Source organism: Palaemon carinicauda, chromosome 1, assembly GCF_036898095.1.
Source record: "Palaemon carinicauda isolate YSFRI2023 chromosome 1, ASM3689809v2, whole genome shotgun sequence".
NCBI classification, from domain to species: Eukaryota; Metazoa; Arthropoda; class Malacostraca; order Decapoda; family Palaemonidae; genus Palaemon; species Palaemon carinicauda.
This window is the reverse complement of record NC_090725.1, coordinates 59,335,865-59,407,953: the sequence shown is the minus strand read 5'-3', so window position 1 is coordinate 59,407,953 and position 72,089 is coordinate 59,335,865. Positions and strand designations below refer to the sequence as shown.

At 35.4% G+C, this 72,089-nt stretch overlaps 3 protein-coding genes across 3 annotated transcripts; all 3 read left to right on the top strand.

Annotated features, from left to right (window-relative positions):
• Nucleotides 1-31,733: 31,733 nt before the first annotated feature.
• Nucleotides 31,734-32,318, top strand: LOC137644355 (uncharacterized). The gene has a single exon (XM_068377367.1). It carries the CDS (start codon nt 31,734-31,736, stop codon nt 32,316-32,318), a length of 585 nt encoding a protein of 194 aa, XP_068233468.1.
• Nucleotides 32,319-32,948: 630 nt separating this feature from the next.
• LOC137644273 (uncharacterized) lies at nt 32,949-33,485 on the top strand. Its single transcript, XM_068377290.1, has one exon. The coding sequence runs from the start codon at nt 32,949-32,951 to the stop codon at nt 33,483-33,485; it is 537 nt and encodes a 178-aa protein (XP_068233391.1).
• A 534-nt stretch (nt 33,486-34,019) lies between these two features.
• Nucleotides 34,020-34,574, top strand: LOC137644177 (uncharacterized). Its single transcript, XM_068377210.1, has one exon. It carries the CDS (start codon nt 34,020-34,022, stop codon nt 34,572-34,574), a length of 555 nt encoding a protein of 184 aa, XP_068233311.1.
• Nucleotides 34,575-72,089: the final 37,515 nt, after the last annotated feature.

The window sequence follows — 72,089 nt, the reverse complement described above, 5'->3', positions numbered from 1 at the left end:
AGGGACGGAAAGTTTTTGGAAAATTATCAAAAAAATTTAAAAGGAACCTATTTGATCTCAAAACACCCCTTTACCAAGGCACTATTATGTCTATTTTTTTTAATTCATTTACCTGAAAAGACAGTATTTTGTGCTCTTGGTCTGCATTAAATTATACAAAACACGTACCAGCAACTTACAACCTTTGATCTGAAGCAAAATGACATAGGTTAAAAAACTTTATTTCTTCAGGTGAAAGCGAAATGATTGTTAAAATAACGTTTTTTATCACCCCTTACACATATACAAACATACATATAATTCACATACACACACACAAACATATATATATATATATATATATATATATATATATATATATATATATATATATATATATATATATATATATATATATGGGAACAGTCACTCGTGACAGTACCTCTCTCTCTCTCTCTCTCTCTCTCTCTCTCTCTCTCTCTCTCTCTCTCTCTCTCTCTCTCTCGTGTACGGTAGTAGAAAGTTCTGCCATTACAGGTAACGATAAGTTTTAGCTGGAAAACAAGAGTTGAATCGCTATTACTTTACAAGATGGAAAACTTCTTAACTTTCCATTTCTTGTTTTTGTAGTTATTTCTTTGCCATAAACATGATATAGCCTAGGAAGCGACAGATAACAACTTTTTATATGGTATAATCATTATTTATTATATGTCAAATAATCTTCTGAAACTACGAGCGCCTCTTCTCTGCCACAAGACCATAGGAAAGACCTCTTAATTCATTACTATTCTTGTAAATTCATTTCCTAAATGAGAAAAATATACAGTTGGTTGTTAAGTCAATTAATTAACATTCACCATCGATAAATAAAATGAGTTCAAAATTAAAGCGTTATATTTTTCAATCTTGTACCTAAGCCCAATTTTTTCCCCAACCTTGGAAGAGGGAAACTGGCGGTCACCTTTAGTCAGTCTGAAGTTTAATTTCTGTGACTATTCATTACGGTTTAGAGTGGTCTCGCTTGTTTGCGGATACTTCAAAATAAGCGTCAAGTAATTTACCGAATGCAGACGATAATATTATTATTCTTATTACATACTGAGCTATAACCCTAGTAGGAAAAGGAAGATGCTATAATCCCGAGGGCTTCAACAAGTAAAAGTAGCTCAGTGAGGAAATGAAACACGGATATAAATAAACTACAAAATAAGTAATAAACAACTTTCAACGTTGTATTTAGTTCATTGAGTGTACCTGTGGCAGCGTCTGTTCCCATGTGCATGCCAGAATTCCTTGTTATCGTTGCATCTGTTATGCTGTAACATATCTCATACAAAAGCTGAGGCTTGCAGTTTGTTAGTGGCTGATTGAGACTGAGCTGGCCTCATGCCAGTGCAGAGCCTTTCCAAAAGATAGCTAGTAATTTGGGAAACTGTTCTTTTTAGGTTTCTTTTTATTATTCATTGATCAATTTATCTATCTATCTATTCTCATTACTACTTACACTATTAAAAATAGCCGCATGTTTAATCGAAAATTCTCCGTAAAAGATATACTGTTCTCAGCCGTATTTCAGTAACATACAGGCTACCGTACTTTTTACCCTAATATCTCATTATCTTTTACGTGTTGGTGGCCATAATATCCCTCCCTAACGCCAATATATTCGGTTTGTAAATGGTAAATGCCTGGCAACATTTATGTCAGTATTTTTACTGTTTTTATTCTGAGGTAAATTTTTAACAGTGTACTTCTCTTTTCATGTCTTTTCTTTTTTCTTTAGATTGATACTCAGTTCTAAGGAAAGCTTCAAGAGCTTGCATAAATCACGGGACGAGTCTATTAAAAAAGAAGTAGGTAAATTAATATCATTACAAAAGCATCATTTCTATTATGTCGTATTGAAAAGAAGTGTTTTTTCTCCTTCACATTTTTCATCGAAGTTTGAATATATAATTACTAATTTTCATTGTATGTAAAACCAAAAATTTCATTCATTTTTTATTTTTGTGTAGAAGAAAATATGTCAGAAATCTCATCTTTTTTATCACAGCATGATTATATTGTTTAAATCTTGTTCTTTACTAGATTTAATAGTATCTCTCTCTCTCTCTCTCTCTCTCTCTCTCTCTCTCTCTCTCTCTCTCTCTCTCTCTCTCTCTCTCTCTCTCTCTCTCTCTCTCATACACTATGCAAGACGAATTTGTTTTAATGGGAAAATGTCATAAAATCTCAGTCTTCTTGCAAACGTGATTAAATATAACTAGACGTGAGAGACTATCACAAATTTTCGTTCATAGTTTTCTTATTTTTGTTGCCGTCACAGTTCATGAAAAAAAAAATAAATTATGTTTCAGAATTGTGACTAACATCCTCTCTTGTAATTTTAAGATCGGTTTAAAAATGCTATCGAACCCTAAGTTCCTAACCAAACGTTCAAAGGAAATAAGTCTCTCATTGAATTAAACTAACTTTAAAGATAGTTTTGTACTTATATTTTCATTTAGTCTAGGAATATAGGGGATTCCTAAGACCAATAACAACTCGAAAAACTTTTGCCTTTGAAGGTTGACTAAACACTTCAGCTGAAATATATCCAAAGACTGGGATTAGAAGAAAAACGCCAATAGCGCCAAGAAAATTGGGTTGATTGTGTCTTTTGAATCAGATATATGTATATAACTTGGTTTGTCTCAGTTGCTAATCAGGCAGCGAGAGCTTTAGGAATGTTGATTTAGTTACTAGAGAAAGTTACACGCGAAAGTTAAGATAATCAGTGAGGTGGCTGGAACTCTCAGGTATGCTCGTGGTAACAAGAAACTTGTTCACTTATTTGCATGTATTGTGCAATTGCGTCTGTGTGTATCGATACTGTGTATGTCCCTGTTACCAACAACATCTTAACAATAGATGGAGATGGAAAGGTATTTTTATGAAGGATTTTGTATAATTTACATTTTTATTTCAACATCAATGAATCCGACGTCATCCTTTCACCACATATAAGGAATAAATCATCAAGTAATTTCCAGTTCCTATAATAGGGTTGTAGCTTAGCTAATAATAATAATGATAATAATAATAATAATAATAATAATAATAGGATATCAGGTATCATATTTATATGGTCTTAAGAAAATATATTAGGTGAGAAAATTCGTTTCATGAAAATCATTTAAGCTTTCAATTCAAAGAAATGATAAAGGCAGAATATGATTGCAAAAGAAGTAGAAATTTTTATTTTGAATCTAGACTGAAAAATCAAATTACCCGAATGATTGTGTGATAAGCATAAGCTGGAAAATAACATGTAGAATACATTCATATATCAGATGAAATGCCTAAAGGAGAGAGAGAGAGAGAGAGAGAGAGAGAGAGAGAGAGAGAGAGAGAGAGAGAGAGAGAGAGAGAGAGTCACATTGCTTCGTCGGCATGAAAAGACGCTGGAGGTGGTCCCCAAGGTGTAGTTTTAGCAGATATTAGATAAAACTTCTGCTCTCGCTCCTCCCGGCTTTTTTGATAAGAAACTTTTTTACACCTAAAATTCTTATTTGAAATTCTGAACCACAAACAACGGTTTAGACCTCTTACGAACTCAGAGGGATTAGTAAATGGCGTTGTTGGAAGAGGAGTAGAGCTCGTCGAAGATTAATTATTCGTTGGCATATCGGTTAATGTTTGAATTACCTGAATGTGTTGTGGGAATGGAAACTGGAGAGTTTCATTAAATTATTTTCTTTTTATTTCATAATGAAACTATTAAAGCATAAGCAATATTTCATAGTAGTTGTATCATATATATTAGTAGTAGTAGTAGTAGTAGTAGTAGTAGTAGTAGCCAATGGAGCATGCTTAACGTTGGTTTTAGGCTATTTGCTCTTTTGTCGATCTGGCAGGTGATGACGATTACCTTCAGGAGTTGAATTTTTTTTTAATATTTTGTTTTGTAGATTTCTTGAACATTATATGTTTTTCTTTCTGAACAATTTAAGGTTATCAATGATGTAAGACCATGATTTCATTGACAGATATCAGCATCATTTTGATCTATGGTGTTTAAGGTGATGCTATGGTTTGTGTCAGTTGTCCGATCGTGAAATAATTGCCAGATTATTATTTTCATTTACTAGCTAAGCTACAGCCCTAGTTTGAAAAGCGAGATGCTATAAGCCAAAGAGCTCCAACAGGAAAAAATAGCCCAGTGAGGAAAGGAAATAAGGAAATAAATAAACTATATAAGAATTAATGAAAAATCAAAATTAAATGTTTTAAAAACATTAACAACATTAAAACAGTTATTTGATATATAAACTACCAAAGGACTTGTGTAAGCCTGTTCAAAATAAAAACATTTTGTTACTATCTATTAAGAGAGTTCCTTTGTTTTATTGTATTTAGAAATGTATCTCAAGGATGCTTATCAAATTGTTTAATCGGAAAATTTGGGAATTCCATCTTGTTTCTCTTCCTCTTGGTTTTATAAGTTTTTTTATAGTTTGAAAGATACATTTTATTGTAACTACTGTTCTTAGAATATTTTACTTTAATTATTCATTACTTCTCTTGTAGTTTATTTATTTCTTTTCCAACTAGGGTTGTAGCTTAGCTAATAATAATAATAATAATAATAATAATAATAATAATAATAATAATAATAAAAATAATAATAATAAATAGTTTCCGTTTGGCTGAAGCGTGTCATGATGACTTGCCTTATCTCCATCAACCACAACCACTTTTGAGTTCCAAACTCAATTTTTGTCGAATCACTGGAATATGATTCTTGAACTGAATGTCTTTGTATTAGCACATCAAAACATAAAGATGATTAAGTAATACAATTAGATGTATTTCTGATGACAATTAGCCAAAATAGAAGTAATAAATAATCAAATTTTTCACTGTAACACTTTTAATTATATGAACACTGTCTCCATCACTATAGTTACGTGAACACTTCTTATCGGTGAAAAGAGAGAAACCTTGCTGTAATTATCACTGATTTTTGTATTTTTTTTCCTGTTCGCTGTTTTATACTAGGTTCAGGTCATTATGGCAATACCTTTATGATAAATATGAAATAAAGAAAATCAATTAGATATCATCATCCGCTTTACGTAGTATATAATTCAGTCCATTCTAGCTTCACAGCCTTCCTATTTTTTTTAATCTTTACATCTTCTATTTCTTAAAAATATCGTATCCCTTTTCTGCTTGTTGGACACCATAGACTCTTGCTACCTCACTTAAGAGATTCCTGCCACTATTCCACTCTTCTCTGCAATTTTGTCTGACTCTACAGAGACTCGACACTACAGTAACCACCAGAGGGTTGTTTATAATAATCCCAAAAATCTTCATTCCTAAATCAACTCAATAGGTTCATTATATGTCAATTCTTGATCTAAACCAATTATGAATAAAAAAAAAATTGTCTTGGCACAGACTGTTGTCTGTGCTCTCATTGTTCTGTTATACACCACAATGCATTTTCACATACCGCTAGGTAATTAAAATAGCTTTGCTTGTAACTTCTATTGGTGGTTACTTTTTTTTTTAATGATAGGTCAAGTGATAATAAATTATGTATCTAATTAATCGAGATATCCTCTTCATGTCATAATTAGATTATGTATGATGTTGCATTCTGTAAACAGATCTTATTTCTGCTACAAAAACCATAGTTTTTTCGCTTGAAGCAATTAATCATAGCTGAATAGAACTGCATCTTCTATTGAGCTGCCAGTATCATGGCAAGCTTCAGACTAGAAAATTTCTCTATAAAATTTCTTATAGAAAATACACAAAAGAATATAATTGATTAATCATATATAATTTGGGGGTATAACCACCAGGGCCACTGTTACCAAAGAAAACATTCCGAGATGCTACAGAAGTAGGAAGTAGGAATTCAGTGGAATATGTTTGTAAGTATTTTAAAAAACTTATGCATAGCTACTGTAAACACTATAACGGGTAGTTTAATGAAAACTGATAACCCGTTATTCCAAACTAAAAGTTGATCAAGTGGTAAATTGAGTGCTTGGCGATGATCCTCAATTGAAAAAGTTAGTCATAATTCTTATTTTCTGCATACAAATATGAGTTGAAAACAGAAATACGTATGTAGATATCTAATTTCATTGAAAATGCTAGATTATTAGAGTTCTACTGAGTTCACAGGAAAAGTATCTCAAATTGTAAAGACGAACTTATAGCTGTTTAATAGACATATTCCCTTTGTTTTGTATAGAACTTTCAAAGCAAGTATACAAATGAACATCATTTTGAAATGCTTATTGCAGACACTATTCAAAATCTTTAGGCATAATCCTGAAGAAGGAGGGCAAGAGGGATTGTTCCTTGATAAACTGTAGACATGCCATACGTAAGGTAACTGCAAGGATTTCTATGATAAACTCATTCAAGATGACGTAACCATAGGGGATTTCAATTGTCTGGTCTTTCAAACTGTGTTGTGCCAGAGTAATGCTCGACACTCAAGGAAAAGAGCTCAGTGTAGTTCTGAGTACTAGATTAAATATTATCAGATGCTGAGGTTGAGAAAATACATGTGCATCAGAGTCAAATATCTCGAAGTGAGAAATATATATCCATGAGAATTTATTTTCTTATAACTTTCAACACTCAATTTTGGGGAATGCTTTGACCATTCCTAACAAATATTATCCGTCGTGTAAAATTGGTTGGCTTTCATTAAAATGAAAAGTAAATATAAGATTAGAAAATGGACAAAAATGAAGTTTCAATCCCCAATCAACAATGATATAAGACAAAAAAGTTAAGAAAATATTGCACTTTTGATCTTGGATAAGCCAACTATAATATTTGGTCAGAGATTGTACCTTAAAAAGTTAATGATTTACACACCTACGAAAATGAAAGAAAAACGAAAATATAAAATATTGAAAAAGTTATACATTTAGAGGATTGAGAGAGGAGAGGCTTACTACACATCATTCCTTTTAGTACACACATATAAATCAGGTTTCCAAAATGATACTGCCTTGAGTAAGTAAAGGTCTGCTGGTGGAATAATCAGGAAAAAAAGGTGAGAAGCAAAATACTTGAAAGAAAAACAAACTATATTGTATACATCTAACATATTTTTTTTTCTTTCAATTAAAGAAACTCAGCAAGTTAAAATTTAATGGTAAAAATATTTACATCAGAGGCTCAACCTATTACTCCGTACCCAAAAAAAAAGTTCTGAAATATTTTGTACTAACATTTTGGAAAAGAGGATGATTGCAAATGTGTTAAGAGTACGTAACAATAAAAATAATATGCATCTTTTAGATCACATAAAAGGTGTAGGTCTTATGATAATGAAATGCAAAGCAGCAGGACACGGGAAAAAGGTATGAAGCTTTTGGAGACGATTTCTCTTTATCTCCTACTTTAGCTATACTTCTTATTTTTCTGTTGCCATGCCTTCATTAACTAGGGCATTATAAGTACTATTTATATATATATAAAAAGTAAAGGTTACGATGTTAAAGAAACGTATGTCTGTTTGCTGAGTTATCAGCACCCATTGCCTGGCCCTCCTTGGACCTAGCTTTGGTGGAGTGGGGGCTTGAGCGCTCATCATATGAATATATGTATGTATGGTTAGTCTCCTGCTTGTTAGGTCAATGACACTGTCTTGCCTCTGCCATTCATAAGTGGCCTTTAAACCTTCAAACCTCACACACCTCGAACATTTTTTGTTGTGACAGCTCATACAACATTAGAGATAACTTACAAAGACGTTTAGTCAATATGAAGAAAAATAGATTGTAATCCTTGAACTACTGGAAAAATACCAAAGAAACTGTATAGAGATCCATCTCAGTATTTTGGAACGTCAGTCAAGGAAATGAATACGAAATTGCAATATGTTACAAATAGCTTGCAATATCCAGTGAGATACATTGCTCTCAGGAATCTATAAAAAAATCTTTTACATGGTTAGGGAGAAAACAAACTAAATAGGATTCAAGTTGAAAAATGTATGCCCAATATGTATCTGTGTGTTTCTGTGAGAGAGAGAGAGAGAGAGAGAGAGAGAGAGAGAGAGAGAGAGAGAGAGAGAGAGAGAGAGAGAGAGTTGACAGATTTGGGTTATTGATTCGGCAGATATAAGGAGAATGAAATGACTGAAACAACTATTTCCTGATAAATTGTAATTGAATCTAAACAATTCTAGAATATAAACCATTAGCATACTTGTGAGCCTTTAAAAATATCCATTTAAGATAACGAATGAAAATACGTTGTAGTACTATTTTGGCAAAAAGCTATGTCCAAAACATTTATTGCAAGCGATAGAAAGAGATTATTTGCTGGGAATTTAGAATGAAGAGTATCACAGAAAGCTAAAGGAAGTCCACAGCATGAGAAGGAAGTTCGAATTAAAATCTCGAAGATCCAATAGAGTCCCATCAGTTACTTATTCACCTTTTTGCGTTACTCTCACCACTTACTGTTTCAATCAAAGAGATATATCTGTATCAGTTACTTTGAAATTTATAGGCAGGTTTATTGATCCCCTTAAAGAATATTAATATGGGATTCTTTGTTGAGAATAAAAATCTTCCCAAAAAAAATGCTCCAGATTTTTTGTGTATTCATTACATCCCAAATGATACCTTGGTCTGATCGTTCATAAAAATAATGATATGAAAATGGGGTTCTTTGTGAAATATAGATCTTGCATTAAAAAATACATGCTCCAGATTTATTTGTGTATTCATTACACTACCAATTATTCCTTGGTCTGATCGTTCTAAAAAAAGATAAAAAATAAATTGTAAAATGTATTTGTTTGTTAAAAACATAGATCTTGCACAAAAGAAAATGCTCTTCTTTATGTATTCATTAAACCGCCAATGAAACCTTGGTCTTAGAAGCAGATGATCCATGAAATTGGAACCTCAAAGTCTCGTAAGATTTTTTGATCTTCTGGAGTCATTACAGTGGCGATGATATTTCAGTCCGGGACGCAGACGATCAATAACCCTTCCAGGTCTCCTCTGGGTCGCCTTCAATGAGGTGGTGAATGGCTGAAGGAAACTCAAGAGGCCAATTTGTCGTATTGAATATTACCATCCTTTCTTCAAAGGGAAACGATTCCTTTTATATTTCCTAGAACCACATTATATGTTGAAATAAAAAAAAAAAAAAAACTTTTATGTGTTTCGTACACTAGTTAAAAAGAATCGTAATTTTTAATCGGAAATTATCCGTAAAAGTATACTGTCCTCAGCCGTATTTCAATAAAATACAGGCGACCGTAATCTTATATCTTATTATATTTTACGAGTTAGTGACCGTAATATCACTCCTTTGCGTCAATATATCGGTTTTTAAAAGGTAGAAGTCTGGCAACATTTATTCAAGGATTTTTACAGTTTTTTACGGCAAATTTTCAACAGTGTATCCAAAACAATCTTTGATTGCTAATTTGTAATAATAATTCTATTGACCTTATGAAAGCAGATTTTAATTTTGGATCCTTTATCTAATCAAGTACCCGATTACTCTGACATAGGAAGTCCCAAGTTGAAAGATACAAGATATGGTATGAAAAAGGGATGAAAGGTGTAATATCGAAGCAAATACGAAGAACATGATGTTGCACATGTTACTCTCAGTCCCTTGCCTTCTCCGCTAGTCGCCAATCCTCGTAATGAAATAATATCTCACCTTTGATCCTACCAGGTCTTCAATAGTTTTATTTCCAGTTAATAATGCATTTCTCTACACTAGTATCGTTCATATGTTTTTCCCTTCTTACCTCTAAATTTAAGCAGTATAAAATTACATGAATTTCAGAGAGTATGCTTCCCCTATCATAGAATTAATTTGCCAATTAGCCTTCCTATTCCCCCATTGATTTCCACCCGGTGTAATGATTTTTAGCTAAAGTATATATATATATATATATATATATATATATATATATATATATATATATATATATATATATATATATATATATATATATATATATATATATATATATATATATATATATATATATATATATATATATATATATATTTATATATATATATATATATATATATATATATATATATATATATAGTATATACTATATATATATATATATGTGTGTGTATTTATATATATACATATATATACATATATATACATATATTTGTATATATATATATATATATATATATATATATTATATATATATATATATACATATATATATATATATATATATATATATATACATATATATATATATATATATATATATATATATATATATATATATGGGACCTTGCAAAGACCGTTCAGTAAGGCCAATAGTGCGTTTTCGGGACTACCTTTTACGGGAGGATCAGATTATTACATTTTAATTCTTCTGGTAGGACTTGAATCCATCCATGGATGATTGTTCACTTTTCTGTAGTTGGATATAGGCCCAACCTTATCATTGTGGCATAAATAAATGGTTCACATTTTAATGCAGCTTGTTTAGCTTTTAATTGAATATATCTGAATGCGACGGATATACTTATTACATTTAGTCACATTGATCTCTCTTAGATTCGAAAGAAAAAAAAATAAAAGGAAGATAACGTAAGCATTTCACACATTGCTCGAACTAATCTTAGATGTGAAACAAAATCTACTGTGGCAAAGTTCAATTGGTACAAGTAAGGTATCTATAGAATAGCTCGGCCGATAGTCCACAAATCAAGACGTGAACTTTTTGGTTTACATGCAGATTATGTGAACTGTAGTCATAAATAATGCAATACGTGAATTGCGAATTCAGTTGACATATCTAGCATGAGTGACCGTACCCTTCAAGTCACTACTTAATGGCATTGAATATTCCAGGAAATTCAGTCTTTGATATTCTCAGATTATGTTCGTATTATCAATAGACTGGATATATCGGAAACTCTATTGCTGTAATGGATCACAGGAGCTTAGTGGACCTTCATTGAAAAATTTCATTTTTTTTTTTTATGCAATCAACTTATGATGCAGCGAAGACTAATTTTTCCATTTCTATTAGAAAAGTGGTGAGTCCTCTCGATGATTTAAAGCTTATTTTTACGTTAAAACCTACGTGAAAACTATCGTAGTTTTTATGGTTTGCGATCAGCCATCTATACCTATAGTTTATGCACAAAAATACCATAAGTCGAAAAAATAAAGGTCAAAATGAGGTAATGGGGCGTGAAACAACAAATACATAAAAACTAACGCAAAAAAAGTATTGAATACTTCTTAAAGAAAACTGAACCTATTCAACAAAGAATATATAAAATAACTAGATCATAAAAGGCATTCAAAATACATGAAAAATATGAAAATCAGACAGACAAGTAAAACTAGAGGGGCACTCAGTAGAGAGCATGCCTTCGCCACGCCGACAATTGCGTACTTGTACTTCGATGCATTTTCCTCAAAATCTAATGAATTCGTCCTTGGGTCTTACCCAACGCGTCCACCAAGTTTTGTTGAAATTAGTTCAGTAGTTTTATGCTTAATGTTGTTTACAAACAAGAAATAAACTAACAAATATTTGTTATTTACTTAACATTGCGATTATTTCTAAAGTACTGCGTACTTCTACTTTGATGTACTTTACCAAAAATGTTATAGATTCATCCCTGGGTCATACCTATCATGGCTACCAAATTTGGTCAACATTTTTGCAGTATTTTTTATGAAGTTACTTACAATCAATTAATAAACTAAACAGACAAGGCTGAATACATAACCTTTGTAAAATCCTCGATTTTGGCGAACGAAATAATCTTTGATTTTGGCAAAGGCAAAAATACAAACAGTTCTTTGAAAACAATGATTGTACGGTGGTTTGAGTATCTTCTGTACCTTGTGAAGATATTTTCTGTATACTCGATAATCATAATAGTTTGGTTGATTTTATACTTAGCATATTCATGACATATCAACATAATGGCTCCCCCCCCCCCAAAAAAAAAAATAATAATAATTCGCTTAAAAATGTTTATGTGCTATGAACTATGACAGCAATATAAACATTTTTACAAAAACAATGTTAATTTTTTTTCTTTTCATGGGAAAATCCACGAGGAATAATAAAAGAGTTTGTTTTTATGCGAATATCAAAAAAGCACCAGTGATAAACTTCCCTGTCATTCTAGCATCACAAAATAAAGCAAAATATGTTCCCTGGTGTAGTATGACGTTAGTCACTCGATATATTTCGAGGCCCTTTGTAGCAATTTTTTTTTCAACATGTCCCGGAAGGATCGCTGAAAATCTCGTCGTTTATAGCCTGCAGTAAGGGTATTCCCACCCATATTTCGAAGCTCATTCCGACTACAAACAAGACAGGTTACTACTTTGCTCACTACTCTCACTGAAATCGCTTCCGACATGAAGGTAGTCTAACTATGGATCGGTTTGTAAAACAAAATGAAAATTCTTGTGTAGAAGGAAAAATAGTGTTTATGATACAAGACCATAACGCATCATTTATTGTTTACATTTTTTAGGAGTAAAAAATGCTTCATGAAACTTTTGCGGTTTAAAATATTTTGTCATTGAAATTATTTAAGAACAAGAAAGAAAAGAAAAGGCTGTTTTCCATTCCTATTTTCCCAAGGTTGAAATAGAGGGTCGCTCGAAATGTGATAACAGTAGCATGATTTACTATTAACATTCTAATATATAAATCATATACTAAAATTAGGATCCCATTTCTATCTTCCCTTTAAATTCCTACTCTAATTTGAAAGGCAACATTCATTTTTGAAATTGAAATGGGTAGTCAATTAGTTATACAAGAATAATTCATTTTGTTAATACAGTGCAGGAAATTCATTAGTAAACGAAACATAAATTATTGCATTACATTATAAATATTTCATCATATATTCTCCCCAATTAGCCGTGATAAATAACTGAAGCATGAAATGATTCCAAATATTTTTCCCGTTTATTTTGTTATTTTGAAATTTATATGTTAATAGAAAAAAAAAAGAAAATAAAAAACTTTCTTTTAAATAAATAACAGTAAAAAAACTGGAGAACCACAAAATGCTACTAAAGACAACTATTGAATATTGAAGTACTGATTAATTCTTTTAAATAACATTCGTCTATTTGTTTTTTATTATTAATTCGGCCAAGTTAAAGAATCTTAAGGAGAAAGACAAACATTTGCTTAGTGGAATTTTTCTATACCACTTACAAAATCTCCTTCTTGCCTTTAGACTTATACCAAATAATCAGCTCCTCTATTCATGATGCCTCTGCCAATTTGGTCCGTGGTAGAGCCAAAAAAAAAATTTATAGCAATCCACAGGATCTCAGCACATTCTAATGTCATATCTGCTTTATGGCACTGAATGGGCAAACAAAAAAGGTCTTCGGCGGGTTTTGGCATAATACTCCCAATTCCAGCCAGAAGGAAATAACCATACCCTTAAAAATTTGCCGTAAAAACGGTAAAAAACTGGGCATAAATATTGCCAGACATTTACCGTTTCAAAAACAGGTATATGTTGGCTTAAGCCTGTATTTTATCGAAACATGGCTGAGGACAGTATATTTTTATGGAGCATTTCAGATTACAAATACGTTTTTTTTAACAGAGTACTATGTACTTATACCAGAATCTTGACACATTTACTCTTAGAGTATGGGCCATTATGCAAATACGTTTCTGAGACACCATTACCGGTTGGGGAGTAATTTGTTAAAATTATATGACTACATTATTAAACTAAAGGGACGCTCAGTAGAGCGCAGACCTCAATCGGGGCAGCTTATTTCTTGACTTTTTGCTCGACCTTGACCTCGACCTTTGACCTTAGCATGTATTAACTGGCATGGATTTTCATACACTTAAATATGAACCACGTTTGAAATTTCTGCGACAACGATGTCCAAACTCATGGCTGATTACATGAATTGGACATTTTGCTTGACCGTGACTTTGACCTTTGACCTTTAGCTTCCAAAATTTAATCATTTCCAGCTATTTACATAACAGTTAATCCCTGCCAGTTTCATTACTCTACGATTAAAATTGGGACCAGGAAGCTGTTCACAAACAAACACACACACTAACAGACACAAACTCACAAACAGTGGTAAAACATAACCTCCTTCCAATTTTGTTGGCGGAAGGTAATTAGATATGATCATAATAATAGTTGTGTTTCAAAAGGCACGAATGTTGCATTTGTCTACAGGCAAAATATTCTCTATTATTAGGTAGTCATAGATACAATATATAAATACTGATCAATCACATTAATTATTAAGTCAAATTTGATTATTATAACTGCTTTTCAGGAGTAACAGAAAATAAATTTTCAAGTTACCAACGAAATGTTTTGTCCCAGAAAATACATGAATAGCTTCAGATTAGTAACTCCACTCACTGGATAGCATAAGGAGAACATGGTATCCCTGAAACAAGAAAAACTGACAAATAAATGCTGAAGTTGTATACAGTCGAAGAACCGGTTAATAATTCAAAGAAGGTACATATGAAATGAAAAGTATTACATTTTTGGTATATTCATCGTAACGGTCTTAATAGTTGGTAAGGCAAAATCAGAGTTAGGTTTACCAACAATGGCAAAATGGATATCGATAACAGGTTTCATCTCATTTGTTACTCTCCATTTGAATTCTGTTGGAGTTCCTGGGTTTATAGAATCCTGTATTCCATCTAGGGTTGTAGCTTAGCAGGTAATAATAATAATAATAATAATAATAATAATAATAATAATAATAATAATAATAATAATAATAATAATAATAATCCTATAACTGCTAATCTAAATCAGCATTTGATACTATTTTCGGCTAGACGTACAGCTTGAATTTTCATGTAAATGTTTAACTTCATATGAAAAAAAATATATGTATTCATATGGTGATAAAACATCACCTTCCTCGGATTTACGAATCAACCCGTAGTTTGATAGCATATTTTGGAATAAGTAAACTGTGTGTTAAATTTCATGATTTTGGATCATTTTCGGCCTCCATTAAAGATCTTGTAGAAAATCAATCAAATAAATAGATAAATAAAAAAGAAGGAAAACCTTTGTTTCCATCTTAATTTTCATAATAAAGCCTTAATCAATCATTTTTTACAGCCTCCACATATTTAAACATATCAAACCTACAACGTTAACTTATGTCACATTCTCTTCTTTCAAAATCTTTGGAATTATTTGAAAACCACTGGGAATGACGGAAACTTCTCTCTCATTAGGAGAGGCGGGATTGTTAACAACAACCTTCGAAAAAATTGAAACAACTAGAGCGGGCACTCGGTAGAGCGCAGACCTTCGCCAACGCCCCAATCGTTACCATGGTTATGCAAACAAAGTGGATAACAATGGCAACGTAATGACGAAACCTGCACTAAAGCAAGTTCATTAACTCCGATGACCTTTGAATCCGAACTACTAACAAGGGTAGTGACGTCATTATATCATGTTGTATATCATTAGATAGGCCAGTGAATTAGAAACATTTTGGAATTAGTTTCATGCAAATAGGATAGACATTCCCCACGCTATAGTAAAAGGACACTTTTTACCTCTTTGTGACCTTGACCTTTGACCCAGTTATGGTGTATATCTCAAGATACCCAACTTAATTATGCACATTTTGGCACTAGTTTCATGCAAAACGCCTAAAACTGACAACGATATAGCAAAAAGAGTTTTTTTATCTCTTTTTTTACCTTGACCTTTGACCAAATCATGGTGTATATCATAAGATATCCAATTGAATTATGCACATTTTGGCACTAGTTTCATGCAAATTAGATAACAATTGACCACGATATAGCTAAAAGACCTTTTTGACCTTTTCGTTGCTTTGGCCTTGACCTTTGACCCAATCACTCCGACAATCTAATCAAATTGTCATTGGATCATGGCCAATCATCCCACCACATTTCATGAGACTTGGTCAAATAGTTATGCGAATCACAAACAAACATACAAACATAAATCAATAAATACACACCAATCCAAATAGAACCATCTGGCGGAGGTAATAAATACCAAGGGTTAACAGAAAACTACGAATCGTACCGGGAATCATGGCTGATTGGCACTAGAAATACGAAGATATTTCCTTCAAAGATTTCCGATTGTATATTTCATGCTTAACGATTTTATTCATATAAATGCATATTTTGATATAATCCAGTGACCATCGCTGCCTCCTCTTGGAAGCCGAAACAGCTGTTATTTCATTCCAGCACAGATTAGCCATAAGCTCTCATACCGAAATTCTAGACAATTGGCCACAAAAATATGATAAACTGGAAAATGAAATGATAGTTTATGCCTGCCAGAATTCACGTTCAAAAATCCGATCATATATAAAATTGGGTCGCAGCTGAACATACAAGGAAAGTCTATATATTAAATGTAGGATTTCGTATAATCATTCTATTTATTTTCATTTATTTTTGGGTTTCACAACTTTAAAATATGTCTTGCCACTTCCATGCTATATCTCTATTAGGCCTGATGTAGTATATTTAAATAATTAATTGATTAGTTGAAATATCTAACTATTATCGGGATTCGAATTATGTTAGCGCAGTACGTCTTTTAATTGCAATGATATAACCATAGAATTAACGAATAGTTCTCCCCTAATACTTTAAACTTATATATGACATAAAGTGGATCATTTTACTTTGCAATGCAAATTGGTAATACTATTAAAGGTGCCTTTTCATCTCCCCTTCTTTACTTAAGGTAAATGTTAAACAATTATTCAACTCCCATACATTTATTTATGGAATAATATCAGTGAAGTGTATTTCGATATTAGATATTTCTCCTTTTTATACAAGGGACGGAAAGATTTTGGAAAATTATCATAAATTTTTAAAAGAAATCTATTTGATCTCAAAACACCCCTTTACCAAGGCACCAATATATCTATTCTTTAATTCGTTTACCTGAAAAGAAAGTATCTTGTGCTCTTGGTCTGCTTTAAAAGATACAAAACACGTAAAAGCAACTTGCAACCTTTGATTTGGAGCAAAATGATATATGTTAAATCATTTTATTACTTCAGGCGAAAGCAAAATGAATGTTAAAATAACGTTTTTTATCACCCCTTACTCATATGCAAACATACATATATACATTCACACACATATGTGTGTGTGTGTATATATATATATATATATATATATATATATATATATATATATATATATATATATATATATATATATATATATATATGGGGTCAGTCACTCGTGCCAGCACCTCTCTCTCTCTCTCTCTCTCTCTCTCTCTCTCTCTCTCTCTCTCTCTCTCTCTCTCTCTCTCTCTCTCTCTCTCTCTTGTGTAGGATAGTAGAAAGTTCTGCCATTACAGGTAAGGACTGGCTTATAAGTTTTAGCTGGAAAACAGGGGTTGAATCACTAGTGCTTTACAAGAGGGAAAATTCTTAACTTTCCAAATATTGTTTTTTGTAGTTATTTCTTTGCCATAAACATACTATAGCCTAGGAAGCGTCAGATAACAACTTTTTATGTGGTATAATCATTATTTACCATATGTCAAATAATCTTTTCTTTATTCTTTTATTCACGATCCTACTTTGCTTTCATCCTAAAACCCCTATTTTTCTCACTTTTTCATGAGCAGTCACCTTATATTCTGAAACTTCGAGCGCCTCCTTCGTTCTACAAGATCATAGGGAAGGTCTGTCAATTCATTACTGTTCTTGTATATTCATCTCCTTAATTGATAAAATTTATAGATGATTGTTGAATTAATCAAATAATATTCACCATCGAAAAATGAAATGAGTTATAAATGAAAGCGTTTCATTTTTTTTCTATCAGGTATCCAATCCCAATATATTCTCCAAACTTAGAAGAGAGGAACTGGCGGTCACCTTTAGTCAGTCTGAAGCTTAATTTCTGTGACTATTCATTATAGTTTAGCGTGGTCTTGCCTGTTTACGGATACCTCAAAATGTGTGTCGCGTAATTTACCAAATGCAGTGGCTAATATTCTTATTACAAGCTAAGCTATTACCCTAGTTGGAAAAGGAAGATACTATAAGCCCAAGGTCTCCAACAGGGAAAAATAGCCCATCGAGGAAAGAAAACAAGAAAATAAATAAACTTCAAAATGAGTAATAAACAACGTTCAACATTGTATTTAATTAGTTCATAGAAGGCAATTGTGGCAGTGTCTGTGCCCATATGCAGGCCAGAAGTCCTTGTTATCGTTGCATCTGTTGTGCTGTAACAGATCTCATACAAAAGCTGAGGCTTTCAGTTTGTTAGTGGCTGATTGAGACTGAGTTGGCCCCATGCCAGTGCAGAGCCTTTCCAAAAGATAGCTAGTAATTTGGGAAACTGTTCTTTTTAGTTTTCTTTTTATTATTCATTAAGCAATTTATCTATTTATCTATTCTCATTACTACTTACACTGTAAAAAATAACCGCAGTTTTTAACCGCAGTTTTAATCGAAAATTCTCCGTAAAAATATATTGTGCTCAGCCGTATTTCAGTAATATAGAGGCGACCGTACTTTTTACCCTATATCTCATTATCTTTTACGTGTTGGTGACCGTAATATCCCTCCTTAACGCCAATATATTCATTTTGAAAATGGTAAATGCCTGGCAACATTTATTCCTGGATTTTTACTGTTTTTATTTTGAGGTAAATTTTTAACAACGTACTTCTCTTTTCATGTCTTCTCTTTTTTCTTTAGATTGATATTCAATTCTGAAGAAAGCTTCAAGAGCTTGCATAAATCACGGGACGATTCTACTAAAAAAGAAGTAGGTAAATTAAAATCATTACAATAGCATCATTTCTATTATGTCGTATTAAAAAGAAGTCTTTTTTTCTCCTTCACTTTTTTCATCGAAGTTTGAATATATAATTACTAATTTTCATTGGATGTAAAACCTCAAATTTCTTTGATTTTTGTTTTTTGTGTAGAAGAAAATATGTCAGAAACCTCAACTTTTTTTATCACTGCATGAATATACCGTTTACATTTTATTCTTTATTTGATTTGATAGCTCTCTCTCTCTCTCTCTCTCTCTCTCTCTCTCTCTCTCTCTCTCTCTCTCTCTCTCTCTCTCTCTCTCTCTCTCTCATACACTATGCAAGACGAATTGTTCTTGCAAACGTGATTAAATATAATTAGTCGTTCCGTCTTTAGACGTAGAAAACTATCACAAATGTTCGTTGTTAATTTACTTATTTTTGTTGCCTTCACAGTCAATAAAAAAAATGTAAAAGGGTTACATTTCATAAAACTAGCCACTCAATCTCAGGAGTTGTTAAAGTTTAAGAATTGTGACTAACATCTTGAGCAATTTTGATATCGGGTTTAAAAAGCTATTAGACCCTAACCAAACATCCAAAGGAAATAAGTCTCTCACTGAATTACTTTAACTTTAAAGATGATTATGTACTTACATTTTCATTCAGTTCAGGAATATAAGGGATTTTTAAGACCAATAACAACTCGTAAAACATTTGCCTTTGAAGGTAAAATAAATACTTCAGCTAAATGATATCCAAAGATGTAGATTAGAAGAAAAAACATCAATAACGCCAAGAAAATTGGGTTAATTGTGTCTTTTAAATCGGTTAAATGTATATAACCTGGTTTGTCTCTGTTGCTAAACAGGCAGTGAGAGCTTTAGGAATGTTGATTTAGTTACTAGAGAAAGTTACACGCGGAAGTTAAGATAATCAGTGAGGTGGCTGAAACTTTCAGGTATGCTTATGGCAACTAGAAACTTTGTTTGCATATATTTTGCAATTGCGCCTGTGTGTATTGATACTGTATGTGCACCTGTTACCTTCTACACCTTAATAATACATTGAGATGGATAGGTATTTTTATCAATTTTATTTGAAAGATTTTGTATGATTTAAATTTTTATATCACAGTAGATAATTCTGACGTCAGCTTTCTACTTCATGTCAGGCATAAATCATCAACCAATTTCCAGTTCAAATAATTGAGTTGTAGCTTAGGGAATAATAATAATAATAATAATAATAATAAGAATAATAATAATAATAATAATAATAAGAAGAAGAAGAAGAAGAAGAAGAAGAAGAAGAAGAAGAAGAAGAAGAAGAAGAAGAAGAAGAAGAAGAATAATAATAATAATAATAATAATAATAATAATAAGGTATCATATATATATGGTCTTGAGAAAATAAATTAGATGAGATCCTTAGTTTCATGACATTTATTGAAGCTTTCAATTCAGAGAAATTATACTTATGATTACAAACACGTAGAAATATCTATTTTGAATCTACTAGAATGAAAAATAAAATTACTCGGATGATTGGGTGATAAACATAAGGTGGAAAATAAGGTGTGGAATACATGCACATTAAAATATCAAATGAAAAGCCTATAGGAGAGAGAGAGAGAGAGAGAGAGAGAGAGAGAGAGAGAGAGAGAGAGAGAGAGAGAGAGAGAGACTGGAGGTCGTCCCCAATGTGTAGTTTTAGCAGATATTAGATGAAATTTCTGCTCTCGTTCCTCCCGGCCTTTTTAATAAGAAGAAACTTTTCACACCTAAAATTCTTTTTTGAAATTCCCAACCGCAAACAACAGTTTAGACTTCTTTCGAACTGGGAGGCAAATGGTTCTGATCCTGATAAGGAAAATTAGTAAATGGCGTTGTTGGAATAGGAGCAGAGCTCGACGAAGATTAATTATTCGTCTCCATATCGGCTTAAGTTCGAATTACCCTGAAGTTGTTGCGGGGATGGAAACTAGAGTTTAATCAAATGATAGAAATGGGAAAAAAATAGACCAGTGATTAGGAAGAAAATCAAATCAGATGGCGAAAATTCCTAATAAAACTATGAAAATCTAAGTAATATCATTTAAAGTAGTAGTAGTAGTAGTAGTAGTAGTAGTAGTAGTAGTAGTAGTAGGCAATAAAGCATGTTTAACGTTGGTTTAAGGTAATTTGCAGTTTTATCGATCTGGCAGGTGATGACGCTTGTTTTATGTTTTAGTATTTTGTATTTGAGAATTGTTGAACTTTGTTTTTTTTAGCGATATAAGCTTGTCACTTTGATATTTGGTGCTCAAGGTGATACCATGGTTTGTGTCACAGTTGTCTGATCGTGAAATGATTGCCAGAGAGTAGAACTAGAGAATATTTGGTGATATTTGGAGAAAATATAAATGATTAAATCGTGTTTGAAGTAAATAGAAAAGGAAACCACGATTCTTTGACGTAATAGTGCCATATACAATAATTAAGACTATATGAAAATAATTGTATTTAGAAATGTATCTCAAGGATAGATATGAAATTATTTGAACAGAAAAAAGTAGGAATTTCATCTTATTTCTCTACCTCTTGTTTTTTTAATTTTTATGATTTGTATATAAAAGATCTATTTTAATGTGGTTACTGTTCTTTGAATATTCTACTTTAATTGATCATTATTTTTCTTATGGTTCATTTATTTTTTTTTTTTTCCTTTCTTCATTGGGCTATTTTTTCTGTTGGAGCCCTTGGGCTAATAACATCTTGCTTTACCAACAAGGGTTGAAGCTTTTGGGCTTATAACATCTTGTTTTTCCAACAAGGGTTGAAGCTTTTGAGCTTATAACATCTTGCTTTGCCAACAAGGGTTGAAGCTTTTGGGCTTAAAACATCTTGCTTTGCCAACAAGGGTTGAAGCTTTTGTGCTTATAACATCTTGCTTTGCCAACAAGGGTTGAAGCTTTTGGGCTTATAACATCTTGTTTTTCCAACAAGGGTTGAAGCTTTTGAGCTTATAACATCTTGCTTTGCCAACAAGGGTTGAAGCTTTTGGGCTTATAACATCTTGCTTTGCCAACAAGGGTTGAAGCTTTTGTGCTTATAACATCTTGCTTTGCCAACAAGGGTTGAAGCTTTTGGGCTTATAACATCTTGCTTTGCCAACAAGGGTTGAAGCTTTTGGGCTTATAACAACTTGCTTTGCCAACAAGGGTTGAAGCTTTTGGGCTTATAATATCTTGCTTTGCCAACAAGGATTGAAGTTTAGATAATAATAATAATAATAATAATAATAATAATAATAATAATAATTATAATAACAATAATAATAATAATAATAATAATAATAATAATAATAATAATAATAATAATAATAATAATAATGATGATGATGACAATATCATTTACAAATGATTCTTGAACGGAAAATTTATGTATTTGCACATAAAAAAAATATTGGTAACTCATCAATATAATTAGATGTGTTTATGGTGACAATTAGCTCAAAATAGAAGCAATAAGTAATCAAAATAGCCACTGTAACACTTTCGGTGATATGAAGACCGACTCCACCACTATGAAATGTGAAAACCATTTAACGGTAAAAAGAGATAAAGTTTATTGTAATAATCACTGACTTTTTTCATTTTGTTTGTATTCATAGTTTTATAGTAAACATAGATCATTTTTGGCAATAACGTTATGATAACTATGAAATACAGAAATTCAGTTGAATAGCCTCGTAAGTTTTACGTACTATATAATTCACTCCATTTGACCTTCACCACCACATTCCTTTTTTTTTTTTTTATTCCGTGCATCTTCTATTTCTTATAGATATCCTATCCATTCTCTGCTTGTTGAACACCATAGCCTCTTAACACCTCACTCGAGAGATTCCTGACACTATTCCACCCTTCTCAACAATTTTGTCTGTCTCTACAGAGACTCGACACTACAGTAACCACCAGAGGGGTGTTTATAATAATTCCAAGAATCTTCATTCCTAAATCCTCAACTCAATACGTTCATTATATGCCATTTCTTGATCTAAACCAACTATGAATTTAAAAAAAAAAATGGTTTTGTCACAGACTGTTATCGGTGCTCTTCTTGTTCAGTTATACACCACAGTGCATTTTCACATACCACTAGGTAATTAAAATAGTTTTCCTTGTAATTATATTAGTGGTCGCTTTTTTGTGATAATAGACCAAATGATAATAAATTATGCATTTAATTAGCCGAGATATCCTCTTCATGTCATAATTTGATTGATTATGATGTTGCCATGTGGTGTAAACAGATCATATTTCTGCTGCAATAACGATAATTATTCTTAAGTTTTTCGCTTGAAAAAAAAATTTAAAAGCTAAGTATAGCTGCATCTATAATTAAGCCGCCAGTAACATGACAGACTTCAGACGTGAAGATTTTACTATAAAATTTCTCAAGCAAAATAAGCAAAAGAAAAATTATAATTTATTAATTATGTATAATTTAGGTTGATAACCACCAGGGCAACTGTTACCAAAGGGAACCTTCCTAGAGATTGTGAAAGTAGGAAGTAAGAATTCAGTTGAATGTGTTTGCAAGTAATTTCAAAATCTTATGTATATAATCATTGGTACTACAGTATACACTATACCAGGGAGTTTAAGGAAAATTTTAACCTACTGATAACTCTTGATTCCAAACTAAAAGATGACTAAGGGGTAAATTGAGTGCTTGACGATGATCCTGAAACGAAAAAGCTAGTCATGATTTTTATTTTATGTATACAAATATCGGTTGAAAACAGAAATACGTATGTAGATCTTGAATCTCATTGACAATGCCAGATTGTTTGAAGTAGAGTTCTATTCAGTTCACAGGAAAGGCACCTCAAATTATGAAGATGAACGTTTAGATGGTTAGTCTTTTATAGAACTTTCAAAGAATGTATACAAAGGAACATCATTTTGAAATGCTTATCACAGACACTTTTGAAAATCAATGAGCATAATCCTGAAGAAGGAGAGAAGGAGGGATTGTTCCTTGATATAGATGTGCAATGCATAAGGTAACTGCAAGGATTTTTATGATAAACTCATTCAAGATGACGTATCCATAGGGGAACTCGGTTGTCTGGTCTTTCAAGCTGTGTTGTACCAGAGTAATGTTCGACACTAGGAAAAGAGCTCAGTGATGTTCTGAGTACTAGATTAAATATTATCAGATGCTAAGGTTGAGAAAATACATGTGCATCTGAGTGGAATATCTTGAAGTGAGAAATATATATCCATGAGAGTTGATTTTATTATAACCTTTAACAGTCATTTTTGGTGAATGCTTTGACCATAACTGCCAATTTTTCGTCGTGTAAAATTGATTGGCTTTCAATAAAGTGAAAAGCTAATTGAAGACTAGGAAAATGTCCAATAATGAAGTATCAATCCTCAATCAACAAGGATATAAGACTTAAACGTTAAGAAAATACGGCACTTTTGATCTTGGATAAGCCAATTGTAATAATTGGTCTGAGATTTTACTTTAAAAAGTTAATAATTTACACACCTACAAAAATGAAAGAAAAAGGAAAATATAAAATATTGAAAAAATTACACATTTAGAGGATTGAGAGAGGAGATGCTTACTACACATCATTCCTTTCAGAACACATATATAGATCAGGTTTCCAAAGTGATACTGCCTTAAGTAGGTAAAGGTCTGCTGGTGGAATAATTATGAAAAAAAAAAGTGAGAAGAAAAATACTTAAAAGAAAAAAAACAATATTGTATACATCTAACATAATTTTGTTCTTTCCATTACAGAAACTCAGCAAGTTAACATTTAATGGTAAAACTATTTACATTAGAAGAGAAACCTATTACTCTGTACCCAAAAAGATAGTTCTGAAATATTTTGTACTAACATTTTGAAAGAGAGGATAATTACCAATTTATTAAGAGTTCGTAACAATAAAAATAATATGCATCTTTTAGATCACATGAAAGGTGTAAGTCTTATGATAATGAAATGCAAAACAGGACACGGGACAATGGTATGAAGCTTTTGGAGACCATTTCACTTTATCTACTTTAGCTATACTTCTTATTTTTCAGTATCCATGCCTTCATTAACTGGGGCATTATAAGTACTATTTAGATATATGAAAAGTAAAGGTTACGATGTTACAGAAACGTATGTCTATCTGCTAAGTTATCAGCCCCCATTGCCTGGCCCTCCTTGGTCCTAGCTTGGGTGGAGAGGAGGCTTAGGCGCTCATTATATGTATATATGGTCAGTCTCCTGCTTGCTAGGGCAATGACAGTCTTGCCTCTGCCATTCATAAGCGGCCTTTAAACCTTCAAACCCCACACACCTCGAACATTTTTTGTTGTGACAGTTCATGCAACTTTAGAGATAACTTACAAAGACGTTTAGTCAATATGGAGAAAAGTACTTTTAATCCTCAAACTACTGGAAAAAACACCAAAGAAACTGTATAAAAATCCATCTCATTATTTTGGAACACCAGTCAAGGAAATGAATACAAAATTGCAATATGTTACAAATAGCTGGCAATATCCAGTGAGATACATTGCTCTCGGGAATCTCTAAAAATCTTTTACATGGTTAGGGAGAAAGCAAACTGAATGGGATTCAGGTTGAAAAGTGTATTCCCGATGTGTATCTGTGTGTGTCTGAGAGAGAGAGAGAGAGAGAGAGAGAGAGAGAGAGAGAGAGAGAGAGAGAGAGAGAGACTGGATAAATTTTGGTTATAAATTTGGCGGATATGAAGGAGGATAAAATGACTGAAACGACTATTTCCTAACAAATTGTAACTTGATCGAAACAGTTCTAAAATAAAATCACCTAGCATACTTGTGAGCCTTTAAAAATGTCCATTTAAGATATCGGATGAAAATACGCTGTGGTACTATTTTGTCAAAAAGCTATGTCCAAAAAGTTTATTGCAAGCGATAGACGGAGATTGTTTGCTGGGAATTTAAAATAAAGAGTAACACAGAAAGCTAAAGGAAGTCCACGGCATGAGAAAGACATCAGGATTCAAATCTTAAAGATCCAATAAAGTCCCAACAGTTATTTATTCACTTATTTGCGTTACTCTCACCACTTACTGTTTCAATCAAAGATATATATCTGTATCAGTTACTTTGAAATTTAAAGGCAGGTTGATTGATCTTCTTAAAACAAATATCAAAAGTGGGTTCTTTTTTAAGAATATAGATCTTGCATAAAAAAACATGATCTAAATTTCTTTGCGTATTCATTACACCGTCAATGATACCTTGGTCTGATTATTCTTAAGAAAAAAAAATATGAGGATGGGTTTCTTTATTAAAAATGTAGATATTGAATAAAAAAACATCCTCCAGATCTTTTCTTTATGTATTCATTAGACCGCTAAGGATACCTTGGTCTAAGAAGCAGCTGATCCATGAAATTGGAACCTCAAAGTCTCGTAAGATTTTTTGATCTTCTGGAGTCATTACAGTGGCGATGATATTTCAGTCCGGGACGCAGACGATCAATAACCCTTCCAGGTCTCCTCTGGGTCGCCTTCAATGAGGTGGTGAATGGCTGAAGGAAACTCAAGAGGCCAATTTGTCGTATTGAATATTACCCTCCTTTCTTCAAAGGAAAACGATTCCTTTTATATTTCCTGGTATCACATTATATGTTGAAATAAACAACTTTTATGTGTTTCATACACTAGTAAAAAAAAAGTAATTTTTAATCGGAAATTCTCCGTAAAAATATACTGTTCTCAGCCGTATTTCAGTAAAATACAGGCAACCTTAATTTTACAGTTTAATGTTTTTAAAACAGTAAATGTCTGGCAACATTTATTCCAAGATTTTTACCGCTTTTTTATGGCAAATATTTAACCATGTATCTATATCAAAGCTTGGCCGTTGCTTTGTTATAATAATTATATTGACCTCATAAAAGCAGGTTTTTATTTTTTGATCATTCATCTAATCAAGTAGCCAATTTCTCGGACATAGGAAGTCCCAATGCTAAGAGATACAATATATGGTATAAAAAAAGGATGAATGGTGTAATATCGAAGCAAATGCGAAGAACATAAAGTTGCACATGTTACTCTCAGCTCCTTGCCTTCTCCGCTAGTCGCCAACCTTCGTAATGAGATAATAGCTCGCTTTTGATCCTACCAGCTCTTCAATCGCTTCATTTCAAGTTCATGATACATTTCTCTGCTCTAGTATCATTCATATGTGTTCCTCTTCCTACCTCTAAACTTAAGGAGCACAAAATTGCATTAATTTCAGAGAGTATGTTTTCCCTATTCTAGAATTAACTTGCCAATTAACATTCCTATTCCCATTTATTTTTATCCGGTGTAGTCCATTTTTAGCTAAAGTTTATACCCACACACACATATATATATATATATATATATATATATATATATATATATATATATATATATATATATATATATATATATATAGATGGGACCTTGCAAGGACCGTTCAGAAAGGCCAATAGTGCATTTACGGGACTACCTTTTAAGGTACGATCAGATTATTACATTTAAATTCCTCTGTTAGGACTCGAACCGACCCATGGACGGTAGATTATTGTGAGGAACTCCGCTCATACGATTGTTCACTTTTCTGTAGTTGGAATAGACCCTACCTTATCATTGTGGCATAAGTGGTTTAAAGTTTAATGTAGCTTGTTTAGCATTCAATTGAATATATCTGAATGCGACAGATATACTTTTTACATTGAGGCACATCGATTTCTCTTATATTCGAAAGTTAAAAAATAAGAGGATGATAACTTTAGCATTTCAAATACTACTCGAACTAATCTTAGACATGAAACAAAATCTATTGTAGCAAAGTAAGGAATTTATAAAACAGCACGGCCGACAGTAAACAAATCAACACGTCAACTTTGCTGTTTACCTGCAGATTTCGCGAACTGCAGTCATAAACAATGCAATGCGTGAATTACGAATTCAGTTGAGATATCCAGCATGAGTGACCGTACCCTTCAAGTCAGCTTTCAGTGGGAATGAATAATCCAGGAAATTCAGTCTTTGATATTATCACACTATTATTGTATTATCATTGGACTGGATATATCGGAAACTCTATTACCGTAGTGGATTGCAGAAGCTTAGTGAACCTGCCGTGAAGACTTTCAGGTATGATGCAGCGAAAACTATTTTTTTTATTTCTATTAGAAAAGTTATAAGTCCTTACGATGATGAAAATTTCTTTTTACGTTAAAACCAACGTGAAAATCATCGAAGCTTAGTATGGTTTGCGACAAGTCATCTATACCTGGAAATTATGCAGAAAGATACCAAAAGTCGGAAAAAAAAATGAAAAGTCAAAATGAAGAAATGAGGTCTGAAACAACAAATGCATAAAAGCTAACGAAAAACAGTGTCGGGAGTTTCGAACTGATCATTCGAAAGTCCCGCCATTTAACTCCACAAACGTTACATTAAATTGAGCTAAGATTGGAAGATCTCGCGGGCATTGCTGCTAAAGGCTATGGTCCAATACGTGACGGTATTGGGGCATAAGATTTAACCACCTGTTGGGGAAGGAGCGGGTGTCAGAGAAACTAAGTATTTGCTATTTACGAATCACAAAAATCATCTCGTATTATTGTACCACGATAAAAATATCAATGTATATGTTTAGAGCCAAGGACTCTAGTTTGGTGGATTACAGCAAATTATGGCCTTCAGCCGAAGCATTAAGCTCACCTTTCGATCTGAAGTAAGACTTTAACAGTTTCTCCATCTTGTGGTCGATAAAGAAGCTTTATCAGACCCCTTATGAATAAATAATGTAAGATTTCCCTCCCCTCTCCCAAGGACACTTTAGTTAGCGCGGGAGACCGAAGTTTTCTTCGGAGCTGCCCAGAGCTACGGTCGTCCTCTCTGCCTATCTCCCCCAAACAAGTAAGTTCATCTTATTGTTATTCTCTCTGTCTCCGCTGCAAACCGCGTGAAACCAGGTCGGTTCCCCCTAGTCTTTTTCTGAGTGCGAAGTGTAATTTATATCTGTCTGTAACTTTGTGATCCCAGTGATTGGGGATTAGATTTATTTACTAAGATACGTCAGAGAACCTTGGTGGGTGTTCTACCAAGGAATTATATTGAAATTAAGTGTATTTAGTCGTTTTTTTAGTCCGACGTGGACTTATTGCCCCACGGGCACATGTTACAGACCCCTAAGGGAGATAGTTTCATTTATCAATTAGTTCAAATGTTTTAGTGTGTTATTTCTTTGTTAAATAGTTATTTTTGTAATAAATTTGTAAAGTGTATTCATATTTTATTGAGTCCTGGACAGTTTTGGGAGGCTAACCTCTTCAAGGTCTTGTTATCGGCCCACACCATCGGGCCTAGAATCATAATTGTAATAAGTCGGAGTAAAATTCACGACATTTGGTCCTTCGAACCGGATAACAAGTGCCTTCCAGAGCTAGAAAGGAAATCAGTAAAGTATGACCTTTAGGGTAGCCCTGATAGGACATAGCCAGCTCCCCCCGAATCTGCCGCAATGTTCAGGTAACGAGGTAGAAATTTACCAAAGGCCAGGGGGTCTGGTCAGTCAATTCCTAAATGACTGTTTGCAATATTTTCAGAAGAGGTATGATCTGATTGTCTTGTACCTTGGAGGGAACGACCTGGCAACCAGCCACCCCAAAACCATGTGGGATAACTTAAGGGTCCTGGTTGAACGGTTGAGGAACATTACAGAAATTATTGCTATTTGTGACGCCGAGGTTTGGGAGTACCTACCTGACAATAGGTTCGCTGTCAATCCAACCGAGTACATAAGCAAGGTAAAAAACTTTAACGCGAGAGTCTCCAAGTATTGTTCAAAGAAGCATCGGTACGGTGTGAGACACCTGCCGATGAATTAAAGAGCCTACCGCGAGGGCAGGTTAAGGGACGGAGTCCACTTCAATCAAACGATTCGCAATGCTTTCCTCGACCGTTTGATGAGGCTGATCAGGAGAGAGAGGGAGAGACGTAACAATTAAAGTCCTCAGCGTCCCGATGTGCGATCGACCGCGTGTGCCTCTAGTTTTTTGTGCCCCCATCTTCTTAACATAAATATAATTCTCTTTCTTCCTAGTTTGCCAAACCCCCCCCTAAAATATAGTAAAGTTAGTCAAAATGGCGGTGGCCACGATCGTACACATTGAGGCGTCGATGGGACTCATAGTCGACTTACTGAGTGAAACACAGAGTGCATTAGTTGAAACCTACTCTGAATCAGTGTACCAGAATCTGGTCACGGAATTGCAAGAGGAGGTAAGACAGCTAAGAGAGCTGTATAAGAATCAATATGTTAAACTAGAACCTAGTTTAGAAGCCCGAATCAGGCACACGTTGGGAGAAGCTACACAAGCTTCTACCCTTCTATATAATCGCATTGACAGAGTGAAAGTCGCTCCAACGGGGAATGTTTCCCTCCCCAGATTGAAGCCGCTGCCTCTCCCCACGTTTGAAGGGGAAGTGCAGGAATATGCTTCATATCGATAGCTCTTTACGATACATGTAGATCGAAGAGCAGACTTAGATGATGTATCTAAATTCACATATCTGTTGGGGACCTTAGGCGGAGAGCCGCTTAGGATCGTGAAATCCCTAAGTGTAACCGCCGCGAACTATAAAATGGCGTTGGATCTTTAAGATAAACAGTATGGTAATGTCCATCAGACACTCGTAATTTTGCACAGAAAGTTGGCTAATATCTTTGTACCCTCATTAGATCCTGTAGAGCTGAAAAGGTTCCGTTTTGAATTAACGATTATAATCGAGCAAATCAAGAGGCTAAGTAGTAATGATATAGGCCATGGTATGGTCATGAGCCTCATTAATCAAAAGTTGTCCGAAGGGAAGCTCTACAGGAAAGTGGTCGAGCATATAAGAAAGTGTGACTATACGTTAGATGAGTTCTTTGACGCGATAGATTTCATTATGAGAATGCTCGAGGACGATGCCTTGCAATGAGGAGATAAACTTGAACCTAGCAAGAGAGTAGACATCAGTGTAATAGCGAAGACAAAACCCGTCCACAATAATTCTTGTCCCTTTTGTAACGAACAGCACCCGCCTAACGGATGCCGCCAAGTAACTGACGTGGGTGCCAGACGTCGCATTTTGCTAAAAAGGGGCCTCTGTTTCAATTGCACCAAGTCTGGTCATCGAAGTGATAAGTGTCTCATCCCAAACTCTTGTAAAAATTGTAATGCTAACCACCACACAGCAATTTTTGATAATCATAATGCGGGAAGACGACCGCAATCAGTTCCAAGTAATAGTAGTAGTCCGTCTACAACGTCCTGCCCCGTAGTAAATGCGACACCTCGACAGCACGAAACTGCCCCCTGCCCATTTAAAGATAAAGTGGAATCCAAACAGTGCAAAAGTGCAAAGATCGCACAGACATCCATCGTGGACCTCCCATGTACCATCTTGCCAACGGCAAGCGAGTCCGCTTATTCCTCGATTCAGGAAGCCAAAAGAGCTTCATATCTGCGAAAACCGCGAGACAATTAGGCCTACCAATGGTAGGAAGGGTAGCATTGAACATAGCTCCGTTTGGCTCCGCAGAAATAAGCGGACAATATGGTGTCGTAAGCTGTAGGGTAGAGATGGGAAAAAGAACAGTACGAATGAAGCTGGTGGCACACGAAAACGTTGACGTCCCAATACATAACGCTGGTTATGTACAAGTCAGACAGCATCTGTTGAGTAAGGGAGTCACATTAGCCGATCCAGAGAACAAGTCCGATGTGCTGAAAAATTTCCACATTTTAGTAGGGGCTGATTATTTTAGCTACTTCATCATAGGCATCGAGAAGGTTGATGGGATAAATCTTTTCCTGATCCATAATGGTATGTCGCCATATGGGAAAGTGCCGCAGTGGCTATTGGAAGGGAAAAGGATCGAACAGGTGAAAACGCTCAGAGTATGTAAAATTGCGAGTGAACCATACCAGTTTGACGTAGACGAGTGGTGGCATTTGGACCGTGTTGGCATCGCCCCATCAGAGCAATATACTGTTCGCGAGGCGGAAGCCATGCGAAAAGTGTCACAAAGTGTTGTAAAGAAACTTGAGGGATATCAGGTTAGCCTACCATTCGGGTCGGATGCTAAGCCAGATACGAACTATCGAAACGCTGTAGCGCAGTTAGAATCGTTGCAAACTAAGTTCAGGAAGGACAGGGAATATTTTGATCAATATCAGGGAGTGATAAATAAATATCTTGAAGCAGGCTTTATATCAAAAGAGAAGGAACCCAAGGTTGAAGGGTATTATATGCTGCATTTTGGAATTAAGAAAGATAGCCGCACGACCCCCCTCAGAATGGTGTTCAATGCCTCGGCGAAATCCAAGGGACATAAATCGTTGAATGAATGCCTCTTACCTTGCCCCAATCTGGTAGAATTAGCATATCATTTGCTCATAAGGTTCAGGTAGAACAAATATATCATGCTAGCCGACATCAGCAAGGCCTTCCACCGTGTCTTGTTAGATCCTCGTGATGCCAAATACACACGATTTCTGTGGCGCGAGGTAGCAGGTCGAGCGCTCACCTTTGCCTTTAGAGTCGTGGTGTTCGGCATCACGGCGAGTCCGTTTTTGTTGCAACAAGTTTTAAATTGTCATTTCAAAAGGGAAGGTAGGCCAGATTTGGCGAAGTCCTTTTACGTAGATAATTATCTTGGTACTTTCGAGGATCTAGAGAGCATGAGGAAGGAGCATGAGTCTGTCAATAAGATCTTAAAAGGGGCTGGTATGCCTTTAGAAGGGTGGGCGTCCAATCACTTAGCCTTTGATAGCGAGAAGCAGTGGAGTGAGCCGGGGAACGTGAACGTCCCGGGCTGGGAGGATAACGTGGGTTGGGATGATGTGTTAAAGAGAGAGAAAGCTAGAGAAGCGAATGAGTTGTTGAGTGAATTGAAAGCGGTGAGCGACATCACATTTCCAAGAGCGGTAGGTAAGAAAGGTTTAGAGCTCCATGTATTCACCGATGCCAGCAGTAAGGCATACGGCGTAGTAGCATATACTAGGGACAATTGCAATCAGGTAAGCCTACTCACTAGTAAAATGAGGATCACTCCAAGGGGGATGAACAAGTTGACAATTCCCAAGCTAGAACTATTAGCATTGTTGTTAAGCTGCAGATTAGCTAGGACACTCAAAGAGCTGATAGAGCCACAAGAGATAGTCATGTGGACCGACAGCAAGGTCACGTTGGCATGGGTAGCATCTCCCGATGCCAAGGACCACAAGAACATATTTATATCTAACCGAGAGGCGGAGATTGTTTTTCTTCATCAGGTTTGCCGATTCAGTTTAAACCATGTCCCAAGCAAAGAGAATCCTGCTGATGTCCTGTCCAGAGGAGCAACGACGCAACAACTGCTAAATAACCCTCTTTGGCAGAACGGTCCAGACTTCTTGAGGACCACGGGAGAGCCTGCTCCATACGAGGAGGACGATCCCACCCATGAAAACACCATAGTGGCGGCGGTACAAGAAATGAGGGAGAAAATAAGACCTGTCCCACCAGGAGAGATATGGGAAATTCTACAGAGGGAAGTAGAGTTCCAATTCTTGTTGAGAGTTGCTAGGGTAATCTAAAGGTTTACCAGATTAAAACGGCATCCGTTCAGTATTGTTGTCCAACTAGAGCAAAAACATTATTTGCCTACAGTCTATGCTTACTTGGAGGGCGGAGTCAGACCCCCTCGTGAAGTTACTAATTTTGTCAGACAATTAAACCTAGTGTTAGATGATAAATTAATTTGCACTAGGGGACTAGTGTCCCAAGTAGAGGAAATTAAACATTTAATTCTCTTGCCAGCCAAAGGGTACTTAGTTAGGGCTTATCTAAGATATCTACACCGTTTGCACTTACATTGTGGTGTGAGTACACTAATGGGTATCTTTCGGCAGAAATGCAGGGCGGCGGGCCTACGTTCCATTGCAAAGCGGACCGTGCGACAGTGTCCAGAATGCGTGCTAGCCTTCCAGCCCCTGTTGAGACAGCCACCACCACCCTCCCTACCGAAGGAAAGGATCACCCTAACGAAGCCCTTTACAGCAGTCGGAGTGGACCACACAGCGGCCATACAGACTGAAACGCGGCCAGGCTACATACTGATCGTGACATGCATGGCCAGCAGGGCCGTGTACCTCGATTTCTGCCCATCCCTGGAAGCGGAAGAAATTGTCTTAGCCCTAAGACGATTTTGTGCTACCCACGGTGCTCCGTCGTTCATCACATCTGATAATCATCAAATGTTCAAGACTGCCAGCAACCTCCTTCAGGGACTCTATGAAGAGGATGAAGTCCAGCAGTTCCTGAGGAGAACTGGCATAGATTGGCGCTTTCAGACACCCCGTGCACCTAGGAAAGGTGGGTTCTTCGAGCGCCTGATCGGAGTGACGAAACGTACCCTCCAGATAGCCCTCACAAAAAAGTACCTGCCGAACGCCCACGTATTAACCCTTGTGAAGGAAGCAGAGGCGGTGGTAAATAACAGGCCTCTAATGTACAGCGGCGACAAGTTTGAGGATGAGGTCCTCACCCCCTCCCATTTGCTGAGAGGACACCCAGTCCACCTCATGGCACCGATCTTGTCGGACGACTACCTCAGTGCGACCTTCACCTCCCGGAGGCTTCGTGACAGTTACATAAAACTGACAGACTCTTTGAAGGCCTTCTGAGAGAGGTGGAGAAAGGAGTGTTTGAGTGCCCTGAGAGCCCGACAAGACTGTCGGTCTGGGGAACCTTCCAAGCTGCACCCCGGAGACGTCATGCTGGTCAAGCAAGAAAATAAAAAAAGAGCTATGTGGCCCCTTGGACATGTCGTGGAGACATATGCTGACGACGACGGAGTCGTGCGTTCAGCCAAGGTGTTATTCGAGGATGTCGAGTCCCTGCGAGCTGTTAGACACCTGGTTCCCCTAGAAATTGCCCCCTCTGATGATGGTGTTGGAAAAGACGATGACGACGACAGAGAGGAAGGTGTGTACAGTTTGACAGCAGGAATGCCAGGGATCGTTGAGATGTCTGGGGACAACCAGGAGATGGCTCAGGCTACGACATCTCGACAACCAGCCACAGACCTTGGATAATGACGCTAATAGTGATAACAATCCGGTAAGTGAGACAAGTGAAAGTGAAAGAGGATCCGAGACAACGGACGCACAAGGACGTTCCGCACGCCCCTTAAGAAGGGCCACTGCGAAGCAGCGAGCTGATAGAACGCTTAGTTCGGAGTGAGGATATATAATGCATAGCTGCAAACAGTGAGTGAAAAAGGGAGTGCCCCTTCCGGTAGGAAGGAAGGGTGGAAAGAAGTGAATGTAGGTGCGAATGAATCCACAGAGGTTGAAAGTGCGTCGGGTGTGGAGAACGGGATGGTCTCTCGTACTTACCAACCCTAAAGTATTTGCCAAGGTGTGGCAGTGTAGGAAGGGTGATTCCATTGATATGATTAAGGGCAGATTGCCTTATGATTGGATTGTTGTATGTATTACATGGTTGGGTACATTTTTTATTGCCATTCTTGTGTATATATACATTGCTTATTGATCATTGTAGGCCTATTGCCTACTTGCCTTTCTATTTGAATAGTTCATGTATGTATTATATGTCTGGGTACATTTTTTATTGCTATTCTTGTGTATATATACATTGCTTATTGATCGTTGTAGGCCCATTGCCTACTTGCCTTTCTATTTGAATAGTTCATGTATGTATTATGCCCCCTGTGGCCGCGGGGGCATAAAACAATTAGAATAGCGCCAACGTTATCCCTGCGCGTCGTAAGAGGCGACTAAAAGGGACGTGACGAGGGGGCTGGGAACCCCCTCTCCTGTATAAAAAATCCTGTGAGACAGCAACAAAGAGATGGAGCTGGGGGGAGAGTGACTGCTCCCCGCACTCTAGTTTTGGGGTGTTTGAATGTGCGTGGATGTAGTACGATAGAGAGTAAAAGATGTGAGATTGGAAGTATGTTTAGAAGTAGAAGGATGGATGTATTGGCCTTGTGTGAGACAAAGATGAAAGGAAAGGGTGAAGTGATGTTTGGTGAAATGTCTGGTAGAGTGTCTGGGATTGAAAGGGGAAGAGCGAGAGAGGGTGTGGCTTTATTGCTGAGTGAATGGTTGACAGGTAAAGTAGTGGAATGGAAGGAGATATCATCTAGGTTAATGTGGGTAAGGGTTAGGTTGGGTAGGGAATGTTGGGCGTTTGTCAGTGCGTATGGGCCAGGTAGTGAGAAAAGTGAAGAAGAGCGGAATGAGTTCTGGGGTGAATTAACTAGGTGTGTAGAAGGACTGGATAGAAGGAATTATGTAGTTGTTATGGGTGACTTAAATGCTAGAGTGGGCGCTGGAGAGGTAGAAGGTGTCATTGGGAAGTATGGCGTACCAGGTGAAAATGAGAGTGGTGAGAGACTGGTAATATGTGCTAGCTTTTTTAAAAAGAAAAAGAAAAATAAGTATACATGGGTGAGAGTGGCAAATGGAAGAGTAGTAGAAAGGGCGTTAATGGATTATGTGTTGATAACTAAAAGAATGTTTGGAAGATTGAAAGACGTGCACGTGTTTAGGGGTATGGCTAACGGCATGTCTGATCATTTTTTGGTGGAAGGAAAATTAGTTGTAGCAAAAGAGTGGGGGAATAGAGTAGGTGGATGTAAAAGGGAGCTAGTGAGGGTTGAAGAGCTAATAAAACCGGGGGTAAAAAGTAAATATCAGGAAAGGTTGAAAATGGCATATGACGAGGTGAGAGTAAGAGAAACTGGTAATTTAGAGGAGGAGTGGAAGTTAGCAAAAGAAAATTTTGTTGGGATTGCAAGTGATGTATGTGGCAAGAAGGTTGTTGGAGGCAGCATGAGGAAGGGCAGTGAATGGTGAAATGAAGGAGTGAAGGTAAAAGTGGAAGAGAAAAAGAGGGCTTTTGAAGAATGGCTTCAGAGTAATAGTATAGAGAAGTATGAAAAATGTAGAGAGCAAAAGGTGGAAGTAAAGCGCAAGGTACGTGAGGCAAAGAGGGCAGCTGACCTGAGGTGGGGTCAGGGACTGGGTCAGTCATATGAAGAGAATAAGAAGTTTTGGGAAGAAGTGAAGAGAGTAAGGAAGGCCGGCGCAAGAATTGAAGAGACAGTGAAAGATGGAAATGGAAGGTTGTTAAAAGGAGAGGAGGCAAGGAAAAGGTGGGCGGAATATTTTGAAAGTTTGCTGAATGTTGAGGATGATAGGGAGGCAGATATAATTGCTGTTCCAGGTGTTGAGGTGCCAGTGATGGGAGATGAGAATGAGAGAGAGATTACAATAGAGGAAGTGAGGAGAGCACTAGATGAAACGAGAGTAGGAAAAGCATCTGGTATGGATGGTGTGAAAGCTGAGATGTTGAAGGAAGGGGGTGTGACTGTACTTGAATGGTTGGTGAGATTGTTTAATGTGTGTTTTGTGTTGTCAATGGTACCAGTAGATTGGGTCTGTGCATGTATTGTACCACTATATAAGGGTAAGGGAGATGTGCATGAGTGTTGTAATTCAAGAGGTATTAGTTTGTTGAGTGTAGTTGGAAAAGTGTATGGTAGAGTACTGATTAATAGGATTAAGGATAAAACAGAGAATGCAATCTTGGAAGTACAGGGTGGTTTTAGAAGAGGTAGGGGTTGTATGAATCAGATTTTTACAGTTAGGCAGATATGCGAGAAATATTTAGCAAAAGGTAAGGGGGTGTATGTTGCGTTTATGGATCTGGAGAAAGCATATGATAGAGTTGATAGGGAAGCAATGTGGAATGTGATGAGGTTATATGGAGTTGGTGGAAGGTTGTTGCACGCAGTGAAAAGTTTCTACAAAGGTAGTAAAGCATGTGTTAGAATAGGAAATGAAGTGAGCGATTGGTTTCCGGTGAGAGTGGGGCTGAGACAGGGATGTGTGATGTCGCCGTGGTTGTTTAACTTGTATGTTGATGGAGTGGTGAGAGAGGTGAATGCTCGAGTGCTTGGACGAGATTAAAACTGGTAGGCGAGAATGATCATGAATGGGAGGTAAATCAGTTGTTGTTTGCGGATGATACTGTACTGGTAGCAGACACAGAAGAGAAGCTTGACCGACTAGTGACAGAATTTGGAAGGGTGTGTGAGAGAAGGAAGTTGAGAGTTAATGTGGGTAAGAGTAAGGTTATGAGATGTACGAGAAGGGAAGGTGGTGCAAGGTTGAATGTCATGTTGAATGGAGAGTTACTTGAGGAGGTGAATCAGTTTAAGTACTTGGGGTCTGTTGTTGCAGCAAGTGGTGGAGTGGAAGCAGATGTACGTCAGAGAGTGAATGAAGGTTGCAAAGTGTTGGGGGCAGTTAAGGGAGTAGTAAAAAATAGAGGGTTGGGCATGAATGTAAAGAGAGTTCTATATGAGAAAGTGATTGTACCAACTGTGATGTATGGATCGGAGTTGTGGGGAATGAAAGTGATGGAGAGACAGAAATTGAATGTGTTTGAGATGAAGTGTTTAAGGAGTATGGCTGCTGTATCTCGAGGGTTCGGAACGAAGTGGTGAGGGTAAGAACGGGTGTAAGAAATGAGTTAGCGGCTAGAGTGGATATGAATGTGTTGAGGTGGTTTGGCCATGTTGAGAGAATGGAAAATGGCTGTCTGCTAAAGAAGGTGATGAATGCAAGAGTTGATGGGAGAAGTACAAGAGGAAGGCCAAGGTTTGGGTGGATGGATGGTGTGAAGAAAGCTCTGGGTGATAGGAGGATAGATGTGAGAGAGGCAAGAGAGCGTGCTAGAAATAGGAATGAATGGCAAGCGATTGTGACGCAGTTCCGGTAGGCCCTGCTGCTTCCTCCGGTGCCTTAGATCAGTGTTTCTCAACGTGGGCCATATGGCCCCCTTGGGGGCCATGAGAATTTTTCAGGGGCCACAAGACAAAATTGGAAAAATGGGGGGCCATGGGGGGCCACAGAAAATTTAGGACCCACAAAATATATAAATGTGTAATATTTTGAAATAAATCATTATTATGCTTCGAATATTCTGTTTATCATGCTTGACTTTAGTTTAAACATCATTCAATTCAATATACAGTACCAGGTAATTTTTGCAGACAGTGAAATATATGCCTGCTATGTATGACCTCACTCTCAAATGAAAGTATGCGTCCCAGCAAACTGAAAAAGCATCTGGAGACTGCACATAAAGACAAGAAAGACAAGCCGCTAGATTTCTTCAAAAAATTACTTGATGAGTTCCAAGGAAGGATGACAGTGAATCATATGTTTACCCAAAAAGTGGCAAAAGTAGATAGAGGGATCTTGGCTTCTTACAAGAGAGCAAATTTGATTGCAAAAGCAGGTAAGCCTCATACTATCGATGAATCTCTGATCATGCCGTCTGTGGCTGTAGTGCTTTCAACAGTCATCAGAGTCCACAAGAGGTAACTAGTGTTATTCCTCTGAGCAACTCCTCAGTATCACGCCGCATTGATGAGATGGCAGCTGATGTTGAAAGCCAATTAGTCTCAAAACTGCAGGTGAATGAATTCTCGCTTCATCTCGACGAATCAACTTTACCTGATAATTTTGCTCTTCTGGTGGTATTTGTCTGGTTTCTTGATGTTCATGAAATATGTCAAGAAATGCTTTTCGCATTGAAATTAACGAATGACACTAAAGGTGAATCCATCTTCAAAAAACTTGAGGTCTATTTTGAGGGGAATAACATTACACTCAAGAACATTGTGGCTTGTGCAACAGATGGCGCTGCTGTTATGATTGGAAGGTATCAGGGATTCAGTGCTTACTTAAAAAAAGCTGTTTCTAATGTCGTTTGTGTGCACTGTGTTGTTCACTGGCAGCACCTGGTTGCCAAAAACCTAGCAGGACGTCTGCATGAAGCACTTGGGCATGTTATCAAGGCTATCAACTTGATAAAAAATAGTGCACAGAAAGATCGCCTCTTTCAGCAATTATGTGAAAAGAACAATGAAGAATTTGAAAATGCGTTGCACACTGAAGTCAGGTTTTAGTTCAAAACACTTGAAATATTAAATAATTTCACATTTAAATAACCTTAACCTGAAATTACAAGGAAAAGGAAACTGCTTTACGCATTTTAAAAGAAGTGCTGTCATCTTTTCACATAATTGCTGAAAGAGGCGATCTTTCTGTGCACTATTTTTTATTGAACTTAGGGAGTGTTATCTCTTTCTTTAGTGGGACAGAACTTGGACAGAAACTTGTTGATGCAAAGAGTGACATCTTATACCTGTCAGACATATTTGAAAAGCTAAATGTTCTGAACAAAGAGCTTCAAGGAAATAACTCCACCCTGTTTTCCTGCTAGGAGGCAATTACTGCATTTAAAGGGAAACTCAAGCTGTTCTGATTGAACCTTGGAAGACGAGAGTTTGCACAGTTTCCTTCCTTAGCAGTTATATCCACCAAACTGCTTGATGATGACCTAGCAGTGAATGTTGACCATCTGAAGCAGTTGCATAATGATATGGAAACTCACTTCTCTGACCTACTGCAAATGACTGTGCCACACTGGTTTGTGGATCCCTTCATTGTTGATGTATCTGAAGTTGATGTCACCCTACAAGAATGTCTCATTGAACTTCAGAATAACACAACAGCTCAAGCAAGGTTCAAGCATGGAGGACACCAGAAGCTGTGGATGAATCAATATATGTATAAGTAGTACCCAATACTCTGGAAAGATGTGAAGTTGCTCTTACTTGCCTTTACCACATCTTACTTGGTTGAGACTGGTTTCAATCGGGTGATGTGCCTGCTGTCAAAGACACGAATTCGCCTTGACATAGAGAGAAAAAAAAAAAAAAAAAGAGGCAATTTACGTCTCGCTCTAACAGCTTTCAAGCCAAACACTGACAAGTTGGCAGCCTTGCATCAGTCACAGGGATCCCACTGAAACCTTTCAAGATAAAGCCAATTGTACCTACATGTATTCCTTGTTTTGTATTCCTTTTGTAAATAAATAAGTATTCAAATAAAATATTTTTCTAATTAATATTGTTATTTGATTTATACCTGAAATTAGTGTTTTGAGTACATGGTACTATTCAAGCTAGAACCATTAATAGACCTACTTCCCTAGGCGTATTAAGGTGATGGACGGATGGCGGGTGCTGGGTGCATGGGTGCATTAGAACTCAAAGTTGGCATGGAGGGGCCACAAGAACTTGCACTGGATTGAAGGGGGCCACCACCAGAAAAAGGTTGAGAAACACTGCCTTAGATGACCGCGGAGGTAGCAGCAGTAGGGGACTCAGCAGTATGAAGCTTCATCTGTGGTGGAAATGTGGGAGGTTGGGCTGTGGCACCCTAGCAGTACCAGCTGAACTCGGCTGAATCCCTGGTTTAGGCTGGAGGAACGTAGAGAGTAGAGGTCCCCTTTTTTGTTTTGTTTCTTGTTGTTGTTGGCTACCCCCCAAAAAATTGGGGGAAGTGCCTTTGGTATATGTATGTATGTATGATGTATTATATGTCTGGGTACATTTTTTATTGCCATTTTTGTGTACACCTGTAAGAGTTGATTGCTGTTGATGTACATTGTGTATACTCTGTTAGAGTCGTTGTGGAGCGTTACTCCTCCCCAAGTCCAGTCTTGCCTAATTGACAGACGTTTCACCACCCCTTTATTTCAGGTGTGGAGGATGTCGGGAGTTTCGAACTGATCATTCGAAAGTCCCGCCATTTAACTCCACAAACGTTACATTAAATTGAGCTAAGATTGGAAGATCTCGCGGGCGTTGCTGCTAATGACTATGGTCTAATATGTGACGGTATTGGGGCATAAAATTTAACCACCTATTGGGGAAGGAGCGGTTGTCAGAGAAACTAAGTATTTGTTATTTACGAATCACAAAATTCATCTTATATTATTGCACCACGATAAAAATATCAATGTATATGTTTAGAGCCAAGGACTCTCTAGTTTGGTGGATTACAGCAAATTATGACCTTCAGCAGAAGCATTAAGCTCACCCTTCGATCTGAAGTAAGACTTTAACAGTTTCTCCATCTTGTGGTTGATAAAGAAGCTTTATCAGACCCCTTATAAATAAATAACGTAAGAATTCCCTCCCCTCTCTCAAGGACACTTTAGTTAGCGCGGGAGACCGAAGTTTTCTTCGGAGCTGCCCAGAGCTACGGTCGTCCTCTCTGCCTATCTCCCCCAAACAAGTAAGTTCATCTTATTGTTACTCTCTCTGTCTCCACTCCAAACCGCGTGAAACCAGGTCGGTTCCCCCTAGTCTTTTTCTGAGTGCGAAGTGTAATTTATATCTGTCTGTAACTTTGTGATCCCAGTGATTGGGGATTAGATTTATTTACTAAGATACGTCAGAGAACCTTGGTAGGTGTTCTACCAAGGTATTATATTGAAATTAAGTGTATTTAGTCCCTTTTTTAGTCCAACGTGGAGTTAATGCCCCACGGGCACATGTTACAGACCCCTAAGGGAGATAGTTTCATTTATTAATTAGTTCAAATGTTTTAGTGTGTTATTTCCTTGTTAAATAGTTATTTTTGTAATAAATTTGTAAAGTGTATTCATATTTTATTGAATCCTGGACAGTGTTGGGAGGCTAACCTCTTCAAGGTCTTGTTATCGGCCAACACCATCGGGCCTAGAATCATGATTGTAATAAGTCGGAGAAAAATTCACAACAAACAGTATTAAATTCTTCTCAGAGAAACCTAGACATTTCCAGCAAAGAGTATATAAAATAACTAGATTTTATAAGACATTCGAAATACATTCAAAATACGAAAAAGACGCCAACAGGTAAAACTAGAGGGACACTCAGTAGAGAGCATGCTTTCGCCACGCCAAAAATTGCATACTTTTACTTCAATGCGTTTTCCTCAAAATCTAATGGATTCGTCCCTGGGTCTTACACCACGCGTCCACAAAGTTTTGTTGAAATTAATTCAGTAGTTTTATGCTTAATGTTCTTCACAAACAAGAAATAAACTAACAAAATATCTGACATTTTCTTAGTATTGCGATAATTTTTAAAGTACTGCCTACTTGTAGTTTTATGTACTTTATCCAAAATGTTATAGATTCATCGTTGGGTCATACCCAACATATCTACTAAATTTGGTCACAATTTGTACTGTAGTTTTTATGTAAAGTTGCTTACAAAAAAAATGATAAATTAAATAGACAAGGGTGAATACAACGGATTTTGAAGCGAGGCGAAAAATCTATTTTTGGGTGAGGTAGCCATGTCGTCCTGATGGAAGTTCCTTCATTAGTAGCTTCCTAGGTTATACTTGACTACAGTGATATATCCCATAGAATTTACCAAAGGTATCCAGAATTCTAACTCCTGGAGTGAATATCCCTTAAAATTGGATATCGCGTAATCAGAGGACGTATTCTTGACACGTCTCATAGCTATTTACACCCCTAATAGCGTTTCCACTTCGAGGGGAAAAGGTGGCAAGAATATAGGAGAGTCGTTAAAGAGGCAACGCTCTCGACACTCCTACTGTACTGTAAATAGTGCAACGAATCGCCACCGCGAGGCGCCACCAAGCCATTCTTTGTAGCTTTGTAGGTGTTCCAGATACAGTACCATAGGGAGGGATTCATTATCCTTTTGTCAAAAAGAGGGTGGGTCCATCAGGACGACATGGCTACCTCACCCAAAAATAGATTTTTCGCTTCGCTTCAAAATCCGTTTTTGGGGCTCAACCCATGTCGTCCTGATGGAAGTTTACCAGAGCATTAATGTATCTGTGGATTTTCAATAGTGCCGTTATCTCGAGATAAATATTTCCTATTTGGTCTTCTAGACCTAGAGACACTTGATGTTACCGTTATACATCAATTAACTGATCATAAACTATGGCAGCTCTTCCTGCCCCCTACAGGGAAGAGTCTGGGTAGACTCTAGGAAAAAACCCGAGGATTGTGAGTTCCAGGAACAATCTAGCGAACAGTTTGTATATTAGTGTCATCATATACATAAAGTATAGTTTGTACTTAGATGGTATATCTCTGTATAGGTTACTGATACCTCCCAAGTCTGGCTGAAAAGAGACAGACAGGTTTATATACTTGTAGGAAACCTTAGTTCAGTAAAATAAACAGTTTAGTACAATCAGTTCTTACCTGTTTGCTTGGAACAGTCTTAACCTTAGTTCCCAATATTTTCTTAAATATTAAAAGAATCAAGGATGCTCTGACTTTATTCTTAATCTAGAATGTTTGAGGCGAAAGAGACGCAAAGATTCCTTCTATTGTTTATTACAAAAATAGAAATCATGGTTGTATTCAATTACATCCTATGCAGAACAATTCTGCATAAAAGCATAAATAGTAATAACAGAATTAAAATAAGTTTCACCTGAAAAGGAAAACATTAGCCACTCTAAAGGAAATATAAAATTTCACTATGTATTCTGTTGTTACTGGGAACACTGTGCATATAAGTATGCCTGGCACTTGTGTCAGTCTATTATGCTTAATGTCACCTGTGTAGAGAGAATAGTCTATAGTGTTATCACTAAACACAATACTCAACATGATATGTCTTACGAGTCTACCATGTACACCCTTCACTAAAAGTGCACTGTTCTTCGCAGTAATCAAGCGGCAAGTTTTATAACACTGCCTGCCGCCACCACATGAAATTTTATTTCCTGTAATTGCTTCGCATAGTGTTTGAAGAAAAACTCTGGACGACTTTCATCTACTATAAGCACGAAGGCTTTCAAACGACATCGACTGAAAGAAATTCAGAGACGAGGCAACTTTTCTCGGATCATGACCTGTGGGTGTACTGTCTGGATCCGCTCTGCGTATAAAATAGGTGATTTTCACCCTTAACTGTTTCAAGGATAATGTTGAACCAGAAGTCTCTCCCCTGAAAAGCTGACCTCCCTTAAAGTCTGAAGTTCTACGAAGATAGACCTTTAGGCATTCCACTGGGCAGAGGGATGCTTCTTCCCTCAGAGGGCAGATTCTCCAGGGACCCCATCTGTTAGTGGGCAGATCGTTCTTGGCGAGAAACGACGGGTCCGGAAAGAGGTTCAGTTCTCCACTGTCTGTGAACTGAATGTGGCCATCATCCCTCGAGAGGGCCACTATTTCGCTAACTCTGGCTCCTGAGGCTAGTGCAAATAAGAATATCAGCTTTTGAGTCAAGTCTTTCAGCGAGCAATCCTCATCGTTCAGAGTTGATGCTAAGTGAAGAACCTTATCCAAAGACCATGAAATGGGCTTTGGAGGAGCTACGGGCCGAAGTTTAGCGCAGGCTTATGGAATCTTGTAGAAGATTTCATTAGAAAGGTCTATCTGGATGGCATATAGTATTGGTCTGGCTAGGGCAGATTTACATTTAGTAATCGTGTTGGATGCTATCCCTTGTTCATGAAGATGGATGAAGAAGGACAAGCAGAAAGCCGTAGAAATCTCCTTAGGTTTCTTCGCCTTGATAAAGGCCACCCATTTCTTCCAGGAAGACTCATATTGTCTTCTTCTTGACTTTGACTTGTATTCTTCTAAGAAGTTAATACTATCCCTAGAAATCCCGAACCGTTTCTTGACCGCTAGGGCGAGAAAATCATGAGATGGAGATCCTGGGTTTTCTCTGATGAAGCTGAGACAGTCAATTTCTGCACTTGCTGAGTCAGAACTGAGTCCGGCAACGGGATCAGCTTCAGGCGTAGTTCCGTTATCAAAGGGAAGCAAACACTGTTGAGCCACTTGTGGGCCACTATTGCTGCTATCCCTCGAAAGGATCTCAGTTTGTCAAGGACATTCAGCAGAAGGTTGGTTGGAGAGAGCAGGTAGATCTTGGACCACCTGTTCCAATCTATGGACATCGCATCTGTCGCTTCTGCTAGAGGATCCTCGTACGGGGCTACATACTGGGGTAGCTTCTTGTTGTCGCTCGTTGCGAAGAGATCTATCTGCAGTCCTGGGACTTTGCGTAATATGAGAATGATTTTGCGTCTAGGGACCATTCTGACTCTATCGGGTTGACCCTGGATAGAGCGTCCGCTGTCACATTGCGGAACCCTTGAAGGTGGACTGCTGACAAGTGCCATCTCTTCTTCTTCGCTAGACGGAGGATGGCCAGTATCACTTGATTTATGTGAGGCGATCTCGAGCCTTGTCAATTTAGGCATATCATTACAACTTCGCTGTCTAGAACCAGACGGATGTGGATTGAGCAGCGAAGTTCCAATTTCTTCAGAGAGAGAAGAACTGCTATGGCTTCCAGAAAATTGATGTGGAAGGTCTTGAAGAGGGGAGATCAGGTTCCTCGGACTCTCCGATGATGAGAGTGACCTCCCCATCCCTCTTTTGAGGCGTCCGTGTGAACGGTGACTGCCGGTGGAGGTGGTTTCAGAGGTGCCTTGCTCTTCAGGTTCTTGGCTTCTGACCATGGTTTGAGTAGTGATCACAGACGATTTAGAATCGGTCTTAGTAGATCTCTTCGAGCGTTTAATGCGTAGTTTCTCCAAACTCCTGATGCATCTTTTAATTGTGCTTTCAATATTGGATCTTTCACTGAGGCAAACTGGAGGGACCCCAACACTCTCTCCTGTTGCTTTCTTGATATCCTGTCGGAAAGAAGAAGTCTCTTGACAGATCCTGCTATCTCTTTCCACTTCTTTGATGGAATGGAAAGGCAGTGTGACTGTAAATCCCAGTGGACGCCCAGCCACTGGAACTTTTGAGTTGGAGATAGACGAGACTTTTCCAAGTTGATCTTGAATCCTAAGTGTTCCAGGAACTGGATCACTTGCTTGGAGGCTTGCCTGCACTCTTCTTCGGATGCTGCCCACACCAGCCAGTCGTCCAGGTAGGCTACTACCTGGATCCCCTTTAGGTGTAGTTGATGAATGACTGCTTTCGCAAGCTTGGTGAATACCCTTGGGGCTATGTTTAGACCGAAGGGCATGGCTCTGAAAACGTACTTTCTTTTTTGTAGTTTGAACCCTAGTTAGGGGGAAACTTGACGGTTGATTGGAACATGCCAGTACACATCCGTCATGTCTATGGAGACTGTGTATGCCCGTTTGGACAAAAGGGTCCTTATGTGTTGAAGCGTCAGCATTCTTAATTTGTGGTTCAGTATGAACTTGTTGAGTGGTGATAAATCCAGATTGACTCTGAGCATATGCAGGCCTTGCTGACAAATGCCGGCCTATTCTGGGCTATTGAAGGCAGTTACTGTCTTCAGATCTATACTTTGGGTGGCTGACTGCCGGCCGACAACTTAGTTGCCGGCCACTGGTCATAGTATGTTTATTGTCGTTGGGTTATCGCTCAGCGACACCCCCGGCAAGTGGCGGCAGAGTAACTGCCGGCCGAGAGACAACCAACATGGCCGCCGACAGCTATAAGCTGCCGGCGGCCGGCCCAGTATAAGGAAAGGTAGAGAAAAAGAGAGCGGATGGAGGAAGACAAAGGCTCAGCCTTGCCGACCTACATCCCAAATGAGGGTTCAAGTGGAAGGGGGAAATATATTCGGGCTTCCACCCAACCATATCCCATCCATATGGGCTATGGAAGGCAGTCCAAGGGAGGACTGAAGAACACTCTAATGATTATGAGGGTACCTGCCGGCAGCAGACAGGGAACCTCAGGCCAGTTCTATATATTACCTGTAGGGTCAAAAGTAGAATGACGGCCAGGGAGGGTGATGGTTCATCCAACACAAAAGAGACAGCGGGGAAGGGGGAAAAGTCCTATAAGTAAGGTAATACCCGAAGGCATTACCCAACTTGAAGGATTCTGATCTCATAAGGTAACCTCAAGTAGGGGAAATCATTTCCCCCAGTTGGGTTAGTCAAGTGAGAAAGTGGCCATAGTACACAATCTCGCAAGAGAACTGAATCTCGTACCAGGTATCTTAGACAATGAAGAAATCATTTCTTCGGTCTAAGATCCACTAGCACAGGACTGTCTGCTAGACCGAGGAAGGAGGAATTGTCAAACAAAAACCTCCACGTAGGGTCTAGGGAGTCGTTCTGGCTAACTAGATGTACAGGAAGAACGACTGCGATCATGACGCCATCCGGCTGGCAACAGGTCTTGTTACGTTAATTACGATCTCAATCGAAGAGTAAAACTGGCAAGAGCTTACATTTACACAATTCAAAGATATTACTTAACTTTCCAGAAGCTGATGAGGCTGGTGAAGACATCATAGCGACATGTAACTCCAAAATAGCGAGAGATAACACGGGATAACACCGGTCAACGAAGCTACAAGAGAAAGAATGGCATGGTGGCGCCTTGCGGTGGCGATTCGGCGCAGTATTTACAGTACAGTAGGAGTGTCGAGAGCGTTGCCTCTTTAACGACTCTCCTATATTCTTGCCACCTTTTCCCCTCGAAGTGGAAACGCTATTAGGGGTGTAGATAGCTATGAGACGTGTCAAGAATACGTCCCCTGATTATGCGATATCCAATTTTAAGGGATATTCGCTCCAGGAGTTAGAATTCTGGATACCTTTGGTAAATTCTCTGGGATATATCACTGTAGTCAAATATAACCTAGGAAGCTACTAATGAAGGAACTTCCATCAGGACGACATGGCCTGAGCCCAAAAATACCCTTTGTAAAATCTTTGATTTTGGGCAAACGCAAATACAAACCGTTCTTTGAAAACAATAATTTTACGGTGGTTTGAGTATCTTTTTCATCATGTGAGAATATTTTATGTATACTTTGGATAATCATAATAGTTTTTTTTTCATTTTTTACTTAGCATATTCATGACCTATCAACATAAGAGCTACAAAAAAATTAATTCGCTTAGAAATGTTTATGCGCTATAAACTATGACAGAAATATATACATATTTACAAAAATAATGTTACGATTTTTTTCCTTTTCATGAGAAAATCTGCAAGGAATAATAAAAGAGTTTGTTTTTGCTGCGAATATCAAAAAAAGCACCAGTGATAAACTTCCCTATCATTCTAGGAACACAAAATAAAGTAAAATATGTACCACGGCGTAGTATGACGTCAGCCACTCGATATTTTTCGAGGACCTTTGTAGCAATTTTTTAATATGTCCCGGAAGGACCGCTGAAAATCTCGTCGTTTATAGCTTGAATTATGGGTATTCCCATGCATATTTCGAAGTTCATTCTGCCTACAAACAAGACAGGTTACTATTTTGATCATTACTTCCACTAAAATCGCTTCTGGTATGAAGGTAGTTTTGCTATGAATCGGTTTATAAAACAAAATTATTGTGCAGAAGGGAAAATAGTATAACATGAGGAGGTTCATGACACATGACCTTAACACATCACTATTTTTTTTTTTTTTTTTGAGTAAAAGTTGCATCACGAAATTACTTTTTGTCATTGAAGTTATTTAAGCCCTAGAAATAAAAGAACAGTATATTTCCACATTCCTATTATCCCAAGGTTGAAATAGGGTGTCGCTCGAAAAGTGATAACAGTAGGATGATTTACTATTACCATTCTAATACATTGATCATGTATTAAAATCAGGATCACATTTTTATCTTCCCTTTAAATTCTTACTCTAATTTGAAAGGCAATATTGATTTGTGATATTGGAATTTGTAGTCTATTGGTTATACTTGTATAATTCATTTTGTTAATGCAGTACAGGAAATTCATTAGCAAACGAAACATAAATTATTGCATTACATTACAAATATTTTATCAGATATTCTCCCCAATTAGCCGTGACAAATATCTGAAGCATGAAATTATACCAAATACTCTTCCCATTTATTTTGTTATTTTGAATTAATGCATTAATGGAAAAAAAAAAAACCTTCTTTTAAATAAATAACACGAAAAACTGGAGAACCACAAAATGCTACTAAAGACAATTGAACGTTGAAGTACTGATGAATTCTTTTAAATAACATTTGTCTATTTGTCTTTTATCATTAATTCAGCCAAGTTAAATAATCTTAAGGAGAATGACAAATTTGGTTAGTGGAGTTCTTCTATGCCACTTATTAAATCTCCTTCTTGCCTTTCGACTTATGCAAATAATCAGCTCCTTCTCTATTCATGATGCCTCCGACAATTTGGTCCGAGGTAGAGCCAAAAAATTCCATAGCTATCCACAGGATCTCAGCACATTCTAATGACATATCTGCTTTATGGCACTGAACGGGCAAACAAGAAAGGTCTTGGGCAGGTTTTAGCATAATACACCCAATTCCAGCCAGAAGGATATAACCATACTCTTAAAAATTTGCCGTAAAAGCGGTAAAAAACCGGGCATAAATATTGCCAGACATTTGCCGTTTTAAAAACAGGTATATATGGACGTAAAGGATTGATATTACGATCACCAGCCCGTAAAAGATTTTAACAAAGTAGGGTAAAATTGCGGTGGCCAGTATTTTATTGAAATACGCCTGAGGACAGTATATTATCACGGAGAATTTCAGATTACAATTACGGTTTTTTATCAGAGTACTATGGACTTATACCAGAGTCGTGAGACATTTAGTCTTAGATTATGTGACATTCTGCAAATAAGTTTTTTAGGACACCATCATCAGGTTACCAGCGTCAGGAAAAAACAGGTTGGGGAGTAATTTGTTAGGATTATTTTACTACATTATTAAATTAGAGGGACACACAGTAGTGACCTCCGCCGCGGCCGCTCATTTTACGACTTTTGGTCAACCTTGACCTTGAACTTTGACCTTAACTTTCACTAATTGGCGTGGATTTTCATACACTCAAGTTTGAGGTCTCGTGAATTGGACATTTATCTTGACCATGACCTTCCCCTTTGACCTTGACCTTAAGAAATTTAATAATGTACAGCTTTTTACATAAAGGTTTGTCTCTGCAAGTTTCATTACTCTACGGTCAAAATTGTGACCAGGAAGCTGTTCTCCAAATAAACAAACACACATACAAACAAACACATAAACAGGGGGTAAAACATAACTTCTTTCCAAAGTCGTTGGCGAAGGTATTAATAAATCCCGTAGATTATTATGTCAATTTTAATTATTGTAACTAATTTTCAGGAATAACAGAAAATTAATCCTTAAGTTGCCAACGAAATCTTTTGTCCCGGAAAATACATGAAGGACTTCAGATCGGTAACTCCATACACTGGATATCATAACGTAAATATGGTATCCATAAAACAAAACAAAAAAAAACTGGCAAATAAATGCTAAAGTTATAAACAGTCGAAGAACCGGATAATGATTCAAATAAGCTACATATGAAATGAAAAGCATTATATTTTTTGCACATTCATCGTAACAGTCTTAACAGTCTGTAAAGCGAAATCAGATTTAGGTTTACCAACAATGGCGAAATGGATATCGATAACATGTTTCATCTCATTTGTTACTCTCCATTTGAACTCTGTTGGAGTTCCTGGGTTTATAGACTCCTGTTTTCCATCTAGGGTTGTAGCTTAGCAGGTAATGAAAATAATAATAATAATAATAATGATAATAATAATAATAATAACATAAATAATAATAATAATAATAATAATAATAATAATAATAATAATAATAATAATAATAATAATAATAATAATAATAATAATCCTATAACTGCTAATCTAAATCAGCATTTGATACTATTTTCGGCTTGACGTACAGCTTGAATTTTCATGTAAATGTTTAACTTCATATGAAAAAAAAAATATATGTATTCATATGGTGATAAAACATCACCTTACTCGGATTTACGAATCAACCCGTAGTTTGATAGCATATTTTGGAATAAGTAAACTGTGTGTTAAAATTCATGATTTTGGATCATTTTCGGCCTCCATTAAAGATCTCGTAGAAAATCAATAAGATAAATAGATAAATAAAAAAGAAGGAAAACCTTTGTTTCCATCTTAATTTTCATAATAAAGCCTTAATCAATCATTTTTACAGCTTCCACATATTTAAACATATCAAACCGACAACGACAACTTATGTCACATTCTCTCCTTTCAAAATCTTTGGAAGTATTTGAAAACCACTGGGAATGACGGAAACTTTTCTCTCATTAGGAGAGGCAGGATTGTTAACAACAACCTTCTAAAAAATTGAAACAACTAGAGCGGGCACTCAGTAGGGCGCAGACCTTCGCCAACTCCCCAATCGTTACCAAGGTTATGCAAAGTAGATAACAATGGCAGCGTAATGACGAAACCTGCACTTTATGCAAGTTCATTAACTCCGATGACCTTTGAATCCGAACTACTAACAAGGGTAATGACGTCATTATATCATGTTGTATATCACAAGATAGGCCAGTGAATTAGAAACATTTTGGAATTAGTTTCATGCGAATAGGATAGACATTCCCCACGCTATAGTAAAAGGACACTTTTTACCTCTTTGTGACCTTGACCTTTGACCCAGTTATGGTGTATATCTCAAGATAGCCAACTTAATTATGCACATTTTGACACTAGTTTCATGCAAAACGACTAAAAACTGACCATGATATAGCAAAAAGATTTTTTTTACCTCTTTTTGACCTTGACCTTTGACCAAATCATGGTGTATATCATAAGATATCCAATTGAATTATACACATTTTGACAAAAAACCCTTTTTGACCTTTTCATTGCTTTGGCCTTGACCTTTGACCCAATCACTCCGAGAATCTAATCAAACTGTCATTGGATCATGGCCAATCATCCCACCACATTTCGTGAGACTCGGTCAAATAGTTATGCGAATCACAAACAAACATACAAACATAAATCAATAATTACACACCAATCCAAATAGAACCATCTGGCGGAGGTAATAAATACCAAGGGTTAACAGAAAACTACGAATCGTACCGGGAATCATGGCTGATTGGCACTAGAAATACGAAGATATTTCCTTCAAAGATTTCCGATTGTATATTTCATGCTTAACGATTTTATTCATATAAATGCATATTTTGATATAATCCAGTGACCATCGCTGCCTCCTCTTGGAAGCCGAAACAGCTGTTATTTCATTCCAGCGCAGATTAGCCACAAGCTCTCATACCGAAATTCTGGACAATTAGCCACAGAAATATGATAAACTGGAAAACGAAATGATAGTTTGTGCCTGCCAGAATTCACGTCCAAAAATCCGTTCATATATAAAACTGGGTCGCAGCTGAACATCCAAGGAAAGTCTGTATGTTAAATGTAGGATTTCATATAATTATTTAATTTATTTTAATTTATTTTTGGGTTTCACTTCTTTAAAATACGTCTTGCCACTTCCATGCTATATCTCTATTAGGCCTGATGTAGTATACTTAAATAATTAATTGATTAGTTGAAATATCTAACTATTATCGGGATTCGAATTATGTTAGCGTAGTACGTCTTTTAATTGCAATGATATAACCATAGAATTAACGAATAGTTCTCCCCTAATACTTTAAACTTATATATGACATAAAGAGGATAATTTTACTTTGCAATGCAAATTGGTAATAATATTAAAGGTGCCTTTTCATCGCCCCTTCTTTGCTGAAGGTAAATGTTAAACAATTATTCAACTTCCATACATTTATTTATGGAATAATATCAGTTAAGTGTATTTCCATGTTAGATATTTCTCCTTTTTATACAAGGGACGGAAAGTTTTTGGAAAAATTATCATAAATATTTAAAAGAAATCTATTTGATCTCAAAACACCCCTTTACCAAGGCACTAATATGTCTAGTCTTTAATTCGTTTACCTGAAAAGAAAGTATCTTGTGCTCTTGGTCTGCTTTAAAAGATACAAAACACGTAAAAGCAACTTGCAACCTTTGATTTGGAGCAGAATGATATAGGTTAAAATATTTTATTTCTTCAGGCGAAAGCGAAATGCTTGTTAAAACAACGTTTTTTATCACCCCTTACGCATATGCAAACATACATATATACATTCACCCACACACAAACACACACACACACATATATATATATATATATATATATATATATATATATATATATATATATATATATATATATATACATATATATATATATATATATATATATATATATATATATATATATATATATATAGACAGATAGATAGATAGATAGATAGAAAGATAGATAAATATATATATATATATATATATATATATATATATATATATATATATTCTTAACTTTCCATATATTGTTATTTGTAGTTATTTCTCTGCCATAAACATACTATAGCCTAGGAAGCATCAGATAACAACTTTTTATATGGTATAATCATTATTTACCATATGTCAAATAATCTTTTCTTTTTTCTTTTATTCACGATCCTACTTTGCTTTCATCCTAAAACCCCTATTTTTCTCACTTTTCCATGAGCAGTCACCTTATATTCTGAAACTTCGAGCGCTTCCTTCCTTCTACAAGATCATAGGGAAGGTCTGTTAATTCATTACTGTTCTTGTATATTCATCTCCTAAATGGATAAGATTTATAGTTGATTGTTGAATTAATCAAATAATATTCACTATTGAAAAATAAAATAAGTTATAAATGAAAGCGTTTCATTTTTTTTTTTTTTCTATCATGTACTGGCGGTCACCTTAAGTAAGTCTGAAGCTTAATTTCTGTGACTATTCATTATAGTTTAGCGTGGTCTTGCCTGTTTACGGATACCTCAAAATGTGTGTCGCGTAATTTACCAAATGCAGTGGCTAATATTATTCTAATTACAAGCTAAGCTATTACCGTTGTTTGAAAAGCAAGATGCTATAAGCCCAAGGGCTCCAACATGGAAAAATAGCCCATCGAGGAAACAAACAAGAAAATAAATAAACTTTAAAATGAGTAATAAACAACGTTCAACATTGTATTTATTTAGTTCATAGAAGGTTACTGTGGCAGTGTCTGTGCCAATATGCAGGCCAGAAGTCCTGTTATCGTTGCATCTGTTGTGCTGTAACAGATCTCATACAAAAGCTGAGGCTTGCAGTTTGTTAGTGGCTGATTGAGACTGAGCTGGCCCCATGCCAGTGCAGAGCCTTTCCAAAAAATAGCTAGTAATTTGGGAAACTGTTCTTTTTAGTTTTCTTTTTATTATTCGTTTAGTAATTTATCTATTTATCTATTCTCATTACTACTTACACTGTTGAAAATAACCGCAGTTTTAATCGAAAATTCTCCGTAAAAATATATTGTTCTCAGCCGTATTTCAGTAATATAGAGGCGACCGTACTTTTTACCCTACTATCTCATTATCTTTTACGTGTTGGTGACCGTAATATCCCTCCTTAACGCCAATATATTCATTTTTAAAATGGTGAATGCCTGGCAACATTTATTTCTGGATTTTTACTGTTTTTATTTTGAGGTAAATTTTTAACAGCGTACTTCTCTTTTCATGTCTTCTCTTTTTTCTTTAGATTAATATTCAATTCTGAGGAAAGCTTCAAGAGCTTGCATAAATCACGGGACGATTCTACTAAAAAAGAAGTAGGTAAATTAAAATCATTACAATGGCATCATTTCTATTATGTCGTATTAAAAAGAAGTCTTTTTTTTCTCCTTCACTTTTTTCATCGAAGTTTGAATATAAAATTACTAATTTTCATTGGATGTACAACCTCAAATTTCATTGATTTTTGTTTTTTGTGTAGAAGAAAATATATCAGAAATCTCAACTTTTTTTTATCACTGCATGAATATATCGTTTACATTTTATTCTTTATTAGATTTGATAGCTCTCTCTCTCTCTCTCTCTCTCTCTCTCTCTCTCTCTCTCTCTCTCTCTCTCTCTCTCTCTCTCTCATACACTATGCAAGACAAATTTGTTGTAATGGGAAAAGGTCATAAAACCTCAGTGTTCTTGCAAACGTGATTAAATATAATTAGTCGTTCCGTCTTTAGACGTAGAAAACTATCACAAATGTTCGTTGTTAATTTATTTATTTTTGTTGCCTTCACAGTCAATGAAAAAATGTAAAAGGGTTACATTTCATAAAACTAGCCACTCAATCTCAGCAGTTGTTAAAGTTTCAGAATTGTGACTAACATCTTGAGCAATTTTGATATCGGTTTTAAAAAGCTATTAGACCCTAACCAAACATCGAAAGGAAATAAGTCTCTCACTGAATTACTTTAACTTTAAAGATGATTATGTACTTACATTTTCATTCAGTTCAGGAATATAAGGGATTTTTAAGACCAATAACAACTCGTAAAACATTTGCCTTTGAAGGTAAAATAAATACTTCAGCTAAATGATATCCAAAGATGTAGATTAGAAGAAAAAAACATCAATAACGCCAAGAAAATTGGGTTAATTGTGTCTTTTATATCCGTTGAATGTATATAACCTGGTTTGTCTCTGTTGCTAAACAGGCAGTGAGACCTTTAGGAATGTTGATTTAGTTACTAGAGAAAGTTACACGCGGAAGTTAAGATAATCAGTGAGGTGGCTGAAACTTTCAGGTATGCTTATGGCAACTAGAAACTTTGTTTGCATATATTTTGCAATTGCGCCTGTGTGTATTGATACTGTATGTGCACCTGTTACCTTCTACACCTTAATAATACATAGAGATGGATAGGTATTTTTATCAATTTTATTTGAAAGATTTTGTATGATTTAAATTTTTATTTCACAGTAGATAATTCTGACGTCAGCTTTCTACTTCATGTCAGGCATAAATCATCAACCAATTTCCAGTTCAAATAATAGAGTTATAGCTTAGTGAATAATAATAATAATAATAATAATAATAATAATAATAATAATAATAATAATAATAAGAAGAAGAAGAAGAAGAAGAAGAAGAAGAAGAAGAAGAAGAAGAAGAAGAAGAAGAAGAATAATAATAATAATAATAATAATAATAATAATAAGGTATCATATATATATATGGTCTTGAGAATATAAATTAGATGAGATCATTAGTTTCATGACATTTATTGAAGCTTTCAATTCAGAGAAATTATACTTATGACTGCAAACACGTAGAAATATCTATTTTGAGTCTACTAGAATGAAAAATAAAACTAATCGGATGATTGGGTGATAAACATAAGGTGGAAAATAAGGTGTGGAATACATGCACATTCAAATATCAAATGAAAAGCCTAAAGGGGAGAGAGAGAGAGAGAGAGAGAGAGAGAGAGAGAGAGAGAGAGAGAGAGAGAGAGAGAGAGACTGGAGGTCGTCCCCAATGTGTAGTTTTAGCAGATATTAGAAGAAACTTCTGCTCTCGCTCCTCCCGGCTTTTTTAATAAGAAGAAACTTTTTCACACCTAAAATTCTTATTTGAAATTCTCAACCGCAAACAACAGTTTAGACTTCTTACGAACTGGGGGGGGCAATTGGTTCTGATCCTGATAAGGAAAATTAGTAAATGGCGTTGTTGGAATAGGAGCAGAGCTCGACGAAGATTAATTATTCGTCTCCATATCGGCTTAAGTTCGAATTACCCTGAAGTTGTTGCGTGGATGGAAACTAGAGTTTAATCAAATGATAGAAATGGGAAAAAAATAGACCAGTGATTAGGAAGAAAGTCAAATCAGATGGCGAAAATTCCTAATAAAACTATGAAAATCCAAGTAATATCATTTATAATAGTAGTAGTAGTAGTAGTAGTAGTAGTAGTAGTAGTAGTAGGCAATAAAGCATGTTTAACGTTGGTTTAAGGTAATTTGCAGTTTTATCGATCTGGCAGGTGATGACGCTTGTTTTATGTTTTAGTATTTTGTATTTGAGAATTGTTGAACTTTGTTTTTTTTAGCGATATAAGCTTGTCACTTTGATATTTGGTGCTCAAGGTGATACCATGGTTTGTGTCACAGTTGTCTGATCGTGAAATGATTGCCAGAGAGTAGAACTAGAGAATATTTGGTGATATTTGGAGAAAGTATGAATGATTAAATCGTGTTTGAAGTGAACAGAATAGGAAACCACGATTCTTTGATGTAATAGTGCCATATACAATAATTAGGACTATATGAAAATAATTGTATTTAGAAATGTATCTCAAGGATATATATCAAATTATTTAAACAGAAAAAAAGTAGGAATTTCATCTTATTTCTCTATATCTTGTTTTTTTTTTACTTTTTATGATTTGTATATAAAAGATCTATTTTAATGTGGTTACTGTTCTTTGAATATTCTACTTTAATTGATCATTATTTCTCTTATGGTTCATTTATTTTCTTTGTTTCCTTTCTTCACTGGGCTATGTTTTCTGTTGGAGCCCTTGGGCTAATAACATCTTGCTTTACCAACAAGGGTTGAAGCTTTTGGGCTTATAACATCTTGTTTTTCCAACAAGGGTTGAAGCTTTTGGGCTTATAACATCTTGTTTTTCCAACAAGGGTTGAAGCTTTTGGGCTTATAACATCTTGCTTTGCCAACAAGGGTTGAAGCATTTGTGCTTATAACATCTTGCTTTGCCAACAAGGGTTAAAGCTTTTGGGCTAATAACATCTTGCTTTACCAACAAGGGTTGATGCTTTTGGGCTAATAACATCTTGCTTTGCCAAAAAGGGTTGAAACTTTTGGTCTTATAACATCTTGTTTTTCCAACAAGGGTTGAAGCTTTTGGGCTTATAACATCTTGCTTTGCCAACAAGGGTTGAAGCTTTTGGGCTTATAACATCTTGCTTTGCCAACAAGGGTTGAAGCTTTTGGGCTAATAACATCTTGCTTTACCAACAAGGGTCGAAGCTTTTGGGCTAATAACATCTTGCTTTACCAACAAGGGTTGAAGCTTTTGGGCTTATAACATCTTGTTTTTCCAACAAGGGTTGAAGCTTTTGGGCTTATAACATCTTGCTTTGCCAACAAGGGTTAAAGCTTTTGGGCTTATAACATCTTGCTTTGCCAACAAGGATTGAAGCTTTTGGGCTTATAATATCTTGCTTTGCCAACAAGGGTTGAAGCTTAGATAATAATAATAATAATAATAATAATAATAATAATAATAATAATAATAATAATAATAATAATAATAATAATAATAATATCATTTACAAATGATTCTTGAACGGAATATTTATGTATTTGCACATCAACAAAATATTGGTAACTCATTAATACAATTAGATGTGTTTATGGTGACAATTAGCCCAAAATAGAAGTAATAAGTAATCAAAATAGCCACTGTAACACTTTCGGTGATATGAAGACCGACTCCACCACTATGAAATGTGAAAACCATTTAACGGTAAAAAGAGATAAGTTTATTGTAATAATCACAGACTTTTTTCATTGTGTTTGTATTCATAGGTTTATAGTAAACACAGATCATTTTTGGTAATAAGGTTATGATAACTATGAAATCCAAAAAATCAGTTTTACGTACTATATATTTCACTCTATTTGACCTTCACTACCACACTCCTATTTTTTTTTTTTATTCTGTGCATCTTCTATTTCTTATAGATAATCTATCCATTCTCTGCTTGTTGAACACCATAGCCTCTTAACACCTCACTCGAGAGATTCCTGCCACTATTCCACCCTTCTCGACAATTTTGCCTGTCTCTACAGAGACTCTACACTACAGTAACCACCAGAGGGTTGTTTATAATAATTCCAAGTATCCTCATTCCTAAATCCTCAACTCAATACGTTCATTATATGCCATTTCTTGATCTAAACCAATTATGAATTTAAAAAAAATGGTTTTGTCACAGACTGTTATCGGTGCTCTTCTTGTTCAGTTATACACCACAGTGCATTTTCACATACCACTAGGTAATTAAAATAGTTTTCCTTGTAATATATATTAGTGGTCGCTTTTTTTGTGATAATAGACCAAGTGATAATAAATTTTGTATTTAATTAGCCGAGATATCCTCTTCATGTCATAATTAGATTCATTATGATGTTGCCATGTGGTGTAAACAGATCATATTTCTGCTGCAATAACGATAATTATTCTTATTTTTTTCGCTTGCAAAATAAAAGAAAAAAAAATATTAAAGCTAAGTATAGCTGCATCTATAATTGAGCTGCCAGTAACATGACATATTTCAGACGTGAAGATTTTACTTTAAAATTTCTTAAGCAAAATAAACAAAAGAAAAATTATAATTTATCAATTATGTATAATTTAGGTTTATAACCACCAGGGCAACTGTTACCAAAGGGAACCTTCATGGAGATTGTGAAAGTAGGAAGTAAGAATTCAGTTGAATATGTTTGCAAATAATTTCAAAATCTTATGTATATAATCATAGGTACTACCGTATACACTATACCAGGGAGTTTAAGGAAAATTTTAACCTACCGATAACTCTTGATTCCAAACTAAAAGATGACTAAGGGATAAATTGGGTGCTTGACGATGATCCTGAACTGAAAAAGCTAGTCATGATTTTTATTTTATGTATACAAATATCGGTTGAAAACCGAAATACGTATGTAGATCTTGAATCTCATTATCAATGCCAGATTGTTTGAAGTAGAGTTCTATTCAGTTCACAGGAAAGGCACCTCAAATTATGAAGAGGAAATTTTAGCTGGTTAGTCTTTTATAGAACTTACAAAGCATGTATACAAAGGAGCATCATTTTGAAATGCCTTTTACAGACACTTTTCAAAATCATTGAGCATAATCCTGAAGAAGGAGGGCAAGATGGATTGTTCCTTGATATAGCTATATGTGCCATCCATGAGGTAACTACATGGATTTTTATGAGAAACTCATTCAAGATGACGTAACCATAGGGGAATTCAGTTGTCTGGTCTTTCAAGCTGTGTTGTACCAGAGTAATGCTAGCCATTCAAGATAGAGTTCAGTGTAGTTCTGAGTACTAGATTAAATATCATCAGATGCTGAAGTTGAGAAAATACATGTGCATCAGAGTCAAATATCTCGAAGTGAAAAATATATATCCATGTGAGTTGATTTTATTATAACCTTTAACAGTAATTTTTGGGGAATGCTTTGACCATTCCTGCCAAATATTATCCGTCACGTAAAATTAGTTGGCTTTCAATAAAAGGAAAAGTCAATTGAAGACTAGAAAATGGCCAATAATGAAGTTTCATTCCCCAATCACCAATGATATAAGACACAAAAGTTAAGAAAATATTGCACTTTTGATCTTGGATAAGTCAACTGTAATAATTGGTAATAGATTTTACCTTAAAAAGTTAATGATTTACACACCTACGAAAATGAAAGGAAAAGGAAAATATAGAATATTGGAAAAATTACACATTTAAAGGATTGAGAGAGGAGATGCTTACTACACATCATTCCTTTTAGTACGCACATATAAATCAGGTTTAAAAAATGATACTGCCTTGAGGAGGTAAAGGTCTGCTGGTGGAATAATCATAAAAATAAAGCTGAGAAGCAAAATACTTAAAGAAAAAAAAATTGTATACATCTAATATAATTTTGTTCTTTCCATTACAGAAACTCAGCAAGTTAACATTTTATGGTAAAACTGTTTACATTGGAAGAACAACCAATTGCTCTGTACCCCCAAAAAAACAGTTCTGAAATATTTTGTACTAACATTTTGAAAGAGAAGATTATTACAAATTATTAAGAGTTCGTAACAACAAAAATAATAGGCATCTTTTAAATCACATAAAAGGTGTAAGTCTTATGATAATGAAATGCAAAGCAGCAGGACACGGGAAAAAGGTATGAAGCTTTTGGAGACCATTTTATTTTATCTACTTTAGCTATACTTCTTATTTTTCAGTATCCATGCCTTCATTAACTGGGGCATTATAAGTACTATTTAGATACATAAAAAGTAAAGGTTACGATTTTAGAGAAACGTATGTCTATCTGCTGAGTTATCAGCACCCATTGCCTGGTCCTCCTTGGTTCTAGCTTGGGTGGAGAGGGAGCTTGGGCACTCACCCTATTTATATATGTATATATGGTCAGTCTCCTGCTTGCTAGGGCAATGTCACTATCCCTAGCCTCTGCCATTCATAAGCACCCTTTAAACCTTTAAACCCCATGCGACTTTAGAGATAACTTACAAAGACGCTTAGTCAATATGAAAAAAAGTACATTGTAATTCTTAAACTATTGGAAAAACACCAAAGAAACTGTATAAAAATCCATCTCATTATTTTGGAACACCAGTCAAGGAAATGAATACAAAATTGCAATATGTTACAAATAGCTTGCAATATCCAGTGAGATACATTGCTCTCAGGAATCTCTAAAAATCTTTTACATGGTTAGGGAGAAAACAAAACGAATGGGATTCAAGTTGAAAAATGTATTCCCGATGTGTATCTGTGTGTGTCTGAGAGAGAGAGAGAGAGAGAGAGAGAGAGAGAGAGAGAGAGAGACTTGACAAATTTTGGTTATAAATTCGGCGGATATGAAGGAGAATGAAATGACTGAAACGACTATTTCCTAACAAATTGTAACTTGATCGAAACATTTCTAGAATAATATCGCTTAGCATACGTGTGAGCCTTTGAAAATGTCCATTTAAGATACCGGATGTAAATACGCTGTGGTACCATTTTGGCGAAAAGCTGTCCAAAACGTTTATCAAAAGCGATAGAAAGAGAGTATTTACTGAGAATTTAGATTGAAGAGTAACACAGAGAGCTAAAGGAAGTCCACTGAAGAGAAAGATGTTAGGATTAAAATCTCGAAGATCCAATAGAGTCCCAACAGTTATTTATTCACTTATTTGCGTTACTCTCACCCCTTAATGTTTCAATCAAAGAGATATATCTGTATTTGTTAGCTTGAAATTTATTGGCAGGTTTATTGATCTTCTTGAAAAAATATTAAAAGGGGGTTCTTTGTTGAAAATAAAGATCTTCCATTAAAAAAAAAAAAAAATGCTCCAGATTTATTTGTGTACTCATTACGCTGCCAATTATTCCTTGGGCTGATGGTTCTAAAAGAAATAAAATCAAATAAGAAATAAATTGGAAAATGTATTTCTTTGTTAGAAATATAGATCTTGCACAAAAGGAAATGCTCTTCTTTATGTATTCATTAAACCGCCAATGATACCTCGGTCTGAAAAGCAGATGATCCATGAAATTGGAACATCAAAGTCTCATAAGCTTTTTTGATCTTCTGGAATCATCACAGTGGCGATGATATTTCAGTCCGGGACGCAGACGATCAATAACCCTTCCAGGTCTCCTCTGGGTCGCCTTCAATGAGGTGGTGAATGGCTGAAGGAAACTCAAGAGGCCAATTTGTCATATTGAATATTACCATCCTTTCTACAAAGTGAAACGATTCCTTTTATATTTCCTAGTATCACATTATGCGTTGAAATAAACAAATTTTATGTGTTTTGTACACTAGTAAAATAAAAAAAAAGGAATTTTTATTCGGAAATTCTCCGTAAAAATATACTGTCGTCAGCCGTATTTCAATAAAATACAGGCGACCGTAATTTTATATCTTGTTTTTATAATTTACGAGTTAGTGACCGTAATATCACTCCTTTTCGTCAATATGTTGGTTTTTAAAACGGTAAATGATGCCAGACATTTACCGTTAAGAAAAAAAAATTATATATATATACAGTATATATATATATATATATATATATATATATATATATATATATATATATATATATATATATATATATATGTATGTATATCTATATATATATATATATATATATATATATATATATATATATATATATATATATATATATATATATATGTATGTATATATATATATATATATATATATATATATATATATATATATATATATATATATATATATATACATATATTCACGTAAAGGACCGATATTACGGTCACCAACCATAAAACATAATAACAAAGTATTTTGCTGAAATACGGTTGAGAACAGTATATTTTTACGGAGAATTTCCAATTAAAATTCCATTTTTTCTAATAGTGTACTATGTAATTATAACAGATTCTTGAGACATTTAGTCTTAGATTAATTGTGTCGTTCTTCAAACAAATTTTTTTGACACCATTATCAATTTACCAGCGTCAGGAAAAACCAGTTGGAGTAATTTGTTCGGACTACATTATCAAACTAGAGGGGCATTCAGTAGAGCTCAGACCACCGTTGCTGCAGCTTATTTCTTGACCTTTTGCCCGACCTTGACTATGACCTTTAACCTTAACATGTATCAAATTGCATGGATTTTCATACACTCAAATATGAATCGAGTTTCAAGTTTCTGTGACAACAATGTCCAAACTCATGGCTGATTACGTGAATTGGACATTTTGCTTGAAAGTGTTCTTGACCTTTGACTTTTATCTTCCAAAATTTAATCATTTCCAGCTTTTTACATAACAGTTAATTCCTGCAAGTTTCATTACTCTACGACTGAAATTGTGGTCCTGAAGCTGTTCACAAACAAACACACACATAAACAAACACAAATACACAAACATGAGGTAAAACATAACCTCCTTTCAATTTCGATGGAGGAGGTAATTAGATATGATCATGATAATAGTTGTGTTTCAAAAGGCATTTGACTACAGGCAAAATATTCCATATTATTAGATAGTCATAGATGAAATATATAAATATTGATCAATTACATAAATTACGATGTCAAATTTGATTATTATAACTACTTTTCAGGAATAACAGAGAATCACTCCTTAAGTTACCAACGAAATGTTTTGTCTCAGAAAATACATGAAGGACTTCAGATCGGTAACTCCACACTCTGGATATCATAAGGTGATCATGGTATCCATGAAACATGAAAAACTGGCAAATGAATGTTTAAATTATATGCTGTTGAAGAACCGGTTAATAATTCAAATAAGCTACATATGAAATAAAAAGCATTATATTTTTGGCATATTCATCGCAACAGTCTTTACAGTCTGTAAGGTAAAATCAGATTTAGGTTTACCATCAATGTCTCAGTGGATATTCCATCGTTAGGGATGTGGAGGCCTACTTGGTAACATCCGTGACTGGTGATCACCAGACTAGGGCTCGAGTCCCACTCAAACTCGTTAGTTTCTTTGCTCGCTGCAACCTCACCATCCTTGGGAGCTAAAGATGGGGGTTTTGGGAAGCCTATAGGTCCATCCTCTTGGTCTTCAGCAGCCATTTCCTGACCCTCCTTTGTCCTAGCTTAGGTGGGGAGGGGGCTTGGTTGCTGATCATATGTATATGTGGTCAGTCTCCAGGCCACTGTCCTGCTCGATAGGGCAATGTCACTGTTTCTTGCCTCTGCCATTCATGAGTGGACTTTAAGCTTTTATCAGGTTTTATCTCATTTGTTATTTCTTATTTAAACTCGTACTAAACTTACTCATCACAGGGTCTAAAAAAGAAATTGTGAAATTAGTTTTTATCTTGATATTCCCTATTTTCACCGTTGTCGTTTCTTCCTCACTGGGCTATTTTCCCTGTTGGAGCCCCTAGGTTATTAGAATCCTGCTTTTCCAACTAGGGTCCTAGCTTAGAAAGTAATAATAATAATAATAATCTTATAACTACTCATACAAATGATCATTTAATCATGTTTTCGGCATTTTGTACATCTTGAATTTTCATGTGAACGTTCAACTTTTATGTTTTGTAATATGTAACTCCGTGTTATCTTTAATGATCCTGGATTTCTTTAAAAATCTTGTAGAAAGTCTATAAAATCAATACATAAACAAAAGAAGGGAAACATGTGTTTTCATCTTAATCTTCTTGATAAAACCATAATCAATCATTTGTTTATAGTTCCACATATTTAGACATACCAAACCGACAACATCAACATATGTCACATTCTCTCCTTTCAAAAACTTTGCAAGGAATTGAAAACCACCGGGAATGACAGAAACTTCTCTCTCATTAGTAGAGGCGGAATTGTTACAACAAGCTTCGAAACAATTAAAACAACTAGAACAGGCACTCAGTAGAGCGCATCCCTTCGCCAACGCCACTTTTGTTACATTGGTTATGCACACAAATTGGATAGCAATGGCAGCATAATGACGAAACCTGCACTTTATGCAAGTTCATTGACCCCGCAGACATTTCAACCGCAACTGCTATATCACGTTGCATATCATAAGATCGGCAACTTAATTATGCACATTTTGGCACTAGTTTTATAAAAAAAAAGACCTTTTTTACCTCTTTGTGACCTTGACTTTTGACCCAATAATGATGTATATATATGCATATATATATATATATATATATATATATATATATATATATATATATATATATGCATATATATATATATATATATATGTATATATATATATATTTATATATATATGTATATGTATTTATATATGCATATATATATATATATATATATATATATATATATATGGTCAGTTTCCTTCTTGCTAGGGCAAAGTCACTGTCCCTTGCCTCTGCCATTTATAAGCGGCCTTTAAACCTTTAAACCCCATACACCTCGAATTTTTGTTGTCGTGGCAGTTCATGTAAATTTACAGATAACTTATAAAGACGTTTAGTCAATCTGGAGAAAAGTACATTGTAATCCTTAAACTATTGGAAAAACACCAAAGAAACTATAAAAGTCCATCCCATTGTTTTAGAACGCCAGTCAAGGAAATGAATACAAAATTGCAATTTGTTACAAATAGCTTGCAATATCCAGTGAGATACATTGCTCTCAGGAATCTCTAAAAACCTTTTAAATGGTTAGGGAGAAAACAAAACGAATACATTTTTCAACTTGAAAGTTGCAAAATGTATTCCCGATGTGTATCTGTGTGTTTCTGAGAGAGAGAGAGAGAGAGAGAGAGAGAGAGAGAGAGAGAGAGAGAGAGACTTGATAAATTTTGATTATAAAATCGGCAGATATGAAGGAGAATGAAATGACTGAAACGACTATTTCCTAATAAAATTGTGACTTGATCGAAACAGTTCTAGAATAAAATTGCTTAGCATACGTGTGAACCTTTAAAAATGTCCATTTAAGATACCGGATGAAAATACACTGTGGTACAATTTTGGTGAAAAGCTATGTCCAAAAACGTTTATTGCAAGCGATAGAAAGATATAATATGCAGGGAAGTTAGAATGAAGAGTAATACAGAGAGCTAAAGGAAGTCCACAGCATGAGATAGATGTTAGCATTGAAATCTCGAAGATCCAATACAGTCCCAACAGTTATTTATTCATCTATTTGTGTTACTCTCACCACTTACCGTTTTAATCAAAGAGATATATCTATAGCAGTTAATTTAAAATGTATAGGCAGGTTTATTGATCTTCTTAAAAAATATTAAAAGGGGCTCTTTGTTAAGAATAAAGATCTTCCATAAAAAAACAAAAAACATGCTCCAGAAATTTTTTTGTGTATTCATTACACCGCAAATGATACCTTGGTCTGATCGTTCTTAAGAATAATGATATGAAAATGGTGTTTTGTGAAAAATATAGATCTTGCATAAAAAAAAAAAAAAAAACGTGCTCCAGATTTATTTGTGTATTCATTACACTGCCAATTATTCCTTGGTCTGATCGTTCAGAAAAAAAAAAGTAAAACAAGGGATGAATAGTTTTCTTTGTTACAAATATATATATTGCGTAAAAAACATCCTCCAGATTTCTTCTTTATGTATTCATTAAACCGCCAATGAAACCTTGGTCTAAGAAGCAGATGATCCATGAAATTGGAACCTCAAAGTCTCGTAAACTTTTTTGATCTTCTGGAATCATCACAGTGGCGATGATATTTCAGTCTGGGACGCAGAAGATCAATAACCCTTCCAGGTCTCCTCTGGGTCGGCTTCAATGAGGTGGTGAATGGCTGAAGGAAACTCAAGAGGCCAATTTGTCGTATTGAATATTACCATCCCTTCTTTAAAGAGAAACGATTCCTTTTATTTCCATCCTTTCTTCAAAGGGAAACGATTCCTTTTATATATCCTAGTATCACATTATAGGTTGAAATAAACATCTTTCATGTGTTTCGTACACTAGTAAAAAAAATCGTAATTTTTAATCGGAAATTATCCGTAAAAATATATTCAATAAAATACAGGCGACCGTAATTTTATATCTTGTTATTATAATATACAAGTTAGTGACCGTAATATCACTCCTTTTCGTCAATATATTGGTTTTTAAAGCAGTAAAAGTCTGGCAACATTTACTCCAGGATTTTTAGTTTTTTTACGGCAAATTTTTAACAGTGTATCCAAAACAATCTTTGATTGTTAATTTGTAATAATAATTCTATTGACCTTATGAAAGCAGATTTTAATTTTGGATCCTTTATCTAATCAAGTACCCGATTACTCTGACATAGGAAATCCCAATGTTGAAAGATACGAGATATGGTATGAAAAGGGATGGAAGGTGTAAAATCGAAGCAAATACGAACAAGATGTTGCACACGTTACTCTCAGTTCCTTGCCTTCTCCGCTAGTCGCCAGCCCTTGTAATGAAATAATATCTCACCTTTGATCCTACCAGCTCTTCAATCGCTTCATTTCAAGTTCAAAATACATTTTTCTATTCAAGTATCGTTCATATGTTTCTCTTCTTACCTCTAAATTTAAGCAGTATAGAATTGCAATAATTTCAGAAAGTATGTTTCCTCCCTTCTAGCATTCACTTGACAATTAACCTTCCTATTGTCATTTATTTCCATCTAGTGCAATTCCTTTTTCGCTAGATTATATATATATATATATATATATATATATATATATATATATATATACTGTATATATATATATATATATATATATATATATATATATATATATATATATATATACATATACATATATATATATATATATATATATATATATATATATATATATATATATATGGGACCTTGAAAAGACCGTTCAGTAAGGCCAATAGTGCATTTTCAGGACTATCTTTTAAAGGAGGATTAGATTATTAAATTTTAATCCCTCTGGTAGGACTCGAACCCAACCATCGACGGTAGATTATTGCGATCAACTCCACTCATACGATTCTTCACTTTTCTGTGGTTGGAATAGGCCCAACCTTATCATTGTGGCATAAGTGGTTCAAAATTTAATGTAGCTTGTTTAGCTTTTAATTAAATATATCTGAATACGATGGATATGCTTTTTACATTGAGTCACATTGATCTCTCTTGGATTCAAAAGAAAAAAAAAAGAGAAGGAAGATAACATAAGCCTTTAACACATTACTCGAACTAATCTTAGACGTGAAACAAAATCTACTGTAGCAAAGTAAGGAATTTATATAACAGCACGACCGACAGTCAACAAATCAAGACGTTAACTTTGCTATTTACCTACAGATTGTGCAAACTAAATTCATAAATAATGCAATACGTGAATTGCGAATTCAGTTGAGATATCCAGCATGATTGACCGTACCTTTCAAGTCAGCACTCAGTGGCATTGAATAATCCAGGAAATTCAGTCTTTGATATTACAAGATTATGTTCGTATTATCAATAGACTGGATATATCGGGAACTCTATTACTGTAGTGGATCACAGAAGCTTAGTGGACATTCCTTAAAGAATTTCAAATAAAATAATTTCTCTATACAATTAACTAATTTTTCCATTTCTATTAGAAAAGTGATAAGTCTTCTCGATGATTACAAAGCTTATTTTTACGGTAAAACTCACATGAAAATTATCATAGTTTTTTTTCTTATTGTTTGCATTTAGCCATCTATACCTGGAGATTATGCACAAAAATACCCAAAGTAAAAAAAAAAAAAAAAAAAGGGAGGAATTATAGTCAAAATGAAGAAATAAAGCCTGAAACAACAAATGCGCACAAGCTAACAAAAAGACAGTATTGAATTCTTCTCAGAAAAACATGGAATTTTTCAACAAAGAATATATATGTATCTATATATATATATATATATATATATATATATATATATATATATATATAGATAGATAGATAGATAGATAGATACATATATATATATAATAACCAAATTATATATATGTATATATATATATATATATATATATATATATATATATATATATATATATATATATATATATATATAGCAAGATACGAAAAAGACACAAAGAGGTAAAGCTAGAGGGGCACTCAGTAGAGAGTATGCCTTCACCACAACAACCATTAAATACTTGTTCTTCGATGCATTTTCCTCAAAATCTATTAAATTCGTTTTACCCTACGCGTCAACTTAGTTGCATTGAAACTAGTTCAGTAGTTTTATGATTAATGTTCTCCACAAGCAAAAAAAAATAGGCTAACAAAATATTTGACATTTTCCTAGTATTGCGATTATTTTTAAAGTACTGCGTACTTGTACTTTGGTGTACTTTACCCAAATTGGTATAGATTCATCCTTGGGTCATACCCATCATGGCAACAAAATTTGGTCAAAATTTCTGCAGTATTTTTCGTGTAAAGTTACTTACAATCAATTAATAAACTAAACAGACAAGGCTGAATACATAACCTCTGTAAAATCTTCGATTTCGGCGAATGAAATAATCTTCCATTTTGCAAAGGCAATAATTTTTGATTTTGGCAAAGGCAAATACAAACAGTTCTTTGAAAACAATGATTGTACGGTGGTTTGAGTATCTCTGTACCTTGTGAAAATATTTTCTGTATGCTCTTGATAATCATAATAGTTTAGTTAATTTTGTATTTAGTGTATTCATGACATATCAACATAATGGCTACCAAAAAAAATTAATTCGCTTAAAAATGTTTATGTATTATAAACTATGACAGCAATATAAAACGGATTTTGAGCGAAGCGAAAAATCTATTTTTGGGTGAGGTAGCTATGTCGTCCTGATGGAAGTTCCTTCGTTAGTAGCTTTCTAGGTTATATTCGACTACAATGATATATCCCAGAGAATTTACCAAAGGTATCCAGAATTCTAACTCCTGGATGGAATATCCCTTAAAGATTTTTAAGAAGGGGATATCGCATAATATTAGAGGACGTATTCTTGACACGTCGCATAGCTATCTGCACCCCTAATAGCGTTTTTGCTTCGAGGGGAAAGTGGCAAGAATATAAGAGAGCCGTTATTAAGGCAACGCTCTTACTGTACTGTAAATAGGCGCCACCCCGCCACCTCGTGGCGCCATCTAGCTATTTTTTGTAGCTTTGTAGGTGTTACAGATACAGAACATTAGGGAGGGAATCGTTATCCTTTTGTCAAAAGGAGGGCGGGTCCATCAGGACAACATGGCTACCTAAACCAAAAATAGATTTTTCACTTCGCTCAAAATCCGCTTTTTGGGCTCAGGCCATGTCATCCTGATGGAAGTTTACCAGAGCATTAATGTATCTGTGGATTTTCAATAGTGCCGTTCATCTCGAAATAAATTTTCCTTTGGTCTTCTGGACCTAGAGACACTTGATGTTAGTGTTATACATCATTCAACTGATCATGTCATATGTCAGTGCTTCCTGCCCCCTACAGGGAAGAGTCTGGGTAGACTTTAGGAAAAATCCCGAGGATTGTGAGTTCAAGGAACAGACTAGCAAACAGTTTGTATATTAGTGTCGTCATATACGTAAGCATAGTTTGTACTTAGATGGTATTGATCTGTGTAGGTTACTGAAAACCTCCCAGGTCTGGTTGTTAATAGAGACAGACAGGTTTATATACATGTAGGAAACCTTAATTCAGTAAGATAAACAGTTTAGTATAATCAGTCCTTACCTGGTTGCTTGGAACAGTAATAACCTTAGTTCCTAGTGTTTTCCTAGATATCAATAGGATCAAAAGATGCTCTGACTTTTATTCAAAGTTAAGAATATTTGGGGCGAAATGAGTCGCAAAGATTCCTACTATTGTTTATTACAAAAATAAAAAATAGAAATCATGGTTGTAACAATCAATTACATTTTATGCTGAATGAATCTGCATAAGAGCATAATTAGTAATAACAGAAATATAATAAGCTTCACCTGAAAAGGGAACACAAGCCACTCTATGGGAAATATGTAAAGATTTCACTATGTATTCTGTTGTTACAAAGAACACTATGCATATAAGTATGCATGGCATATGTGTTAGTCTATTATGCTTAATGTCACCTGTGTAGTTAGAACAATCTATAGTGTCGTCGCTAGACACATTACTCACATGATATACCTTAAGAGTCTATCATATACACCCTTCACTAAAAGTCCCAAATAGTGCACTGTTCTTCGCAGAAGTCAGGCGGCAGGTTTTAGAACACTACCTGCTGCCACCACAAAATGTTTTTTATCTCCTGTAATTGCTTTGCGTAGTGTTTGAAGAAGACTCTGGATGACTTCCATCCAGTATA

Excerpts from the sequence above, each read along its gene's own strand:
- LOC137644355 (XM_068377367.1), top strand. The coding sequence starts at position 31,734 with ATGTCGCCATATGGGAAAGTGCCGCAGTGGCTATTGGAAGGGAAAAGG.
- LOC137644273 (XM_068377290.1), top strand. The coding sequence starts at position 32,949 with ATGAGGATCACTCCAAGGGGGATGAACAAGTTGACAATTCCCAAGCTA.
- LOC137644177 (XM_068377210.1), top strand. The coding sequence starts at position 34,020 with ATGGCCAGCAGGGCCGTGTACCTCGATTTCTGCCCATCCCTGGAAGCG.